Source organism: Meriones unguiculatus, chromosome 3 (assembly GCF_030254825.1).
Source record: "Meriones unguiculatus strain TT.TT164.6M chromosome 3, Bangor_MerUng_6.1, whole genome shotgun sequence".
NCBI lineage: Eukaryota > Metazoa > Chordata > Mammalia > Rodentia > Muridae > Meriones > Meriones unguiculatus.
The window spans coordinates 94565972-94638060 of record NC_083351.1 but is presented as its reverse complement, the minus strand read 5'-3'; the positions used below and the strand labels follow the sequence as shown (position 1 = coordinate 94638060).

Below are 72089 nucleotides of genomic sequence, written 5' to 3'. Positions count from 1 at the left end.
AGAACATTCTTTTTCCTCTTGCTTGTTCCCCGTGACTCCCTTGGATGTATTCCCTGGATTTTCTTGATTGGCAGAGGCACATCTCTGTCTTCCAATGGCCGTCTGTGTCCCTCTCTTTGTGTCTTTCTCTTTCTGATTATAGCAATTATTAAGAGAAGACCACCCTAATGCAATAAGGCCTCAACATGGCTGCAGCAACTCATTTTCCAGCAGTAAGAGCTAAGATTGCAACATGTTTTTGATTCATCAGCCACACTGCACCTGCTGAAGCATCGAGACAGCTGGGAGGCAGAGTCTCCCCTTCCACCTTCATTCCTGGGGCCTGACTCTGAGCTTATTGCTGCAGGGCTGTTCTTAAGCCCCAACCTTGATCCAGGAAAATGGCCCAGTGGGTAACTGTTTCCAGATATTTGTTCACACTGTGACTCCAAGAGTGTATTGTATACTAGAAAAAAAAAAAAATACCATCGTTTTTGTTGTGGTGTGGCTCAGCCCTAGCACACACCTTTAATCCAAGAGCTTTCTGTTTATTGTAAACAGGACTATATAAAGTCAACCATAGGTTCAAGAGGGAGAGCAAGCAACCAGTTGACAGGATGTGTACATAGGTAAAAACCACCGAGAGTAAGAGGAAGTCAGGAGGACTGATAGAGACACACAGGAGTAGAAGGGAGGGGCATTCAGTTTGAAGAGTTTTTTGAGCTGGTGTGGGGAAGGACCATTCCTTTTGGAACATTGGTTGAGGAGGAAGTTCGGCTGGGTGCTTTCTCTGCTTCTCTGGGCTAGCAAACTTTCGCTGCAGCATCTGGCTCCCTAGTCTTTATTGGTAAAATCAAATGTTTGATATTTTGTTAAAAACATCAGGTAAAGACACATGCCATCACTCTAATGTTCTAAGTTTGATTTCCAGGACCCACATGGTGGCAGGAGAAAACTAGCCTCTACACGTATCCCTCAAAATCTTGTTCTGAGTCATGAGTGATCAGCAGCAGAAGAATTAGGCACCTGCGTTCAGCAGTCTGGGACTATGACTTGGTTCTCAGATACACAGTAAGTGAAGGTGATGAGAAAAATCTATAAGTATTTTAATTCCTAGGACCTTTGCAATCACGTTGACTCACTCACAAAACATCCCTGAGTGCCCGCCTCACTTCCAATCTGGGACCTTGCTGCAGAAGGTCTATTCAGAGGGAGGAGACGAAGGCAGCAAATGGCAGAACTAACAACACAACACTTACGAGCAAAGATGCTCAGAAAGGACACCCAGCAGAGGAGAAATGAAGCTCAGATGAGTATCTCTGTGATGGAAACTATAGAGAAAACTGATTTTAAGGCAATTCTCACTGTGGCCCAGGGAGAGGATTCTGGGTATAGAGGAGAACTATGTCAAGATCCTCATGTCTAGATGGACTCTCAGGCTTGAGGCCAGTAGACTGTCTAGCTGGTGAAAGTCCTGGGTTAAACATCATCCCTAGTATTGGCTTGGATCTGGGAAGAACTGGGGAGTTCAGAATGCATGGTAAGGGCACAGTCATAATGACTGACTGAGGAACCAGGATGTGGAGAAGAGAGAAAGTAGAGAGCACTCAGGCTAGGCCTGAGATGGAGCATCTGGATAGGTGGCATCAATATGGACAGTAACCATGGCAAAGGGGGCAGGTGGCAAGGGGCTCCTGGGAGGGGCATTACAGACACAGCAAATGAGAGGTCGTAGTTACTCCAGCTTTTGTGCATAACAGAAGCAATAAAATCTGACTTAAGGATGATGCCCATGGCTGGAGACATATTGATCAAATGAACAGTAAAGGTACTATATGGAAGCAAGGATGGAGGAGCAGAGTTGGAGGACAGGAGCCAAAGCTAAGGTGTGGAGACTGGGATACGGTAAGAAATGTGAGAAGCAGCTCCACGAGGTGAGAGGAGAGTCAAACATGGTTCTAAAAGCATCCGGGAGATGTTTCAGGGGGAAAAGAGGTCACTGAAGAGCAGCTGCTCGATGGGCAAAGAAGGGGAACTCAGACTTGAGCTCTGGATGTGACATTGAGGCCAGCACCTGTGTACTTCCCCAGGGACCATTGCAGCTGCAGAGGCCAACACCTGGCTTCAGCTGCTTCAAGAGCAAAACTAGGCCAGCTGCTGGGAGGAACATAGGAAGAATGATAAATCAGGTTTCTCTCTTTATCTGTATTTTCTTTTTATTAGCTCTTTGAGAATTTCATACAGTGTATTCGGGTTATTCACTCTCTCCTCAGCTGCTCTGAGAGTCATCCCCACTTCTGTTCTCACTAAATTTTGTGCTCTTCATTTCTCCCATAAAGGCCAACTTCTGTTGTTCAATATTCTTGATTGTGTGGCTTTCACTGGAATGCGGTCAACATAATAACAGGGGGCTACATTTTAAGAGAAAACTGACCCTTCCCATCCCAGCAGGTGGGAACTGCCAAGAGCGCCTCAGATGGGGTGGAACTTGATGCCCGACTCCCTATCCACACTGTCATTTGGTCTGGTTTAGGCTTGCACAGGTCTGGTCCACGATGTCTCAACTGTTCTGAATTCATGTGTACAGCTGTCCTGCTGTGTCCAAAAAGATACTGCTTCTTTGCAATCATCCACTGCCTCTGGCTCCTCCACTCTTCCTGCTCCCTGGGGTTTGTATTTTCCCATTCCTTCATTCTCCAGTGAGATACTTCAACTTTTAATTTTGTTTGTGTCTGACATTGCCAATGGAGTCCCCATGCTTTTGTTTCTAGTTACTCCTGTTTGTTTTTACATTTTTTTATGTTATTCTATTTTCCTTTATTTTGAGACATGGTGTCACTGTCCTACTCCTGGCTGTCCTGAGTTCTGCTGAGTGGTCTGGAACATGTGGGGGTCGTCCTGCAGCCTCTGAGTTCCTAGATTGCAGGCATTCCTGTAAGGATCTGGTGTGATGGAAGGGAGCCCCTGAGATGGAGGCATCTGGTGTCTTTTTCAGGGAATGTTTGCTTTCTGCATGGCAGGGATGAAGTAACTTGCATATAGAAGGAGACTGTCCTGGCACATAGTTAGTCTTGCTGGAGTCTGATCTACTTTTGAATGACTTTCATTCTGCCTGGTTCCCATCTGGGAGTCAGCTGAGACCTCTGCATATTCTCAGACTTCAGTAACCTCAACTTTGCTGAGGGGAAAATAGTACCTTACATCAAATGTGTGTGTGTGAGAGAGAGAGTGTGAGTATCTTGCTTGCAGGTCTGTGTGTGCCTGGTCCTAGTGTTAATTATTTGAATGAATTTTTGGCTTACATGTATCTGTATGTTCATGCATCACATGTGTGCCTGGTTTTCATGTCAAGGATTTGTGTGTATGGGGATTTTTCTTGCATGGATGTGTGTGTGTCACATGCATGTGCTGTGCCCATGGAGGTCAGAAAAAGGCACCAGATCCCTTAATATCAAAGTTATGGATGTTGAGAACTGCCATATGGATCCTGGGAATCAAACAGATTTTCTGCAAAAGGAACAAATGACCTTCACCACAGAGCCATGTATGCAGGCCCACATGGAACACTTTTTGAAACTACTGATTGGCAAAGAATGGCTCAGTTTATCATGGGCCATATCTCTAGGGAGAGGACCTGGGCTAAAATAAAGAAAGCTATCCCAGCAAGCTAGTAAGCAGTATTTTTTCGTGGTCCCTTCTGAGTTTCTGCCTTGAGTTCCTGCCATGACTTCCCTCAGTGATGGACTGTTATCTGAAGTTGCTTTTGGTCACAGTGTTTATCCCAGTACTGAAAAGGAAGCTAAAATATGAACCGACATAAATACAGACAAATGTCATTGTAGAAAGAAGTATGGATTGACACACATCAGGATTCCCTTCCTATTAGAATTGAGCAGTAATATAAGATGCCTCATAAAAATGTCAGCCACCAACTCCTCTGCTTACCCAACCCACATATTATGATCTACGCACAGGTGTGACAGTGCACAGTGAGCTACAGTCTAAGCAGGGAAATGACACCCAAAACTAGATGTGCCATGTGCCATTAGATGACCACGGGGGGGCGGTGATAGGGATTGGTAAGTGACCTTCGGAAAGGTGACTGAATGAGTGAACATACATTTAAATTTTCAATATTTAAAATTGAGGGAGGCAGCATGAGTACCCCTTCTGATCCCATGGGTCTACCTCTGTAGAATGAATTAAATGCAATTAAAGTCGTTGGGCTAAAATTCATCTGTACGGAACATGTACAGACTTTTCATTCATGTCATTGTTTCCATAAAAGTTATGGTTGACAGGCATTCCATGGTGTTTGCATTGTGCTGTCCTGTGTATTGGCCATGACCACGCAAGTCATTTGTCATCCAGTGCTCACATGGATGCAAACAAAGCCTGCCTAACATTCATTCAGTGTTCACTTCCCGAGGCCTTTCTAGGATTGGGTCTAATGAGCCTTTGGTGTTAAGTAATGTACCTCTACACTTATAGTTTGTACTTCAGTTTCTGTTAGTAGATTCTCAAAAGCAAAACAGAGGGAAGATGCTTCTTATCGATGAATTCCAGAAGCTGAGAATATGATGCAGTTCATTCCGTAATTATGGACAAATGATGGAGTCTGAGGTGGTTGTGGCAAAAGCCTGAAATGATGTTCTTATAACACATTAGCTTTTTGAGTATTAGGTAGACAGTACAGCTACAGTCACTAGTAAGGAGAGACTCTCTGTGACCTTTGCAGTGAGGTCATAAATGCTCTGAAGCACCTAACTGGTTCCTAAGTAGAAGATGGCTTTAGAACTCCCCTTCTTTGGAGTAGAATCATAGCTTAGTCTTAGTTGGTAAAGTCTTACTATGCAGATATGAGGACTTGGATTCGCACCACCAGTGTGTATGTGAGAACCTGAGCACGGTGGCATGTGAGTCTAATCCCAGTGGTGGGGGACAGGCAGGCAGATGGACTAATGCCAGCCAGCCTAATGCAGTCTGAGTGAGAGATCCTGTCTCAAACTTTCAGAACAGTGCTCAAGGAGGACTGAAAGTCAGGGACATTTTCTGTTTACACATGTTGAATGTGTAATGCACCCTTGCATGTACATGCACACGCACGCTCACAGACATACACAGACACGCACACACATGCTCATGTAGACACATAGAGAGAGAGAGAGAGAAAGAAAGAAAGAAAGAAAGAAAGAAAGAAAGAAAGAGAAAGGAAGGAAGGAAAAAGGAAGGAAAAAGGAAGGAAGGAAGGAAGGAAGGAAGGAAGGAAGGAAGGAAGGAAGGAAGGATTACCCTTCTTAGATCCATGTACCCCAGCCAGAAGCCCAGGCAGTATTGAAAGGCCATTGTCAGCAGATATTCAAGTGCCCTGGTGAGTCCGCCTTCAGGCCAGCTCAGCCCTAAGGACCTGACATCTAAGTGAAGAAGAGGCCACTGCTTCAGGATCCCTGTCTTAGCTCCCAGCCCTGGTCAGCTAGCTATTCCATTTTTCTAAGTGGGAGCCCAGACCTCCCATCTCTATAACATCCTGGCCTACAGAACTTATGAACAAAACACATGCCTGCTGTCTGAACCTGAGGTCCTGGCCCTATGCAGAACTTGAGGACCATGGGGTTTGAACATTTCTGGGGTCCACCTCTCAGCTCTTTTTTTTTTCCAATTATTCATTCCGGTAGGTCCTTCAGCCAACTGTCTATTACCCTCCAGTCACTGTCACACGGACATGCACTGTGATGCCATATTGTGCTTTCTCCCATTTTTGAGGCCATTTTACTATTATAGGGTAATTTGGGGATAATTAGGAAGAATACTCTCCTGAATGTCTCTAATTTTGTACTTAGGTTTGGGATTTATTTCACAGATGGGATTTTCAGGAGTTCAATTGCCAGGTTAAAGAGGATTAATGATAGAAGGCTCTTGAGGCTTTCTGTCATGTGCATTTCCAGAGAGTTATAAGACTTCAAGTGACACCAGTAACAGATGGGTGTGCCTGCTTCACATAGCCCTTACAGCTAAATTTAGTCTTGCAATTAAGAAAACTATTAATTTGAAGCACAGAATCCATTGTTTGAATTATCTCCCAAACATAAGTAGATGGAGAATGACAGCTAGAATAAAAGCTGTACTACATCCTGAATGCAGAAGCAAATGAGCAGTGATTTAACAGGACAAAGAAATCAAAAAGAATGACTGCACAGGCTGGAGAGAGAGTGAGACAGGCCACAGGGCTGTGGGGCTGCGGTGTTTTAGAGGTCTGGCAGATCCACAGGGTCCCCGCATGGCCAGATGCCTGCCTGGTGAGGACTCAGGAGGACTCAGATTACACAAGGTCTCAGGATACCTGTGGGGGGGGGGGAGAGTTAGGCTGAGATGGTGGGGAGACCAGTCAAGGGTTAACTGCACAACAGGACAAATATCTAAACAGGATGTCGCTGCATTGGAGTTCCCACCTGTTCACCACCCATGTTCTCCTCTGATGGAGACTGGAACACAAGCTTTAGATGAATCTAGTCAGAAAGCACAGAAAAACATGGAATGGACTGGATCTCACTGACCAGTTTCGCTGTTTCTTGAAACACTCAGTGTTGCCACTTCCGCGGAAGGGACTAAGCTATTCATTGGGACACCGAAATCTGCACTTCTAAGTTTTCTCTGACATCTTCACTTTGCGCCACTTTCCCCACTGTCCTGTTTGTCCAGATACCCTTTGTGTAAATACATACTTGTTTTAAAATGCAGCGTATGGCAGTAACAGCTGTTATCAGTGACCCTGCTTATAAAATGTAGGCTAGCCACCAACTAGGCCTTCCAGACAGGAGCACAAGCAAATGAAGACTCCCAAACCCAGCTTCTTTCCAGGCTTCCTTCTGCACTGCTCTGGAACATCTAGGTAATTCAGGCTCTTGTAGCCATGAGGCTCCTGGATGTGGGAGGAGCAACTGAGAATATTGGAGCCACAAAGCCAGTTCAGTGCCGGGGTCCCTGCTTGGAGGAGGAGACCCTGGGGAATGCAGATGTTTGCTCATGTTTGTGTTCCAGGCTGGTGTGAGACTCTCAGATGGGAAGAGGTTCACCTTGTATGTGCACCTCGTGTGTAGAGCTTGCTTTTGTCTAAACACATGCTCACCCTGGAGGTGGCCTGGCATCATCCCATTTCACAGGGGGTAAAGGACTTGAAAAGACCTGTGCAAGTTGTGGTTTGTAAGGGGGTCAGGAGTGTGCATGGGTCTCTAAGGGGTCCAGCCCCAGCCAATTCTATTCTCAATGACACGTCCGCCAAGTGAGCAAACAGGCTGGAGCATTGTGGGGGTAGATGGTGGCTCCTTCCCTCAGTTTGTTTAGTTAAAGTGCATCTCTGGTTTCCTTCATTTCAGCATGTATATGCAATACAATAATTCCTGCGTGTCAGCCTCTGGTCCCATGTGACTCTTTCCCTGCAACATTTCCCATAAGTCCTTTGCTACATTTGAATCAGCAAAAATGGGTGGACTGAAGAATGCTTGCCATTAAATTATCCCGCAAGATCCCTAACAATGCAGAAGTGTCACCCTGATAAATGCTTATTTTGGGAAGCAGGTGTCTAACACTATGTGTGGTGTGCTGGCTTTATTGTAGCCCCAAGAAGTTACTCAATTTTATTATATTCTGTTCCTTTTTGGCTTACTGATTCTATAGGCAACTTTCCAATCCCAAGGAAACAGATAACTGTTTGTTGTGGGAATTGAGTCATGATTGAGTTCCTTTGCCTCTCACACTCCTCTGCAAACTACTCACCCACAGGACAGGGGCCATGCATTTCCACCATAGACTAAGTCAGCATTTCGCCTGGAAAGTTAGCCATCTGCGGCAATTCAGAATTATTGGAGACAGGGATGTTGGCTGCTGACCTGGTTTGGATGTGCTTTGTCCCCAGTGGCTCATGTTCTGGGGTTTGGCCCCACTGTGGTCATGGGGAGAGGGTGCAGGAGCATTAGGAGACAGGATCAAGGGGGATGTGGCTGGGTCCCTGGGGACTGTCCTTTGGAATGCAATACTCGCAGGGCGCATATTAGTTCCTCAAAGTGAGACAGTTGCTGTAAGAATGACCCTCCCCCCAGTGGGTGCTCTTTTCCTTGGCTGTGCTCATCCTGTGTACACATAATCCCACCTCAGTCATCCACCGTAAGGCCCTCATCAGAGACCAAACTGAGGAGCCTTCCTGATCTTGAACCCCAGGCTCTGAAACTGAATAAGTAAATGTCTTATTTACATACTCATCCAGCCTCAGTTATTTGTAACAGGGGAGGGGAGAGGGGAGGCGCTGAATTATGCTGTGAATGCTTGGTTCCCACCCTACTTCCTGGTCTGCTGTGCTGTTCCTATTGCCATGAACTGAGCTCCTCTACAGGCCACTTTTGCCATGGTGGACTGAAACCTCATGAGGTCAGGAGACAAAATAAATATCAGTGAGCCCTTATGTGATTTGGTGTGTGAGGGAATGTCATAGCAATGCAGAAGTTCCTGACTCAGAGAAGCTTGAGAATATGGTTGCACCTGGAGCAAACCGTGTGGTTCTTGTCTTGTAAACTGGTTTGTGGAATAGAGAAGCCAAGGAAGTGCTGGGAGAAGAAAAGATCAACAGAGGGCAGAGATGTCCAGCTCATGGGATTCCAGACAAGAACAGGATACTATTGGTAACTGAACCAAGGTGGTCTGTTTCAGGTCCTAGCCTGTGTCCTGAAAAGTACAGCACAGTGTGAGGAGGCTTTACCGTAAGCTCCTGACACACGCAAGGGGCTACTATCGCCGGCATGCCTTTTCTACCACACTGGACTGGAGACTCAGTGTAACTGTGAGTCAAAATAAAGCTTTCCCTCCTTGTCTCTGTCAGGGACTGTGGTAATCATGACGCAAGCATAACTAATAGAATAACTTGCTACCCCAGGTAGTTCTTGGGCAAAGAACCTAGAGGAGCCATCCAGCTTGTTCCTTGAGAGGGACAATAGGAGGTGAAGTTCACGTGTAGAGATTCAAGCATCGTGAAGGGCACAGAGTCTGGGGTGGTACAAGGAAGTTCAGGGCCTCCCGACTGAGGCCTAGGAAACAAGTGGAAGAGAAAGGTTCTCTTTTGGCTACACTGGGACGGGATGGTATTTGCACAAAAGAATGAGCAGAAGGCACCCCCCGAATAGTGTACTATGAGAAAAATCCTAAGGGCATCTCTTACTCAGTCACCGTGAGAAGACCTGGTCCTCTAGACACAATCCTTAGCATGGAGGGTCACGATACAAGATGCAGGTGGGGCTGGCATGAACTGGGCTTGGAGGCCTGAAAAGCAAATGATATCGATCCATGCCACCAGCGCTGCCCTCAGACCAAAGCAACACACATGTAAGAAGCATGACTGACCAGCACACTGTGTAGCCGGGGCTTCTCCAGGGTTGTTGGGTGAGCTGGCAATCCTGACCTGCACACTCACAGAGAGCAGGAAGGAGGGTAGGGGCTGAGACTGGCACATGCATGGGGAGGTGGGGACTGGGTCTAGAGTGTGCACCTGGGTCACTCAAGTCCTTAGAGGGTGCTGGGGTGGTCTGTGCAGCTGTGTCCCACTTAAGCCTCACCTTGAGCTACTTCTGCCCTGGATTGTGCCTTCTGCCTCAGCTGAGGAGCGGTTCTCAATCTCTCCACCCAAGTATGCGATGATAGCAGACACACACAGCCTAGCAGCTGCAGCTGGGTCCTATGTGGGCCTCTGTCAGCACAGCTGTGCTGGGTGAGGACAGAGAGCCTTACTGAGGGTGAGGTGGATTACCAAAGGGAACCTTTGGATTAAAGACACAGAATCAAAGGATTTTGTGAAATTTGAGAGATGGGTCGGAGAGCTGGAGGGAGCATGTGGGTCCCTTTTGTGTGGCATCCTAGATTGGGGTGCCAATTAATATTTTGTCAAATTGACACAAGATAAAATCAACCGGGAAGTGACTCATCAGTTGAGAAGATGTTTCCTTCAGATTGGCCTACAGGCCTGCCCTTGGGATGTTTTCTTAATTGACTGTTGACATGGGAGGGCTCAGCCTGCCGGAAGCAGTGTTATCCCTGACAGGTGGGCATAGGTGTTAGGCCTCTTTTCTTCCTTTCATTTTCTTTAAATTTATTTTTTTATTAATTACAGTTTATTCACTTTATATTCCAACTGTAGCCCCCTCCCTCATTCCCTCCCTCTCTCACCCTCTCTTCCTCTTCTCTTCCCATACCCCTCCCCCAGTCCACTGATAGGGGCAGTCCTCCTCCCCTTCCATCTGACCCTAGTCTATCAGGTTTCATCAGGAGTGGCCATATTGTCTTCCTCTGTGGTCTGGTAAGGCTGTTCCCCCCCTCATGAGGAAGTGGTCAAAGAGCCAGTCACTGAGGTCGTGTCAGACACAGTCCCTATTCCCATTACTCAGTGTCCAACGCACTTGGACACTGAGCTGCCATGGGCTACATCTGTGCAGGGGTTCTAAGTTATCTCCATGCATGGTACTTGGTTGGAGAAACAGTCTCAGAAAAGACACCTGTGTCCAGATTTTTTGGTTCTGTTGCTCTCCTTGTGGAGCCCCTGTCCCCTCCATGTTTTTCTATCCCCCCTTTCTTTCATAAGATTCCCTGCACTCTGCCCAAAGTTTGACTATGACTCTCAGCCTCTGCTTTGATACCCTGCTGGGTAGAGTCTTTTAGAGACCCTCTGTGGTAGGCTCCTGTGCTGTTCCCTGTTTTCTCTCTCTTCTGATGTCCATCCCTTTGCCTTAAACCCAGATCAGATGGCTGAGGTGTCAATTTAGCATATCAAAGCAGACCTAGCAGCCAAGTTCTCTCAGAATCCCTCAGTCGGTCCCCTACCTGTTAGAGGGTCCTTCTGGCTGGCACACCCTGCCCCTACCCTAAATTTCTCCAGTACATGGGTTGGGCTGCCCTTCCCTCTATAATCCAACCAATTTGGTTGCCTGGCCTTTTGTCTACCCTTTACCCTTAGGTCTCCTGGCCAGTCTCCTGGCTCAGGCCACCCCTTGTGGTCTGCAGTTACTCTCCCCTTCTCCCTCTTCTCACATGGCCCAGCTCAGTCTGGCCCTGTTCACTCTGGACGCTTCCCAAATGTCTCTCCTCTGGCTATGCTCTCCCTTTTATCTACAATAAACCTTCTCCACCAGACCTAGGAGCAGTCATATCCTTCTCTTTTTTATTTGTTTCCATTCAATGGGATGTCCAAGAAAGCAGGCTGGGCAAGCAATGGGCAGCAAGCCAGTGAGCAGCGTTTCTCTATGGCCTCTGCTTTAGTTGTTACCTTCAGGTCCCTGCCTTGACTTCCTTTCTTGGCCTCCCTCAGGGATGGATTGCGACCATGAGCACAAGCTGAAATAAACTCTTTCTTCCCTAAATTGCTGTAGGCTGTGGGGTTTATCACAGCAACAGAAAGCAAGCTAGGACAACAACTGGGGCTCAGTCATCCAGGGCTCAGACAAAGTCTGCATTCCAAGTCTGTGTGGGGGCTGTGACAGCTGAGGCATTCATCCACAGCCTAACATGAGAGGCTGACCTTCACCTGGCTGCTGAGTTCACAGAAGAGCAATCAGCAATGAATTGTCCTTGAGGACAAAGAGGCATCTTGTGATTAAAAATCTCACCGACCCCTAGATGGAGTGGATCAGCTTAACAACCTTGCCAGCTCCCATGCTTTTTCACCGAGGAAATAATGAACACACGCATCATGAAGAATTATGCAACCAGGAGTGCAACACCCCCACTTAAGAAGTCTAGACTCAGAAATATGAATGTCTTTGTCCCCAAATGCGCCGGCTGGGAGACGTGGTCATCAATCACTCCAGAGATGTTTTCTTCCAAATAAATGACCTTTTACACTAGGCTGCCTGTCTCCGGAGTCTGGAAGTAACTGTGCAGGGGGATGTAGTCAGTGTGCTAGTCTTTGTCTTCCATAGGTACCTAGAGAGAGGTGGTCTGGGTATTGAGAATCGCAACAGAAGATAGGTGATGGAGCCATAGAGGATCTACTGATGGATGGAGGACAGACACACAGATGGGCTGCATTATTCAGACTTTACATCTCCATTACTGAGTATCTGGCAGGAAGAACCAAAGGGATGAAGGGTCATTTTTGGTTCATGCTTTCAGTGGATTCAGCCCAGGGTCTGTTGGCCACATGTACACTGGCAGAAACATCATGGCAACAAAAACATGTGGCAGGTGACAGTGTCCACCTCACTCTCAGCCTCAGGTAGACAGAAAACAAAAAGAGGGAAACAGTGGGGGTACCGGGAGGGTGGTTTTGATTCTTAGGTCCACATTCTTGTGGAGGTTGCTGGCACATCTGAAATCTGCAAGGGTGGCTATGTGGAAATTCAGGGGGCCTTTGCTGGGGATCTCAGACTTCCATCTGTGATGGATGGTAGAAAACATCATACACACACACACACACAGGCACAGACAGACAGACAGGACAGACATAGCGAAGAACAGTGCCTCATATTACTCTGCTCTCATATATTCGCAAATGTGCGCCATTCTGGGTTCTTCATCACTTCCTAGAGACCAGGCTTGAAATTATGTAACTGTCTCTTCAGCCGAAGGACATTATTTCAGTAATGACTGGAGGGAAAGGACGGGAGAAAATTCTCTTAACTTTTATCCTTTGAAGATGTGCTCATTTCGCCTTATTTAAGTTAACCATTTTTATTTCATGAGATGAGCAGATTCATATACATTTGCCACCTGGAGATTCGATGCCCCGCCATGAGCAGAGCTTACAAAATGCAGCAAGGCATTGTAATTAGGACAGATGCAGTTGCTACTGTCAGTATCATCAGGGCAGGGGTCCCTCATATCCTGAGCAAAGCAAGACCTAACCCTCCCTGCTTACACCCATCTGTGTCCACTGGGAATCAATAACACCACTGACAACTGGTAAGCAACGCTGCATTTGCTTCTGTAGTTTCATTTCAGAAGTTACATTTCACGGGAGGTAACATTACAGTGGCTTGTCTTCACTTTTGAAGCCAGTTTTGCAGAGTATGGAATTCCAGGTGGTGGCTGTGTGTGTTCACACTCAGGTGCTGACTTCTCTGCTGTAAACATGCTCAGAGGTGTCTTGTTTCCCTATGTGTGGCGCATGCTCTCTGTGGCCACTCAGGGTTTGCTGTTCAGTTCTGGACTCCAGCAGTCACCCGAGTGTGCCTAACAGCTTTGTCTGTCCTAGTTGGCATTTTCTGGGTGTCTGAATCTGTGGATTGATGTCTTTCACCAGCCTCACTCCCGGTAATATCTCGTTGAACATCATCTATTCATTCTCTTTTTCCTTCTCCTCCTCCATGTTGGACAGCACTGCATTCTCCTCCATGACCTTCTACATAGATCAGTGTTATCACTGATTAGTATTAGTAGTGTTAGTATTGTTTTTGTTTGCTCTTCTTTGTCAACTGATTGCCTTTGTGTTTTGAGACTCTTTAGCCTAGACTGACCTTGATGTCCTGGCAATCCTCCTGCCTCAGCCTCCCTAGTGCTGAGATTACAGGTATTAGGCACCATGACTGGGCTGATAAATGCCTAAACTATTAGTGAGGCTCCACTTTGCTTCCACCTGTGAGGGTTTTCAAGAGGAAATTGACTAAGGAGAGGTGACCTGCCTTGATGTAGTTGGGGGCCTGAGCTGAGTACAAAAGGGAAGAGAAGAGAAAGCCAGCTGAGAACCAACAGCTTTCTCTGCTGTCTGATCCACAAAGATGTGAGCAAGCAGCTCCATGCTCCTGCCACTGCAGCCAAGGGCTGATCCTACCCCCATGGTTTCCCTGACATGATGGACTGGGTTCCCTTGACCTGCAAGCCAAAATAAAGCCTTTCTCCCTTAAGTTTGCTCCTTGGGTATCTTCTCACAGAACCGGGAAGAGTAGCAGCGTAGGTACTTATTAGCAACCCTGTTGTTCCACAGAGCAATTTTGTGCTGAGTCAGTGTATCCTGAAGCCTGGTGGCTCTTCATTTCCAATGGCATATGTCTCATTTCATGCAGCACTGACTGAGATCTGACACATCCTCAGACATGCTAGAGGTCATCCGATAGATCACTTCATCTAGTCCTTGCTACTATGAGAACCCTTGTAAATAATTCCAACCTGTGAGCCACGGGGGGTGGGGAGGAAGGGAGACGGGGGATGGAAGAGCTTCTGCTAGCCACTTGCTCTCTTCCCTCTGGGGTATTAGAACCTGGCTATAGAAGGAAGTTTTACTTTAATCCTGGTCTGTAGTCCAGCTGGATCTGAGCTTTTGGATAAATACTTGCCTCCCTTGAGAGTCACCTTCAAACCCTTTGCAAACTGGCTCGGGATTTCCCACTGTACAATATTTGGGTTCTGGGCACCTGTAGAATACCACCTTTTCCTCACATCACCAAAATCACCAGCTGCTGTGCTGGTGACGTCTCACTCTGGCTTGCAGCAGGATGGAGGTGCTGAAGCTCTGAGCCTTCCCTCTGGGCCTCTGTGCAGGTCTTGCTCTGCGCGCCCATTTGCAACTTTTTCAGCCAAGTCTGCTGCTCTGAGTGGAGAGAAGGCTCTTGGGGGTCAGTTTGCCAAAGACTGGCTGGCCTCAGCACATACTCTCCTGCCCCCTCTTTTAGTGAGCAGTTTTGGAATTGGGGGCTCTCAGTTTTATCTAGTCTTTGGCAGTCTGGGCCTGAGAAGAGAGCTGAGGAAAGGGCTGTTTGGGAGATCCCCTAGAATTACAGCTTGTGCTATAATTATGTTTGCTAAAATTCCTGCCAATTTCCTTTTGCCCTTGCACACGGAAGGCTCCTTTCTTTATTGCACTTAAAAAGTGAGTGCAATCCTGAGCAGAGGGAGAAGCTGCTCATTTTTCAGGCCTGACTTCACACATGCACACACACACACTCACACAGTCATACACACACACACACAAACTCACACTCACACACACAAACACATACACTCACACACACACACACACTCATACACGCACACACACACACACATGCTCTAACATTCATGCAAAAAGCATATGATTTTGTGACCTATTTGTCAAGTCTGCATATGGAGAGGACATCTCATTGTCTACATCCTACACACAGAACAGATATCTTCACTCTGTTTATCCTTTTTTTATTATTGTGCTTCTATGGGCTGTTTCCTGGTTTGTTTTGTTTTGGGCTCTCTCTCTCTCTCTCTCTCTCTCTCTCTCTCTCTCTGTGTGTGTGTGTGTGTGTGTGTGTGCACGCGCGTGTGGTTATTTTTTTACACTGCCTTTCGGCTTTATAATTTGAAGCCTGTATTGTAGTATCTGTAAATGTTAAGGTGACTGCAGGTGAAAATTTATTTATCTATTTATTAAGCAGACTGAGGATCATGCCCATGGCCTTTTGAATGCCCAGGCCAATATTCATCACTGAGCCACATTGCTAGTGGAGTAAGACAGAATTTAAAAATGCATTATTCCTACAATCTTTTTTTTATCCACATTCAGCTTAAAATAATTCAAACAATAAGAATCTCAGCTTTCATTTCTAATTTAAAATTAACCACTGGGATGAAATAATTGTCTCATATGATGACTAGTCATTGTTATTTGACTATTGCCTGTGAATACATTTTTGATTGACTAAATCTTCATTTTAGTGAGTAATTAGAAGCAGAGTGTTGACCCACATCTGGAATTAGGCAGAGATGCTGAGAGATGTGGCGTTATCTATTTGAGAGTGGAAGCTGTCTTCTGCAGGGGAGGACGTGCCTCAGGCATGGCACGCATGACAGGTTCCTGAGCAGGAAGCAGGAGAAGGGTGGTCTATGCACGAACAGCAAGACCTTGCCTGTGTTCTCCCCACCTCATCACACTGCCGTGATGCCCCACTGTGAAGCCCACCTCAGCAGGGCTGTGGGAAGGACCAATGAACATCTGGGGTTGCTGGCAAGCAAACTCAGTGCTCTGGCCTTTACAAAACCAATTTGCCTGTTGTGGTTAGCCCAATCCCACTTACCTGGCCAGAAGAAAACCAGCATCTTTTCTGTTCCCAGATGATGGAGAGCTACCAAAAGCAAGCTTAGACTTTCTACATCCTTCCTCCCACTTTGTTCAGTTAACGTAAAATGCAGAGATGTGGGCACCAGAAGATGTTGCCACCAGAAGTGTGTCGATCTTTGGTGAACACGGTGGTGTGCCTGTGAGCCCCGGAAGGCAGGCCGAGCAGCAAGTGCCTTTCAGGAGACACTGCTACATTAGCATCCAGTGTCACAGCCGCCTGTGCCTCGGGCTTTAGAAGCAGGTGTAGGGATAACGACAAGCTGCCCAGAGGAAGACAGATGTAGCATTCCTTGGTTTTAAAAGAGAGTTTGTGTTCTCTCTCCAGCAGAGAGGTTGAGAAGCTCATTGAACTGGAGCCTGTAACAAAGTGGGCTGTGAGCCTCTGTAGGAACTGTAACATTGAAACAAATCGTGGCTCATTCCCACTCACTGGTCAGCAGACACAAAGCAAACTTAAGGCAAAACAAGGCCCCCTAAACCTTCCCATTGTATACAGCAGGATGCTTGCTAGCTCTGTAAGTCAGTGCCCCTGAGCTGGGATGCCATGATGTCACAATCAACTCTCCCTTTGCAATCGGGCAGCGGGTGTTCCTTCAGGACTTGGTGTTCTGTATGAGTGTTAAGGCTCACACAAAGTTTTGAAGGACACTTACTAAAACAGTATTTAGGAGCCTGTGAGGCTGCTCATACCCATAGTCCACACAGGAGGAATGGGGGTAGGAGACCAATCTAGACTAAACAGTGACTTCAAGGATACAGAGCGAGTCTGTGTCTCAAAATTATTTGTGGTTGACATGTCTTGCTTCATCTTTGTTTGCTACCCATGAAATGAGCATCGAGAATATAAGGGGTCACATGAAGTCAGAGGTCTTTTCTCCACTCATCCTCCACCTGACACATTCAAGTCCTCCCTGTCTGTGAGAATTCCAGGTAACCAGCACTGTAACCATTCCTAAGGAGGCATTCTGAGTCTGAAAGCTGCCTCTGAGGTCCCTTCTTGGCTCCTTAGAGGCCTGGCCACACCTGTGTAACCCCTGAGGAAATTCTTCTCATCACATGGTGCCACAGCGACGGTGGGCCCTTTCCTCATATGTGAAAGGCCCTGGGTTTGATACCCAACTTGGCAAACAGATACACTAAAAAACGGGGGAGGCATGGAAAGGAGGATGGAGTTGGATTTATCTGAAAGAGCTTTTGTTCCTAAATGGGTTCTGAGCAGTGGCTTTCTGACCAAGGTTCAGAGCGCCCCCTGCTGGAAAGACAAGGTTGCTTGCGCTCACAGCAGATTTCCCACTAAAAAGGCTGGCGGGAGCTTGCAATAATAATTCAAAACTAATCAAGATAAAAGCCTTTGGTGGCCAGATACAGGGATCTCAGTTTTGAGATTTCCATCTTCATAACTCCTTTCTGTGTACTAGTTTGGCCATTATAGAATTTGAGTGAACAAGACACCATGTTCACCTTGTGAAAAACTGTGAAGTATTCCCAGATGCACTGATATTTTTTTTTCCTTGACTGCATTCAGAGGGAGGATGTGCATTTAAAGAACTGGAGGAAATGTGAAAAGGGGCTTCATTTCTGGATTTACATCTTGCTTAATTTCCCACCCCTAGCCAAAGACCAAGGGTCCTCTTTAAAAGTGGGTTGCCGGACAAACTCACCTAGGTTTAGGGGTTGCATTGCAGATGGATCAACTGGCGAGACGGCTCTCTAGTTGGACTAAGGCCCAACTAGAAGGAATCCATCCGTGCCTGGCACTGCCCCATGGCTGGAGAGGCCATGAATTTGACAGCCACTATTGCTTCTTCCTGAGCCAGCATGACTGCCTCCATGCTGTGTATCTGTACAGACAGGTGAGGCTCTCGGCCTTCACTGAGGAAGCAATGGGGACTATTGGAGAAGCACACACCAGTTAAAATGCAGAGAATAAGGTGTGTGTGTGTGTGTGTTGGGGCGGGTAAGGAGGGAAGGGTGGAAGTGGTATGTAAAACTCTGAAAAAAAAATAAAACAAGATTTAAAGTTAGTTACACAAAATTATATCAAAATGCAGTTTTTTTTCTCATTACCAGGTAAGTTTCACACACAGTGAAATGCACCTGAAGCATGATTCTGGACAATGGCTGATGTGCTAAGAGTTGAGTTCCAATCTCTACACATGGAAAACAAAAAGGGCCAGGGAGGCCTGCTCTGGCATTCTACGTTCAACGGAAGTTCTCCTTAGTAGATTCACGACACGCCTGTGACAGACTCTGTGAGCGGACACTGTTTGCTTAAGCTGCCCCTCACAATCCATTCTGAGGTAGATCTGTATCGAGCTCCACACAGGCGGCTCCGCAGCAAACACTGCACCCTTGTTCTCTGCAAACCTGCCCCATAGCAGCACCCGGGGAACATGTTTGCACTTTCAAGTCTCATTCAGTTTTCCTAGGGGATCCCACCTCGGAGACAAATCAGTCGGAGAGGTTATGACTGTTCTCAAGAGAACCAGCAGCAACCACCACAGGACCCAACTCTGATTTCCCAGGAGGTTTTGCTTAATATTTTAAATTTAGTTTTTGTGATATTCATGAGCACAAGACGCTGTGGCGTGTGCTGCACCATGTTTGGGTAATCATAAGCACACCAACTGCTCACAAGGGGCGACTGCCTCTACCATCCCTACTCTCCAGCCACTGTCACGTTACTCTCAGCGTCTACAAGAAGCTTTTGACACCCCGCAAGACTTCGTGGTGCTTGCTTTGTGCCTTGATTAAGTTTACTGTACACAATGTCCAGATCTACGCAGCCACAGCAACACAATGGCCTCTTCGTGAGCACGCATCATATTGTCTCGTGTGCACAGACAGTGTCCTCACACATCAACCCATCAGCTGGTGGACGCTCGGGCCAGCTGTAGCTCTTGGTCAAGGTGAGTGGTGCTGCTGTCAACGAGAGGGTGCAGCTGTTCTGTTTCTGCTTCATGTTGATTCCACCTTCTCCAGCCCCAGGCCCCAGGAGTGGTGCTTTGGCTTTCGGTTTAGGACATCCTTACTGGAGTGTTAATTCCAAGCAAGTGTGCCAGCAGCCTCTTAGTCACACCCGTCAGCTCTGCTGCCCTGTCTCACTGCCAACAGACAGACACACCTATTGGGATGGAGTGACAGACATCTTCCTGTGACTTTGGCCTACATTTTTTCTGGAGATTTTATTGTGTATCTGCCAGACATTCCCATGTCTTCTGAGAGATGTCTATTTAGGCGGCTTGCCCATTTTTAATGGGTGCAATTATTAACTTTGATTGTCCACTTGATGGGATTCGGTTACCACAGAAACAAATCCCTAGGTGTGCCTGTGTAGGATCTAGATTAATGAGGTGAGCTAAGATGGGAAGACCTAGCCTAACGTGGTTGGCACCATTGCCACAAGCTGGGAGCTTAGAATTAAGAATGAGGAAAGTGTGAGCTGAGTAACAACATTTAGCAAACTTTGCTTCCTGATTGTGTATGCCACGTGACCAACTACTTCACCGTCCTCCACCACAGCTGCCCCACCACAATGACTGTGTCCCTTTGGACTGCCAATAGTCCCCCCCCCCCCTTAAGTTATTTCATACCCAGCGTTTTTATCTTGGCAATGAGAAAAAACAAACAAACAAACAGAAATACTAATCCAACTGTTTGCCCGTACACCACCCTTCTTGCTTCCTTCTCTAAGCTCCATGTTAGCCTGGACTGATGTGCATTTATTTGGTAGGTGATGTCTTCCATTCTGTACGTTGTTTCTTCAGGCTGTTTCAGGCTTTTTAGCTTCATGTGATCCCCATTATCAATTAGTGCTTTCGTTTGTTTGTTTTGCTTGCCTATGCTTTTGAGATCTGATAAACACAAAAACAAACAAACAAACAAAACCACAACCTCCCCAGCATCCTGAGGTATTTTCCTCAAGTTTCTGTTGAATGCTTTATGGCTTTCAGGCCCTTTTATTTTTGTAACCAGTGACACATGAATATTCAATTCCCAGCACAATGTGTTGACTTTTCTCACTGCGCATTCCTTCATTACTGCGTTGATGTTGTGCTGGTTTAGCGGGAGCGTTTGATTGCAGACTTGTCTCATTGATCCACGAGTATGTTTTTACAGTGGTGCCTCGATGCTTTGAGTGCCACAGCTTTGTAGTGTTTTAGGTTCAGGCAGCACAATGCTCTCTACACTGTGATTTAGCTTAAGACTGTTTTCCTAGTTTGAGCTTTCTGTGGCTCTAAACACAGTTCCGTCTAGAGTTTGTGCACTTCTGTGAAGAATATCATATTTGATCTAGGTTGCAGTACTGATTTTTGGTCCCCACAAGCCCAGGGCAGCCTTCTAATCTGTGTGTGTTCATCAACTCTTTTTTTTCTTTTTGGGAGGGTTGAGATTTTTAATTTCTTGCATTGACTTTCTTGCTTTGGGCCTTGCTGTCCTAATTTGCTTCAGAGATCTCGCGGCTGGCAAAGGCAATACTACAGAATTTTGAACCCTTTCTTCTGTTTTGAGATTTTGCTGAATTCTTTCTTCCGAACGCCTTTTTGGAGGGCTCTATTTAAGGTCGCCTTATCTGCAGTGACAACGACCTTCCTCTTTTCCAATCTCATTACTTTTTCGTCTTTTCCTGGTCCTATTTCTCTGGCTCAGACTTCTAGAATGACAATGAATAATAATGGCTATCCTTGTCTTGTTCCCATCTGACAGGGAAAATGGTCAGTGTTTGCTAAGTCCAGGCTGACGTTAGTCGCTGGCTAGTGCTAACTGTCCTCTGAAGATACTGACATGTTCTTCTTCACTCCTCTGGCTCAGTCTTCATCTGAGGGGATGCCTCTCCTGAACCTACTCGGATATCCTTATGGGCTCCAGAGAAGTGGTAGGCTGCCCTGTGAGCTCCCAGCAGGAAACGGGGGGCAGTTAGAGGCTGGCATCAGGAAAAGGCACCCAACAGTGTCCCTCACCAAGCCTGCTGAAGATCTAACGTCCTCCACAAAGCACAAGTCCTCCATAAGCGCTGAACACATGCCCCCCCTCTCCCCCACAGCTCTCCCCTGGCCTTAGACTCACAGACTGTCTTCACCTGCACTCAGAAGTTACTTCCTAGTGGTAAACACACGGACGACAAGAGTGGTGTCCCAAAGAACATTAAGATGGCAATGCCTTGGTATAAAAAGCAGCCTCTGTTAATCTTTTAAAAGGGCAGGAAAGGGAGTGTCCAATGTTCACTGTCACACTCATGAGAATGTGTCAGATGGAAGGAAGCAGGAATAGCAAGGAAGGTTACAGGTTAGTTCCTTCCTGACTCTGCAAGTTCAGTTTCTACAACCACCTCTTTAAAACCCTCGCCTTGTCTCTGCTGTGAGGAGCTAAGTGGGTAACTCACATTTTTAACTGCTAGTCACACCTCAAAGGCTTCCTACAGGAGCGTGTCGAAGACTGTTGAAAAGTCCTTGTTCAGGATGGCTCTGTGCTGCTCACCAGTCAGGCTAGTGTACCACACCTGTCCTGACCACCACCGTTACTAACCCACCTGCCCTGTCCCTGGCCCACCTGCACTGTCCCTGGTCCACCTACATGGTCCCTCACCTACCTGCACTGCCCTGGCCCACCTGAACTGTGCCTAACCCGGGTACACTAGCCCACCTGTTTTACTCTCAAGTATTTTATTTTGTGATTAGTTTTGGAAATCACCAAAGAGAATATGACTGGACAGCTAAAAATTATTTGTTCATGTTTCCTTGTCATCTGGCCCCCTGCCTCTCATGTACTGTAGAAGCAATGGACCCAGGTAACCAGAAACTAGTAGCCTAAGAGTGAGGTACTTTCCCCATGAGCAGACTCCTGTTCTCTGACCTGCCTCTGTTCATGGGCTAGTCTGCAGCGGCCCCTGGTGGCCACAATTCAAAACCATGCCCCTTCCACAATCACATTTGATAAATTGCCACACATTTTTAAAATACAAATGGCGAAGAAAAAACAACAAAAGGACCACCTTCGCTGTGCCTGGTGTAACAGCTCCAAGCACAGACTGCACCATGCCGTTGGTACTCCTGCCAGGTCAGAGGACCAGCAGGCATGCCCAGCACACTCAGCTCCACACAGTCCTCTTCTCAGTTCAGACAGTAAAAGCCTGTCTGCATTCTGCTGGATACTGGGTCTTAGTTAGGGTTAACATTGTAGCAGTGAAAACACCACAGAAAGCAAGTTGGGGAGGAAAGGGTTTATTTGGCATACACTTCCACATTGGCTTTTCATCACCAAAGGAAGTCAGGACAGGAACCCAAACAGGGCAGGAACCTGAAGGCAGTAGCTGATGCAGAGGCCATGGGAGGGAGGGGGGTGGCAGCTGCTGCTGCTGCTGCTTACTGGCTTGCTTCCCACAGCTTGCTCAGCCTGCTTTCTAATAAAACTCAGGACACCAGCCACCATGGGCTGGGCCCTCCCCGACCGATTACTAATTGAGAAAATGCCTCAGAGCTGGATCTCATGGAGGCATTTCCCCCACTGAGGCTCCTTCCTCTGATGACTGTAGCTTGTTTCAGGCTGCCAACAAACCAGCAGGTATCAGCGTCCAGCTGCCTCAGCTTGAGAGCGCCACGCAGCACCGTGGATGACTTCTGTCCTGGCAAATGTGCGACATGTCAAAGTATGGCAGAGTTGGAGCTGGTGCTACTGGACTGGAATATGCCACCCAAACTTCCAGCGGTGCTCAAGCTGTGGACACCCAGACACAGAGCTCGGCCTCCCAACCTCGATTCCCACTGGCTGTGCCCCCTCAACCACCCATGCTTCACTTCTTTATCTAGTGCAAGAACATTCTGCCTTCTTCCACTCCGTCCCACCTTGCAGCCGCAAGGGCTGAGGGCAAGCAACTGTTCTCTCTACATCGAGACAGATGGGAGGGGAAGGGAGATGGGGGACTATGAAGATGAATGAATGAGCAAGTTAGCACTTGCATCCATCAGCTTACTAATGCCCAGATCTGCCCTGATCTTGAATACAGTTTTGCCTATATAGGCTCTGGGCCACCAATGTTGGGACATGTTGCTCCTAAAGCAAACAGAAAGCATTCATTTGTGGTCCCCTACCACCAAGCCTGTGGTGGGCACCTATTCCTGGCTGCTCGGCCCAAAGGCTCAGTATGTGGGTCCTCATTACACTTCAACAGAGTATTGTTTCCAGCTCTGGGGCCGGCTTGAAGCCCATTTACCCTGAGCATCTGCACTGCTGCCTACAGGACCTCCCACCTGTGCCCTCTGAGGCACCCTCCGTGTATCCTTCATGTCATCCCCTACCCCTCCTCTCCTCCCCTGTCGAGGTCCTGCCTCAGTTCCCTTTTCTCTGCTCACCCGCCCTGTGCATCCTTTACCCTAGAGCAGCCTCAGTGAATAGCCGTTACCACACCTCCGGAGCCTAGAGTTCCACAGTAAACCTAAGCGCTAAGTGCCCTGCATGCTGCTGCGCACCTTCCTGCACTCAGCAGGGCTCCTCCTGCACAGCGCTACCTTCACTTTCAAGGAGGGATGTTGTAATCCCCAATTCTAGGCTAATGCCCTCCTGGGGCCTTTACCTCCTGCTGACACCTGTGCCCCCTTCACTGTGCTTACAGAGCCCTCAGTGCCAGGTCCAGTGGGTGGTGACTCAGATTTTCCCACTAACAGGCCAGCTTGGAGACTATGGCTCCTGGCAGGCTTGCTGAGCACCCCGTTCCAACTCAGAGCATAGGCCAGGAGGCACTGAAAGAGCTTCCAAAGGGACAACCTGCTCGTTCATGTTTGTGAAAGGTTCTTAAGAAGAAACAGCTAAGTCACCAGAATCACTGTCATGTGTGACTTTATGGGCAGCAATTATAAGAGTGAAGCCTACACAGAACCATGTGACACTCTGGCAGACATCTTCATGCCCACTAGAAATGGGACACCAAACATCACACATTACCAGTCATAACAACAGTGTGTATGGCTTGCTTTTATTTTTTATTATAAAAACACATACAAGAGTTTTAAGAAATGATGAATATAAGACAAATCAGAATCACAGTGAGTTATTAAACCCATTTCTATATACAAATACAAAAATTCCGAAAGTGGAATATCATCCAATGTGAGACACATCATAGATAGCACTGTCTGTATGCACATACCCCACAGAGCTGTCCCTATGCACACAGCCCCCAGGGCTCTGCTGCTCCATCAGACTGGCCATCTCTATACAGCCCATCTGGGAGTCTTGCACTGTCAGTTCCAATCCTGATATAGTTCAGGACATTCAGAGATGGGAGGAGATGCATTCCAGTGCACTTCCACCAGCAGCCTGTCCTACTATGACAGCTACTCGTTACTCTCTGGGAAAACTTCTGCAGCCATTTCAGCTACGACAGTGAAAGACTCATTTAGTTCTCATTTTAAAAGCCAACTTGCTTTTGCCTAGCCATTTATTTGAGTATAAACTCCAAAGATGGCTGTAGGACCAATTTTTTTTTTCTTTTTACTTTTAAGATCATTACAAGAAAGCCACTCAACCTTTAAAAGCCACTAAAAAGGACACTTTTTGCGGCCAAAAAATAAAAAAGGGCTAAGTTCAAGTTTTTGTTGTTTGACCAAGATACACTACTACAATCTATGTCATGTGACCACACAGCCATAACTGAAATGCATATGATGTAGGGGAAACACAACCGCTTGTCTCTTTGCCTCCTGTCAAGCCATAAGGAATATGCCGTGTCGCCTGCTTTATGCCTTTCTCTGTTGGACTCCGGCTGAAGGCAGGCTAGTCGTTTACAGCAAAAGATGTCAAGGCACTTCTTTGTGCAGTGACCATGACTTTCAGGTGACCCTCCCATCTCAGGGAGCTGAGCCCCCAGCATTCAGGGTGGTGGCAGCTGAGCCGTCGGCACTCAGGGAGCCAACCTCTGCCAAACAGCTGACGATTGCGGAAGGGATGGTGTTGGAAGTCTGTGTCCGCCAAGCTTCCAGGATCTTGGATATCTCTGCTGGATTGCTAGGACTCAGGTCACACAGGGCATACACAGCTGCCAGCTGTACACCCCATGGGATATCTGAAAAGGATTTTCACACCAGTTATAACAAGGCCACAAAGAAAATGTCTGTTCAGAATCTCCGTGTGTGACCCAGAGAATGCTACTCAGACATGGATTACCTTCTGCCACCAGTAAAAATGACATTCCAAAAAAAATGTCTCACAGTAAGCAAGCTCATTCAAGACCTGTCTACAGCTGGACAACAGAAGCTCCCTGTATCTCTGGGGTCATAAGGACTTCAGGCCTCCTCTGCCCCCATGAAGCTGGAAAACATGTGGGTCCTCTTAACAACCAACTAATACAAAACCCTCAAACATCCTCCAGCACTGTCTCTGAATGGACGTAGACACAAAAATTAAGACAAAATAACTTAAGCTTATTTTTACACAATAGTCCAAAAGCCTATCCTTGTGCCACACTGACACTAGATGAGACTGCAACTCTGGGCCACTGTGACTCGGGGCCATTGTAGCTCTGGGCCAGTGTTGCTATAGATCAGTGTGAGTCCAGGCCAGTATGGCTCTGGGCCAGTGTGACACAGGTCAATGTGACTCTGGGCCAGTGTGAGTTAAGGTCAGTGTGACTCCAGGCCAGTGTGAAGCAAGATAAGTGTGACTCCGGGCCAGTGTGACTCAGCCAGTGTGAAGCAAGATAACTGACTCTGCGCCAGGGTGACTCCAAGCAGGCGTGACTCTAGACCAGTGTGGCTCCAGCCAAGGTGACAGCGATTCAATTAAATTGCCGTGATCTCTATATTGTCAAAAGATTCACTTTTAAAATCTAACTTATTAACTTATAACCCATCAACGTAAAACACTGAACTCTAAATGACTGAGGAGCTAGAGTTCATTATTAGCCATACCTTTCCATCTTCTGTGACGAAGGCAAGAGCTACAAGGGAAGCTAGAATGTTAGGCTGTGTCCCTCATCTCAACGCACACCTACAGACCACAGATGTCCAACCATGACATTCATTTATGGTCCATCTTTGCCTTATGTACACAGCAAAGGTAATTTAATGCAGCAGTCTAATAATTTCATGTTAATTGTACAGATGTGGAATTTTGTCAGTACTCATTTTAGGTTGGGAGCGATGCTCTTTTTCAAAAAAAGAGCAGTTGTAGAAGGTCCTACTCCTCAAGGAGGAAGCGAACACCAGAGAAATTCATGTGTTTAAATGTGAGTTCTACTATACAGGAGAACTGATGTTCTAAGAGGATTTCTTCCCTGGTCTGAAGAATCAAGAAAAGCATAGCATGGCTCCCTCTGAGGCCAGGACTCAGGCATAAACGAGGTGTTCACAGCAGCTTTAAGCATACACATGTGGTCCTAGGCAGACTTCCCAGCCTGCTGCACACAGGCTTATACCAACAGCGCTGACAGGCACTGCTGGCTCCTTACTCTTCCCTCTGGGATTTAGTGTATGGAACAAGGATAGCACCTCGCCTCTCCAGGGAGCCTAGGATGCACGTAATGATGTGGGGCAGTGTCCCATGATACGTGGCTAATAGGTTACACCTATGACAGCAACATAGTCCAGGCTGTACATGTTGGCAAGACAACTCATCAGCTAAGACCCAAACTGTTGTCAAGAGCATTTTCATATGGAAGCAATGGATACTGCCTTAGCAGCTAGGTCAAAGACAGTGCCTTAGAGAAAGCTCTTATAGCTGCTGTCCCTGTGCTTGGCACATAAGGCCTGCCACCAATGGCTGCAGTCAAAGACCTGCCATGCTAGAAAGCCCACTGCCATGGGGGTCTTACGACTGCTCAATATCTAAAATAGAAACCAGACCCATCGTTCTAAGGGTTACTCTAAGTCAAGCTTTCCCCAAATAGTAAGACATCAAGTCCATGAACAGTTGGCACAAGGGCCCACTCTGCTGCAGGGCACTATCCCTAGGCTGCCGGGCTGGTTTCACAGAGGACAGAGCCCAGCAGGAAGCCTCCCGGGCATTCTCTCAGTTGTGGTTCCCTACTCTTAGACAACTTTAGCTTGTGTCAAACTGGCATAAAACTTGCTAGCACACTATCTAACTAAGAGAGCAGCAGGCACTTTGTGCTTATGCATGCATGGGTGAGAGGTGGTGAGCCATTCTCAGGATGCCTCCTGAGTGACAAGCCTGGGGAGCACAGTGCCTCTTTTGAGGAAGAACCGCTCAACAGGGCAAGCCGACCCTTGCAGAAACAATGGCCACAGAAGTCAAAAGCTCTAATCTTAGGTTGGACGGGCACTGGCTCACGTCCTCAGGAGATGCAGGGAGAACAGCTTGAGGGATAAAAACCATGGTCTTACCTTCATCCTGAGCATGCTGTATGAACATGCCAATAACGGAGCTAATATTCTTCACAGCAGTTGGAAATCCTTCCTTCAAACCCAACTGGCCTAATCGACCTAGAACAACAAAACACAGCAAAGTAGGCTTCAGCAAATGCTGGCTAATATTTTCTGGAAATGATATTTTTTTTCCCCTCATTTAACATGGCATAGTTTAAGCCTGAAGATCCAGAAGTGCAGTGGGAGCTACTACTCAGTGTGACAGCTGAGCCCATGGACTTCATAGCACAATGTACCCGCCATTCACAAGAATGGCTCACCACCAGTTACTTACCCACAAATAAGCACAAGACACCTGGTGCTTTCTTGTGTAGTGGTTAGGGTTAGGGTGATGGTTAGGCTGGCCGGTTTGATGTCAACTTGACATAGGCTAAAGTCATCTAGTAGAGGGAACTGCAATTGAGAAAATGCCTGCCTAAGATCAGGCTTTGGCAGGTCTGTAGGATACTTTCTTAATTAACAAATGATGAGGGAGGGCACAGGCCATTATGGATGGGGCCACCCCTGAGCTGATAGTCTTGGGTTCTCTAAGAAAGCAGACTGAGGAAGCTGTGTGAGCAAGCCAGTAAACAGCACCTTTCCATGGCCTGTACATCAGCTTCTGCCTTTGGGTTCTTGTCCTGACTCCTTTGATGATGATCTGAGATGTGGAATCATAAGCAAATAAACCCTTTTCTCTCCAAGTTGCTTTTGGTTACAGTTGTTTCTTCAGTAAGTGATGTCACCCTAACTAACTGAGACAGGTAGCAATGCAGAAATGGAATTAAGTAGTGGTCAACACAGGCAAAATGTAAGAAAGAACTTTACCAGGGTAACAGAGAAGGAAGGTCGTGGCCTCACCGGCAGATGATGACAGAGCAGCCACAAAAGAAAGCTTGGTTCTTCCAGCACACACTGAAGCAGGACCACGGGGTGAAGGCAGCAACAGAGCAAGCACAACTGTGCCCCACTGGGTGAGGGAGGGGAGTCGTCCTGGCTGGCACTTATGCCCATCTCACTAGAGACTGACAGACCAGGCATAAGCTACTCTCATCCACCCAGGATCATGGTGCACATGTGTGTGATGGAGGTCACAGGAGTACCAGTAGAACCCTCACTGCACTGACCATAGGGTGTTGAGAAAGTGTGCCCAAACTGAGTTGTGAGTGCAGCCAGGCATTTGGAAAAAGGAGATAAGTTCTCAAATACGAAGCTGCAACTTGAAGGCAAGTAACGTTACCACCATAAACAACGGCTGCATGGGCTCTTTGCATCTAAAGCAGAAACAGCTGCTCCCACCAGTCACCCCTGCTCAGGAGCTCTCCAATACTTAAGATGGTTCTAAGGATGATCCTGTGTGTGTATTGTGGGGTGTATATTGCTCACATTTGGAAGATGTGCTAATAACTGTTTTACAGGTGAACACTGCAGATCATAAGTGGGCAAATGGGTTTCTTCACCATGAAAGCCAGTCTGGTGTTTCACAAATAACTTTAAGAACTTACTACCTAAGCAAGACTCCATTTGAGGAAAAACAAGGCAGAATATCTATTTAGAAAGAATCAAAATGGCCACTGAAAGACTCTTCACTGTCATTGATTACACTTTTGTGCAAGTCTCTTCCTTTTGGTTTTCATTTTGTCAAGACAGGGTTTCTCTTTGTAGTCCTGGTTATCCTGGAACTTATTCCTTAGATCAGGTAGGCCTTGAACTCAGGAGATCTGCAGTCATTTGCCTCTCTGAGTGCTGGGATTAAAGGTGTGTCCCACCACTACACAGCTAATAGTTAGTTCTTTTGCTAACCCCAAACAACATGGAACACTCAATGCATACGATGAGAAAGTGCTGTTTTCTATGAAGGATAGAAAAACAAGACTCCAAGGCAATGCTATCTATGCCCACTGGTTTTTGTTTCAGAGGACCATTATCTTTAATTACAATGTCAAATAAGGTGAGTGTGGCTGTCAATTTGACTGGCTCTAGAATTAGCAAGAGGAGGCTCTGTGCAGATCTTCAGGATATTTATCCAGGAATGATTGATTAACTGCAGGGAAGACCCTCCCCCTGGGTGGGACGGCCCCTTCCACCAAGGCGAAAGTTGCTATCTTTTTAATGCTTCTATCCTCACTTCTGCTTTGGTACTGCCATCCTCAGTCAGTGGCTCAAACTATGCAGGTGTCAGCTCTGCCAAGATATTCACAGCCTTACGGTACATCAGGTCCTCCCACACTTTCTTGGATGACCTCCATCACAATACTGGTTCAGTATGCTGGAGAAAGCCTACTGGACTGCACATGGTTGCTGGCTAACAGCATGTTTATTGCTCAGTTCAGTATTACTCTGTACTGCACACTGACAGGAAGTTTGTCATCACAGAATACAATTTGAATTGAAAATGGCTCTCCATCCTTCAAAGTACATGAATCATCATTCAGCATTGTCAGCTCTAATTAATAATACATTATTCTTGTCTATAACAATTGTATTAATTATCCATTATTTAAGAATATACTATTCTAAATCACTCTACCCTTGAAAGCCAGAAGACTTAAGATTTAAAAAAATAAACTAGCCTTAATTTGCCAAAGGTACAAATGACCCATATTCTGGCTCTGGGATAAAATTTCAGTTAGTACGTTCTTCCTGATTCACCCGAAGACTAGCCTTTCCATGAGGCACATTCAGTATACAAGCGCTCATGTAACAAGAGTAGTTGCTTTGAAAGCATGTTGTGACATCTAACCCAAAGTGCCTACTGCTGTCCTATTAGGGTCACACTGTAACATTTCCCCACTTCCCTCCTTGCAGGCTTCCCCGGGTGGTTTTGCTGACCCAGCTGTGGAAGCAGCAGTCTTGTTATCTACCTTAGAGCGTCTTGGGCAGCCTGAGAAGCAAGGCTGACCATGGCCAGTTGTAAGAGGAGCTACACCAAGAGCAGACCCTCCTGTGAGAACCACAGAGTTTATTTCCACAGTGGCACAAGGCCACCGACCACCAGAATAGCATTCTACTCACTGCCCCTCTCACTGCGGGAATAAGCACAGAGCACAGTCACCTTGATAAGAACATCAAGGGCTCAGTTTGATCCTCAAAACTCCCATCACAAGCTAAGACTGTGATGACCCCACTGCTGGACCCTGGGTCCTGATTGTCAGGCAACCTGGACCATTTAGTGAGTTTTAGTTCAGTGAGAGATAGTGTCTTAAAAAAATCAGAACCAAGACAAACAAACAAAACCCACAAAGTAGATGACACCCAAGATATGACACCTGAGGTGTCCTTTGGCCTCTATAAGCACAGGTGCACCCAGGCGCGCGCGCGCATATAAAAACACACACACACACACACACACACACACACACACACACACACACACGCGCGCGCGTGCACACGGACACATGCACACTCTCTTGGTAAAGTCACATTCTAGGGAAAATGCCATAAGCATGCATGAACTTTAAAAATACACCACAGAGGGAAAGGCTGTAGCACCTCCTCCTCTGTGTGAAGGGCCCACATAGCACAAACTGGCACCTTGAGCAGCTCTCCTACTCTGTAAACTCTCAGAGGAGTGGCTCACTTTCAGTAGCCAGTGCACAGAGGCACAGCTCCTCCTGAAGTCATGAGCAGCACTATAGGAACTGGTACCCTGAGTTTGCCAGCACAGGCCCTCCTGCCTTCTTCCTCCTGCTCCAGGCTAGAGATGGCCACTGACCAAACAGTCAGTCTATGAAGGCGCTACAGAGTGTATGGAACTCCACACCTGTGTCTGCACCCTTGACATGGCTCTCATGGCTGCCTAGTCTTTAGCCGTCTCATTACATACCCACCCGGATTCAGGGTTCTGTCTCGGATGTGTCACATGTGCTTAAGCACAGCATCACCAACTAGTGTGTGCAGGTCACAAGGAGGAAGGTGACAATCAGCAGGGACACTGTATTCCTACTACATACATACTAGGTTCATTCACAATACTATTTCCAATAATTTTGCCCTTGAGCTTTAATTAGCTAAAGTCGAAAGGGTTCTCTGAAGAAGCCAGTGCTTTGGTTTGTGTGCCCCAGATGGATGGAAGACACGTAGAGCTCTAACAAAATATGCAGGTTGTTAGGAAGTGGGGCTGATGACCCTGAAGCAGTGGACAGCACGTTGCCACCGGTCAGGCAAAGAGGATGAAAGTAAAGTAAAAAGAAAAACCTGGGGTTACAAGGAAGAATCTAAAGGCCTGCTCCAGATCTTACAGTTCGGTGGTGTCTGAGTCTCAAGGTGCTCTCAAATAGCGATTTTAGTTTCTCTAATACTCTAAAGTAGCCCTTCTTAGACGTCTATAATCGGGATATCTTATAGGAACTTACTCAAATTTGTGGTCCTTGGGGACTGAGTGGCTAGTTGCACACTGTGTGACCATACTGGCCCATGATATTTTAGATTCTGAACAAAAGCACAGTATATTTTGTAGCAATTTATGAACCCATCTGTGCATGTGTTGACAACACATCCAGAACTGTAACTCAAACACACTACCACCGAGCACTGTAAGTGTCTGAGAGATGGCTAGAGCACCAGGGAAGGAAGCAGTAGCAGAAGAGTAAGGGGGTTCAAGCACAGACACACTGGTCTGATAGCTGTGAGCTAAGCTGCTTGTGAGAGTGAAGTTTCAAACGGAGATACATTACTACACTCTTAATCTCTGACCAAGATCTTAACAAGAACAAGAGTAGCAATCCAATCACAAAGAAACTTACCAATCAGTCTCAGCACAGACGCTACAATAACATCAGGGGTGTATGCGATGTTGGAATGTCCTTTCCTGTATTTGATCCACTTATCCATCACAGGCCACAGCTCCTTGCTAGAAAACACAAGATCCGTGCCCATTACCATCTAGACAGTACCTACCAGTGGCCACAGCACTGCTCCTGTTATGGCGACTTTTCTTTCCAGCTTCCCACACCCCTTCTGTTTACAGATGTAAATGGCATGGAGAGAACAGTGCTGAGCAGGGAAGCACAGGGTGTGGAGCCACTTAGAGGACTCAGGGCCACTGAGAGGCCAGGACAAAGCACACTGACGAGGGCCAGCTCTAGGCGCCTCCTGTTATAGAGAAGAATGACCCTGCCTCCCTGAGCTCATGAGGAATCCACCTGGACCCTGCACCCTCACAGCTAGACAGAAGCTCTGTCGCTTCCTTATGGAGGACTGACTGTGACATGTGTATGTCCACGTGTATGTCCAAGGACCTCCTCACAGACAAGCTCCTTGACATAGATTTCACTGCAGAAATCAAGCTAGATTCAGTTCTCAGTGTTAGAGCCAGTCCTGCAATCAGGAAAGTAGGAACAAGATTCTCCTGCCCAAACAGCTTGACTCTCACAAAAATGTGTCAAGCATTTCAAAGACACCAAACATGTGATCAGTGGATGTCATATCCTCTCTTAAACCAGGCTTTTTCAGCCAGAGTTCAAAAACACCTTCTTTTTTTAAACTCGAGGGACAATTTTCTCCAGGCTCTTAAGGGATGGTGCATGGTAAGTGCCAGAAGCACAGACAAGCACAGGAAGCCTAACTAAGTTCAGTGTCTGTCTGGGACACCAGGCTCCACCCTCCCCAGTGAAGAGCTGGTAACTGCACATCTGCACATTGGTTCTTCTGATTCTGGCCTGTCAGTGCATGAAAGGGACAAGTGTAGCATTTGGCTGCCTAGTGACAATGTCACTCTGTGGACAGGAGGGGACAAAAGGCCCTCGTGCTCCAGTCACTTCTATTGGGAGACATTAACAGAAAAACAAAGCTGAGGCATTTAATAGTGACCCAAACATTTTAAGGGTACTTTCCTTAGCTCTTATAAAAGTTGGTATATTTCAAATGCCACACGTAGGAAGGAAGCACAAGTCAGCCCACACTCCACATTACCAAGCATCCTCTCTTAGCCCATCTGCACTTAAAGTAACCGAGCAGTCACCTTATGATGTTGTCATGTGTCCAAATCCACCTCTGGTGACAGCACAGGAGGTCAATGGCAAATATGTATTCCCAGATGTTTGCACTCAGGTCCTCGCCAAACTCTTCACTTGACTGAAATTCTGTTTTTGGGCACAGCTGTATGGTCAGAAGTAGCTTAGAGACGACGATCCCAACATCAATAGAAGCATTCTAGCAAACAGAAAAAATACAGTAAAAAGTAATCTCTTGTGTTGTTAGCAATGTGATGCTATGCTAAGCACCTGGTGGACTGCCATTTGCCCTAAGAGTAACTTTGAAGCAGCCTGAGTTTGAACTAGAAACTGTTTACTGTAGTCACAATAAACAGCAGAAACAGATGAGATTGGGCATGTTCAGGATGGTAAACTGGATGGAATTAAAAAAGATCCTCCTAAGCTAGGTAACCCCGAAAGATAAACATGGTATGCATTCCCTTACACATGGATATTAGCCATAAAGTGCAGGATGACCAGGCTACAATCCACAGACCCAAAGAAGCTAAGTAACAAAAAGGGCTCAAGAGGGGATGCTTGAATCTCACAGAAAGGGAAATAGAATAGATATCAGGGGTGAATAGAGGGAGAGACCTGGGATGGGAGGTATAGAGAGCAAGAAGAATCAAGTTGGGGAAGGACAGAGGGAAAGAATACGGGGAGAAAGAACTAGAATTGGTGGGGTGTGTGTGTGTGTGTGTGTTTCGGGGGAGGGTAGCAGATATCTCTGGAATGAGCTAGAAACCTCAGGCAATGGAAACTAGCAGGAATCTATGAGGGTGACCCTACCTACAAATTCCAGCACACCCTGATCATGGACAGGCACACCAACAGATACATAGATGCATAAATGAAGGTCATTGCTTAGAGATGCTGAAGAACTAAGATAAGAGGAAACTTAACATAAAGTAACACCTATGTTCACCCACAAGTACTGCAGAAGAGAAATAAAAACAATGTGCACCTTCTCCCAGCTCAGGAACGCTCTCAAGCAGTTCAGAACCTCCCCTCTGGCACGCTGCCTGGCAACCAGCTGCATTGCTTGACTAATGGCTGATTGGGAGAGAAATACTTCACGCCACATGTTCGCAATGAAGAGAGTCAACTTCTCAGATTCTGGAAAATCTGTAAGAAAAAGGGATGGAAAGAGCAGCCTTCATGTCTATCTCACCTAGGTGCTGATCTAAAACTAGGCATGGATTTCACTTCACAGGGGCCTGTGAGGCTCCCTCAGTCGACAGCCTTGTGAGTGGATAGCTAACAGGGCTCTTCTCTTCGATTTTTCAAAACCTGTTCTTTTTCCGTCTTTGGTATTTTTCAGTTGTCTTCTAATTTTAGACAGGTCTCATTCTGTAGCCCAGAGGCCTCAAACCAGTAGAAATCCTCTGGTCTCAATCTCCCTAGCTCTGGGATTTTAAGAGTGAGTTATCACATCTGGCTTGGCATACTGTTAGATTTTAAACCTTGTACAAAAATAGAAAATGTTGTTTAAAATGTGGTATCAAAAGGGAGCCATCAAAGGAGAGAAAGTAAAAACATCTTGACTCCAAATTTCTTAAGGCTCCGCATTTTCCCGTCTGATATGCAATATTTCAAGACATTCATTTCCACATAGCCACTAAGCATTTGCCAAGTGACTGGATTGTATTTTGTAAGGTGGACATTTGGACAGTCTGAGGCAGAACTCGGGGAAATGTTCCATGTCGAGTGAAAAGTGTGGACTAGACCTAGGAGGGGCAGGTGGAAGTGCTAGGACAGGAGGCAGGCATCAAAGGAAGAGCTGTATACAGCAACACACCAAAACAGTGAACCACATTTACGCTTTGACTACACAGCCTTTTACTCACAGTTGTAATAGACAGAGAATGCCAGCTTTCAACAGGTAGGCCTTCATGAGAAACTGGATAAACTCCTCACATTAACTGCCCTGGGAAACTGGTTTTGTTTACAATATTAAGATGTCATCGCATACTAGTAAGCTCTACTCCTAGGTACATATTCAACAGAGATGGAGACATCCTTACAGACTTGAGATAGGTGTTTTGATGTCTCAATTCATAACCATCTATAGTTGAAAACAGTGAAGTGACTGGACAGGACAGTACATTGTTATCTGTTGAATAACTGAACACTACATGACTGTGCAAAGCAACAGACTCCTCATGAATGGACAGATCTCAGCAGTCAGACTGAGTATGTCTGAAAGGGAGAGTGCACAGCACACTAAAGTAGTATCCATTGGATTTGTAGTGACAGCAAACAGATGTGGGGTTCTCCATCTTCCTGCAGCACTATGCTATGCTCCTCTCCTTGCCTGTGTGAATACTGATGGTTTGCTGTCACAAAGGATGGCTGATTCAGATGCACAGTGAGACTAGGAAGTGACAGTAAAAGGGAAGTTAAGCAAGGACAGCCCTGCTCCTCTACCTCTTTGTCATCACTGATACATCTTCCCATGAGCTACAAAATCTATCTAATAGCCACTGCTATTTAGCCAGGGGCACAGCAACATGGGTAGTCACTGGACAAGGATCCTGTATTTTGCAACACAGGGATAAAGTAAATACATTGTGTGCAACAAGAGACAGTCTATACAAGTGTCAATACATGTGGCAGTGCAAGTAAATCTAAGTAAATGATATTGAAACTACTATAATTAGGTAGATTCACTTAAGCTTTCTAATAGAGTAAACCCCCCCCTTTTTTTAAAAGACAGAAACTCTAGACCATGCTAGTTTCAAACTGAGAGACTGAAAACATTATTTTTAAAGATAAGCAGTGGAAAAAGACAGAAGCAGCGCAATATGAAACTGAACATTCAATATAGACGTACTGCACCCGAACACACCTTCCTTCAGAAGGCTGTAACAGAACAAGCGCGCCCTTTCCAGGTCTCCAAGCTGCCGACACATGCCCACATAAACTCTGCATAGGGCATGGACGTAACTGTGGTCCAGAGATGCTTTCTGAACCTTTAGCTCTGAGAGAATAGAGCGAAGTAAGTATTCTCCTAAATGCTAGATTGGGAGGAAAAAAAAGAAAGAAAAGCATTATGGTCAGTGATATAAGAACCAATCCTAATTAGGTATCTATCAGACAAAGAAAACTCACAAAGCATCGGAAGGTAGGCCACAATAACTGATAACAACTTGCCTAGCATGGTAGCCAGGGGTGTAGCTAGAGGTGAGACAACTCCCTAGGACTGACCTCTTGAGATCAGTCAAACTACAGATACCACAGCAAGTCTATAAATACACCTCCTTGCCTAGGACGACATGGTCATCACTCAGATAAACTGTAATTCATGTTTTTTTGCTAAGAAATCATGTGTGCAAGTATGTGTGTATGTACATAAAACTCGGGCTAATTACAAACTATCACTGAAAATTTGGTAGCTCTTCGCACAGAATATAGTCCCACAAAGACAACTAAGTCTCTTAGGCTTGTTGAAAGGTAGTAATCAAGAACAGTGTGTTTTTCCCCTGAGGACATCCTGGATGCACCAGTGGCCACTGAAGGTGATCCGGCAGGCGCTGGAGTCGCCTGGCAAGGAGCTACAAAGTCTGCAGGAGCAACACAGCAACACAAAGTCTGCACAATGCTCTGACCACCATCTAAGGGAGGGTAAGACTAGCATGCAATGGTAATGTAGCACGCTGGAGGGGCATAATTCAAGCTGGAAACGCCAGCATCATCTGGAAATGTTTTTTGTTCTGACAGATTTTCATCTATAGAGTTTTATGTGTCAAGCCTCCACTATCTTCCTCTATTTCTAGTCTATAGATGCAGGCTAGAACTTCAGTGTCACCTGCACTAGCCAGTACCTGCTCGACATTTATGCTTAATACACTCAGAGAAAGGCTGTCACGTACCTTGTTTGTTGTGCTAAATTCATAAACAACTTCTTTCTCTTGATCTCTCATGACAGGCTTTTTGGAGATATTTCCCACATACACGTGACTACGAATGACAGGTAGCAGGTCAAAGGAGGATTCCGCAATCTTCCTCAGAGCCTGAGCTATGGCTTTGTTATATGACTCTGCCATCTCCCTTGGGTTTACGTGCAGCTGTGATGCTGGACTGCAGACGCGGACATCAGTTTGCTCTTCCGCAGCTGGGACAACGTCAGCGGCTGGGATTCCCTCTTGCGGGTCCTCGGGAATGCCCGCTACTGTAGCTTCACTGGTGTCTGGCTCTGGGGACTCAATGTCCAGGCGCAGTCTTTTAGCACTTCTCAGCATGGATGCTGCTAGTGTTCTTTTCCCACCTGCATCCTGCTGAGCACCCGAGTCTTGTGACTTACCTTGGCTACTCTCACCACCAGAACTGCCCCCTGTTAGGACAAAAGCAGTTGATGTTGAGGTGATAGCTTTGAGTCCTAGGAGAGCACTGACACGCCCTGGCAACACCTTTCCATCCACAGAGGAACCTCGGGACAGCTGCATGTTTCCTTTGAGGAGGCTGAGGGTCCGGGCCCTAGCAGATAACTCTGGGTACATGGTGTCAAGGATTTTAACTGAATTCTCCTGTGGCCCGCTTACAGCAGCATGGCCTGGGGCACAGGATGGCAGACGGCCAGGCACGGGAAGTGCATGCTTTGGTGTAGCAGCACAGAACTGCAAAGGAGAGGACACCATCCTTCCACTAGTGGCTGTAGTCGATGGGGATGGAGAGGGGTCCAGAGGGGAAGCCTGTTGGGGTTCCTCAGGCCATGGAGACAGCACAGGAGGCCTTGGAACTTCACACAAGGGGGAAACGTGGCCAGCAGGTGAAGACAGTGAGGATGGACTAGAACTTGTTATCAGAGGAGACAGTGGCCGTGATGTCCTTGGAGGTGTGGCTATTAGTGGGAGGAGCAAGGGAGGCAATGGAGGACCCACTTCTTGCCGGATCTTGCTCAGAGTATCGGGAGAACAGTTGGTGGGGGTGGACATATCTGTTCCTGCCACAGAGGGCTGAGCTTGGCTTCTTGGCATTTTTGTATTTGCTGTTTCCCCTGATGTTGGCTGAGAGACTTCATTCAGATGTACTTCTCCTCTGTTGAGTCCTTGTGTCTTTGCTAGCTTGCCTGACTGGTCTTTGTTGGAAGTCTTTGATCGAGTCTTATTTTTCCCAAGTGGCTCTAATTTCCAGTTATAATATGTGTGATCAGATGCAACTTTCTCCGTCTCAAGCGTCTGGTCGTACATCTGAGAACGAACCCAGATGCTGGGTTTCACAGGTCTGTTCCGAAGACGAGTCTTATCAAAGTTGGCACTCTGCCCACCATTGGAAACATCCTCCTGGACACCAGAGAGAACACCACTACATGCAGGCTCCTGAGGTAGAGGGCCAGCAGGGCTGGCTTCGGGGGACTTCTCCACATACCCATCCTCTAGGCCTCCCTGATCCTGGGAAACGGCAGCATCCACAAGAGTGTCACCCAAAACTACTTGTTCTAGGCTAGGGGAGATGGCAGTGCCACTGATGATAGTCCAGCTGTCCCCCTTTTCGATCACGAGGTCTTGATCCTTACTTATAAGTACACTTATAACTTCGGAGGTCACTGCAGAGATCTGACAGTGAAATGCTGTCTCTGCCACAAAGTCAGCACTCTGCTCTGTCCCTAGTGGGACTGGAGAGTCAGAGCTCAGGGCCAACAGCTCCCCAGGTTCTGTCAGTCCCTCTTCCGAAGTGCAGAGGCACCCCTCAGAGTTGGTCTCATCCTCACATCTACTCTGAATGTGCTCAGGGTCAGAGCTGCTACTCTGTGGGGGGCTGTCTCCAGCATCCACAGCTGCTGGTTCAGGCAGTTCAGCAGTGTGAGATGTGGGGCTGGATGTTTCCTCAGGCGGAGTGCTTTCTGTCAGGTTTTCAGCTGCCTGGCTGTGATGCGTATTTACAAGCAACAGATGCTCAGCATCCTTCCCACCGCAGTCCCCAGGGTTGGCATGAGTTTCTTCCCCAGTCTTGGTGAGAAGATCAGATGGCATTTCCAGAGGACACTGAACACGGTAGTGTACATTCCTAACACAACAGTTGCTGCCCTCTGACTCAACCCACTCGTCCGAGGCTCTGAGTGCTTCTTCTTCACGGAACCTCTTCCCACAATTCTTTCTGGAGATTTCATTTTGTTTTACCTCTTTGTTCATTTCTTCATTTAGGGCTCCTTTGCTAGAACATTCTGAAACAGAAGCCCTTGACCTGCTGTCCCTTAGCTGACAACTTTCCAGAAATGAAACCACCTCTGAGGTAGCACGCTTGTCTATGTATGGAAAGGTGCTCAAGTTACACTCTTGCAGTGCGGAGGTCAGATCGCCTACATCTGAGGTGAGCCCTGCCCCACCCACCACAGCCTCAGGGTCTCCTGAATGTCTCTGTGAGGGTCCTGCTGCTGCACCCTGCTGTCTGTGCCCCATCGTGCTCTCAGCCTCATGCTCTCCCTCACTGCAACTAACAGCCTCCTCCTCCACTTCAGTGTCCTCCTCTCCCTTCTCTCTAATGCCTGTGTAGGAGTAGGAAGGCCCAGGGAGACTACTTAGGGAGGTAACTCGCCTCTCCTCATCTGCCTTGCCAAGGACTGAAGCACAAACAGGGCCTGTGGGCACACAAGTCCTCAGATGACCCCTGCTTGGCACTGTGGGAGGTGCACTGGCATTCTGTGGAGCACCATGAGACTCTCTCACAACTACAGGGGCCTCAGTGATTGCCTGGTGACGGGCTCCATGGGGCATATGTGCAGCAGGACAGTCTCTGGATGTCACTCCAGATGGAAGGAGCTCCCTAGCCTCCAGCCTACTGGCACCTGACTGTGTGGTTTGGGGAGACTTCCTGGGCTTCTGCAGCACTGGTTCATTCATGACACGCTGGCTCTGAAAGAGGTCGTCTTCAGAGGAGAAAGCTAACTTAGGATCTCTGGAACAACCAAGCTTCTCCGCTGGCAAGGAGCCACTTGGAGAATCACAATTTGGTTTTCGCCAAGACACAGGAAGTTCTGGAGAAGGGCTTTCCTCATCAGTGATCCTCTCAGGGCCCTGTGCTGTGGGGTCCCTGTCTCGGGCACACTCTTGTACCGATGGCGTAGGACCTCTCTCCTCGCTACTGTCTGTAGCAGGGCTCGGTGTGTTCCCACGTGGCTGCCAGTGCTCCAGGCTGCTATTCTGCATCCTCTCGGGTCTTGCCTGCTTTGTTATGACTGACACTTGGTTCGGCAGCAAAGCAGCAGCTGCCTTGAACTGCAGAGGAATAGTTCTTTCTCCAGGGTGTCCAAGCATGGCAGTCAGTCTGCTGTTCTGTGAGGCTGGTGCTGCCTTCTCCGGCTGCAGCCTGGTCCTTTGTTGGTGTTCTGAGGTAGCTCTAGGGCTGACCCCACTACCTCGCTTTAGGACATCACTGCGGTGCCAAGAGATACTGTCAGCAGAAGCAGGGCTCCTTCTGGAGAAGCCAGCCTGAGAATGTGCTAATGATGTCCAGTCTGACTTAGGCAGTGTGAGCGCAATGCCTGGACCTCGGCCTTCACACTGTCCCTCTTTTGTTGGCTTCTGAAATACTGACTGGGGAAGAGAGTATGCATTCACCGTGCTTTTTGAAGCACTGAAAGGTTCTAGGCCCCTGTTCTTCCAACCACTGAAGGTAGATGTTCCTAATTTTGACTTGGAACTCAAAGCAGACAAGCTGTGTTCTTGGTCACTTTCTTTTAGAAAACACGTTGCTGGCTCAGACTGCAGGAGAAATGTGTTTAATGTCCTGGCTGGTGACTTTTGTTCTGAACGCTGCAGGTCTGTGCAGGTTACTTCTGCTGGCGTAGTCGCACTGACACCGCCTAACCAAGAGGCCTGGCGGTTACTGTACAGAGACACAGGTACGGAGGTAGCAGAGGAGGAGGAGGGAAGACTGGCTGGACGGTCGTGCCCTGCTGCAGCTGTGCACGTGCCTGACTCTAGAGTGCACTCTGGCACATCTCTTTCCTTTCTCTGAAAACGGTCTGGACCCGTCACATGGTGTGACTTGGAAGCAAATTCATCAGTGAATGTCCATCTAGAGAATTCTGACTGTGGAGAGCACAACGCTTTTGGAGATGGGGTGTTTCCTTCAGATTCTATGAGCTCATTGAACGTCCTCTTGCCAAGGGGAGGATAACAAACATCTGATTCCCCAGTTCCAACTTCCTTGTTCCGAGCTGGCCACAGTCTCCTATTATGCTTAAGAAGCCCTTTCCCAACTTGCACAGACTTATCCATCTCCCTGACCTGCGCCTTTCTTTCTGCCTCTTCGACAGAGTCTCCTCTATTCCTCAGGAACCCCGAAGGTCTTATCCACTGCCTTCCCTGAGCCAGAGATGACGTGGCTGGCAGCTCTCCCAGTGCTGCTCTTCCAGGATCAGACCCAACACGTGTCCGTGTGTTTACAGCATGGGCAGCTTCTGGTGACCTGGGCTTTTCCATGCATGCATCATTCCTTTTGATTCTTTCAAGCAAACCCACATAACCCTGTGACTCCTCTGTGTAGTCTTCTGACGCCAACTCCACAGAGTTTCCAAGTGGGGCAGAGTCACTGTCGCTGGAATCCGTGAACTCTCCAAAGGAGGACTCCTTAAAAGGACACAAAGTACACCGTCACTGTGAGCACAACTAAACACATCTAAAAGAGAGGGTGCTTCCTGAAGAGGTTCTCAGAATTCACACCTGTAGGGGTGGGCCATGCTCTGGTGTGCTTTACCCAATCCTTAAGGAAGCTCCTGAGTGCCAATCTACCTAATACCCAGGTCGGGTCTGTCCCTTCGACTCTCATGCATTCCCAGTTCCGGGTTTTGTTACAGAGAAGGCTCTGTACTGAGTGTATGGTCCTCTAATCTATCACTCTTTTTCAGACTCATGTCCAGGCTAGACCCTGCCATGTTACTATTCTGGGACTGCACGGATCCTACCACATATCTCCCTCATTCTCCTTAGATGGCTGTCTCCTTCTCCTTCACCATGTTTGCCAGCCAGTGGAGTCATCTCTGCTCCAAAACCCTCTTTTAACCCCAAGTAGAGGCTCCCATTTGGGTTATGTCATCAAAAACCACCATTCCTATGCATAAGGAAGAGTGAACTCAAATACTGTAACATAACTATTCTAGTATAAAAATCCCCACTCGCAAATGCTTTAAGTCAGATGACCTCTTCTCCAGCCTTCCCTCACATTCCCTCCACCTGTCTTTCTTCCCTGCCTCTGTTTTCACTTACTTCCTATAGCTGCCCTGGGTTCTGACTGGGTCCCCACCTTTTCTAAATTCTTACTGAATGCCACCCCAGCTACATGGCTCTGCTGTACACAAACAGTCACTGGTTCTAAAAGTCTATGTCCTGCCCATCTCCATAGCAGCTAGCAAGTGTGTTAGTGTTAGATGAGACAGGGCCCGTGTAAGAAGTTAGTAGAAACACTGACGAGTACTCATACAATTCCCAAGTGGACCTCTGTAACACATTTTAAATTGGCTGTCTTGCAACCATTTGACTCCATCTCCTTGAAGAACACAATGAAAATGTTACCAAGTACCACTCCTCAAGTCATTTTTTAAACTAAGCCAGCTTCTGTGTTCCCAATGTCACAACCTGTGTCCAGAGAGTAAGAATTAGTCCTGAGCAGCGTTCCTCCTGCTTCTGTTGATCCTTTACTCTTCACATGGTGACTAGGCACAAACTGTTGCGAGTCAAGAACTGCCCCCCCCTCCCCGCCAGGCAGGCACGAGTCCCTCAGGGAGACTCGGCCCTTCCAGAAATCCCACATCAAGCTCCCCCAAGCCACACTTGCTATGGGTCAAACCCTGCTGGAGAGCGGCTTCTCTCTTGAATCCACCGCTCTTCACAGCTTTCTCAAGGGCTCCTCTGTTCCAGGCACAGGTATGCCGCCTCTCCTAGGCAGAGCTCTGTCCTCCAAGGCACAGTGCCCCGTAGGCTGGCCAGCTCCACCCGAGCAGAGGAGCTCCATGCGAGCCCTACCTTCACACAGAGCCTGACACTGCATCTCCACCACCTCTGAAGCCACAGTACCTGACTAGGTGTCTTAAGTGAAGTGCATGCCAAGTCTCCTTAGGGGAGCAAGCAGTATGTAAGCATGTGGAGATATACCCAAGGCTCGGATGTTCCTGGGGGAAGGGGCAGGAATGTTAGACATGGAGATTTTTCTCTCCTTGGAAAAACCCATGTCTGTAAGAACATGCTTCATCCTCTCCAGCTTTATCATGTCCTATGCACTAGCAATAAAAATAAATGCCATCTTCCTACATACAAAGTGTAATTAAAGATAAATAAAATGTAACCATAATACAGAGAGCATATGTTGATCCAAAGGGCCCTGGTACTTTTTATTTTCTCATGTTACTTCACAGTAAAACTGGCTAAAACGAATAGCTTAGCCTGAGTACACTAATACCCTTGAAAGACCTTGAACAAACACATCCAAATGGAATTAAAGTTCAGAAAACCAACTCACAGGTGCCAGGGAGGAAGGAAAAGAGCCTGGGTGTGGCGACGCCCTTGGAGGAGGAGAGGGCACCGGGGAGAGAAGAGGAGGGGGGAGTTTGAAGAAATCAATTGCAGCTTGAAGGTCATCATCAAAAAGGTGTTCATGGTCATGGATGTTGGTTCTGCTGCCATCTCCAGGCCTCTGCACTGAAACTTCAGGATGCTGCTCCTCAGGAAAAGTGTGCTCAGTGCTGGGGCTTGCTCCTCTGGGCTGCTCATCTTCTGCACTGTCAGAGGAAGTAAAGTCGCCCTCCATCTCCATGGACAGCTTGGTGAAGAAAGAATGCATGTCTGCTGTCCCGGAAGGACTGTCATGCACTTGGAGTAGCTCATCTTCCCCGGAGGCTCTGGATGCACGGTTTCCTTTGGCAGCTTTTTTTGAGCAGGAGAGAAGCAGGCATCACATATTAATAATGCAAAGGAACTTACAAATTACATCCTGACAACAGCTCAAACTGGTAGTAGTTAACTTGAAACGAGTTGCCAGCTTTAAGAAGGTCAACTTCTAAAATATCATGTAGACTGGGACAGGGATGTGGATGGAGTGTGGTCCATAGAGGGACCAGGGCCAGCTTGTAGCACAGCAGCAGGGACAGAGACCTGACTGCCTTATCACACACTGGGAGGCATTGTCCCTTCAATAGTGGTGTCATGCACTTTGTACAGCATGCCTATGGAGAGGTTTGGCACTGGTTGTTTTCAGATTGCTTTTCAGAAAGATAAAATTGTCTGCCTCAACTTGTGGGCACAGATCTATTTCTCTGCCCTACTGGCTCCCTCAAATATTGATAGCATGGGGTGACAAACAGGCAACTATACTATATTGTGAGAGGGTTTTGAGTTTGATGGACTTCAGTTGATAACGATGTTTTAGCCAAGAAATATGGATCCCATAGCATCACAGCAATCACTAAGTCACACAGGAGGAGACTTGTTCAGAGAAGTGGGATTGTGCCAGTGGACAGAACCTCAAGGTGAGACTTCAACAAAAGTGACCTGAGCAGGACAAGCATGTGTGAGGCCCAAAGGAGCTGCTCTGGAGGAGCTTCCAGTAAGCACAATCTTACAATACCCTGGGAAGGAGCAAGCTGCCCTGATGTAAGCAACAGACAACAGAGTCAGCAGCAGACAGGGAAGCATGAGACTGCAATGCACTGGCAAGTAGGAGAGCAACACTGAAACAGACCAGAATCAATAGCGGAGAGGGGCAGGCTTCCTTATGCAAGAACTCCTGTAACTAAACAGAGGACTTAAAAAAAAAAAATCTTCAGCTGGATGTGGTGGCAATTGCCCATAATCCCAGCACTCAGGGAGGCAGAGGCAGAGGCAGGCAGATCTTTCTGAGTTCCAGGACAGCCTGGTCTCCAAAGTGAGTCCAGGACAGCTAGGGCTACAGAGAAACCATCTCAAAACCAAACAACAACAAATGAGAAACAAAGGAGAGCTTCTACGGGTCTGATGCTCATGATGCTCAGTGGATGAGAGAGTGACACACATCTTGTTACCAGTCCGCACAGCATCCAGAGCGGAAATCGAGTCCAGGACTGGATCCAGTACAGGTGGGAAAATGTGCAATTCCCATGAGCCCCACAGCGCCTTAAGAGGACTGGGAAGTACTTCTGAGGGTCTTTCCCACTGTTTAATGATCCCTGCAGTACAGTAAGACTGCTTGGTCTCCCACATGTACCTGCCAAGCAGGCCTTAGTTTCTCCTCCAAGTGCTCTGGTGAGAGGTCGACTATTTGCTGGATTAAACTCATACTGCTTAATACCGTTTCAAGTGCGCACTCTCGGCTACACACTGGAGGCTTCAATGCAGCCCGTGGCACCTGCTGTCACATTCATGTGTAAGGAACCTCCTTCTGTGGCGTCGCTCACCTGGAATGCGCCTGCCGCTCTCCCCGGACAGCCTGTGTGCAGTGTTGACACAGAGCCACAGCTCTTTCAAGAGAACTTTTACTTTCCCTGTGAAAGGCAAAACACCAAGATCAGTCACAGTCTTGTGGAGCGGAGACTTCTTCTCCAATTAGGAAGCAGCACTCAAAACTCCCACTGCAACCACTGTGCATAATCCAGTTAATTGTTAACAAAAAAAGTCAAGCAACATTTCTGCTAAAAACTGAAGACCCAACATATGTTCATTTGCTCTTTTTTCTTGCTTCCAGAGCAGTGGTTCTTAATCTCCCCAACACTGTGACCCTTTAATATAATTGCTCATGTTGTGGTGACCTCCAACCATAAGTTATTTTCATTGCTCCTTCATAACTATAATTTTGTAATGTAAATATCTATGTTTTCTGATGGACTTAAGCAACCCGTGCACCCATAGGTCTAGAACCACTGTTCTAGGGAAGGATTCAGAAGACCAGCCTGTTTGTGTTTAGGGCAAGCGCGTTAACAAGTGACCTTGTGCCAAGTGCAATGCGAAGGGTTCAACAGTAGCAAAGCATCCCTCAGTTCCATGAGTCCTTCAGCAGAGGCACCAGACAACCACGTACCACTATGCAGAGGACTGATGCACATGAGGGGAGAGGTGGACACAATGTGCTTCTAATGCCTGCAGAAGGCACTTGCAGCAGTGGGCAGGAGTACACACTTCCACAGGGATGAGAAACTGCCGGGACTTTTAAAGTTCCAAAAACATCTGGACTCTCAAACTGCTACAGAACAATTGACCCAAGCTGAGAGAACAAGGGGAAGTGTAGGCCAAAGAGGCCCGATGAGAAGCAGAAGGATAGCATAGTATCAGGGGTAAAGGGTCTGTAACTCATTAAAATACACAGACTTCACAAATACCCATCAAAGCAAAATATAGTCAAAAAATAAAAGCATAAAGAACTTAGAGCATGGATTAAAAAAAAAAATAAACCCAGACTCATTAAATTTCAATGCGAAACAATTTTGAGGCCAAATCAAAGTTCTCTAATAGTGTCCTTAAACCTAAGTTTCTAAAGTAAGCTTTATTGAAATGGGTAAAACTTTTTTTTCTTAGACAGGGTTTCTCTGTGTAGCCTTGGCTGTCCTGGACTTACTTTGTAGATCAGGCTGTCCTTGAACTCACAGAGATTCACCTACCTCTGCCTCCCTGAGTGCTGGGATTACAGGCGTGCACCACTGTACACAGGTGAGATGGGTAAAACCTTTAACCCAGGTCAAGAGAATATGGAACAGATCAATCTTTCATATTAAAATCTCCAGGAGATCAGCCACAGGTTTTAACACAGTGCAATCATATTAGGATACTAAACCATGTCACCCCAAAATGAAGTACACATGTGGGGACATCAAGACAAGCACAGCTAACATAGTTACAAGGAAATCTGTACAGTTGGGTCCCCATCTGTCCTATTCCAGGTCAACCCCATTATCTGGAGACCCCAGGAGTCTGAGTTCTAAACCCTGTGGCTAAGAAGATCATCTGAATTATGATTTAACCTAATCCAGAGCCTGTCTCCAAACTGTAATCCCCTTTGTTTAAATGACCTGACGACGGTCCCTGCTTAGTACACATACCCCAAGCAGAACACACAGAATACTAAAGATAAAGAAAGCACGTTATTTTTTCACCCTTCTGGAGGACAGTCACAATGCGTGGAGTACATGAGCCTTTTTATGAATGCCCCTATGCCTAGACCTTTCCAACAAGCAGGGAAAAATTGTCAGTACAGCGCTGACTTAGCTGTGACTGAATCTATGTTTAATCTCTGAAGGGTTTCTTCTTTTATTACAATCTAAGGTGCTTACAACTATTTCTGACTTTCCCACTCCAGTGTCACTTTGTATCATGAGCACCTTCTGTAATTATGATGAGTATGTAAGAGTGTGGCTAGAGCAAGGTCCTGCTCAGCTCTTCCTTTAAGGCAGTTTACTGCTCTGACAGACACTCCTCCTGCCAAACTTCCACTGTTCAGTACCTGCTGAGCTCAAGCAACACCAGTTATAAATATGTTTAAGCATGGCTGACATTTTTATGCTCTATCCTCGTTCTCCTATGACGCTATACATTGCTTTAGGTCTTTCTCCAGACACCTGATGGTTCTGAACATTCTGTAGCCAGAAAAAATGATCTCCTGAAAAGTGACCTGTCATCTACTTTCCACACCTGAGTACACTGGGAGCAGAAGCTGCAGTGTGCAGAGCCGGCACAGGCACAGGCACAATCATTGTAGCGGCGTTTTCCGCTTTTATTGACTTAAGGAAGGAGAGACTTTTTATCAATATAACCTTCATTTGTTTGACTCTATTAGCCAACCTTCACGAAGTTTTAAAAGATGTTCTAACGAACTCTGGGTATGTGATTTACACAGTCAACACAAATGGACACTCTCATAGTTGCCTCTTTAGCCTCTCTAACCTTAACTCCTTCTTTCAAAGACACACATGGAAGTTTTGCTGTGAAGACTGGGCCATTTCCTCAAGAATCCCTGGGAGCTTTGTCTAGCATAATTCCATGTGCATGGGCACAGGGCAACAGTATTTTCTCAAAAGACAGCACTGATCATCTCCCCAGCATTCTGAGTGCTTTACTCTACAGGAGGGTTCTGAACTGGGACTTTCTCCTGGCCTTACCACTCTCACAGGCACTGCTGTGCTTGTCCTAAGTCAGCCCCATGTATTCCACATTCTGCTTCACTGATCCGAGGCACTGGCCTTCCTAGCATGCTAGAGATGTGCTCTGCCCTGTGGTGTCAACACACACTCCCTGTGCTTTATGCTCGGGAACTTTCATTTTTTTCCCTTGCAGATTATTCCTCCAAGATCTATTCACCCCTCTAAAACCTTCTAGCAGATGAATGCTGAGACTGCTGGCTTCTTTTTCCTGGGCATCTGTGTCTCTGCCATCTTTCACGCTGTCCCTTTGCAGTACATTCTCAGAGATCCCACACTTCATTTCCCAGGTTAGGAAATGGACCTATTAGTGCAGCCAACACTTCATGTAGGCAGCTGGGCTTTAACTCTTGAGGCCCACCGCCTCTTGTGATGCCAGTGGGCATGCTCCTGAACATGCTCAAGGTACCAACGGGATGGAGGGTTTCTCTTACTCATGACTTAATACTATTCTTCAAGCTTCCAGAATTTGTGGGCTTTTTCTCTCACAATTTTTTCTAAGTTTTACTGTCTATTTTTCTAAGTTTTAATCAAGGGTTTAGGCAGACACTGGCAGCAGACAAAGTTTCCTTCCTTTCCTACACTCTGAGTTTACTATCTGTCAAACACTGCAGGTTCTCCTTTCATGAACCTTGTGGAAGGCTGGTGAGTAGGCCTGTTTATGAGAATTTAAACATTGTATAAACATCTTACTGGGGCACAAGCAGACAGCCCTCAAAGCAGCCATTACCTACACAATTATTTCACCTCTAACAATTCTCAGAGCTCACACTTTAACAAACTACACCTGGAGGTTCTGGGAAAAAAAAAAAACCTCAGGCAACAGTTTCTAAAGCTGTCTGGCTGATTCATCCTCCCCTTTAATCAGTTATTTGCAGAACATTAGTGCTCTGTTCCTCTGGTTTAGAAAAGTGACCTTCAAAACTCCGTTCTCTATAGATGCTGAAAATCTAAAGCAGTGGTTCTAACGTTCCAACACTTTAATAGAGTTCCTCATGTTGTGGTGACTCCAACCATAAAATTACTTTCATTGCTACTTCATAACTATAATTTTGCTTTTATGAATTTATGTAAACATCTGTATTTTCCAATGGTCTTAAGCAACCCCTGACCCCTGTAAAAAGGTCATTGTCAGGAAGCTACTTCTGTTTTTTGGAGACAATGTATCGATAGCCAAGGTGGCTTCAGATTCAAGATGCTTATTCATGACTTTCTAAACGCTGAATTACAGCATCAGGCTCAGGAACATAGTTTTGTTTCAAATTAAAGGTTTTTTTGTTTTTGTTTTTTTTACTGGAACTTAGTAGGAAAAAAAGTGGTCCTGGGAGGCCTTTTGTAAAGGAAATTCAATTCAGTCCTCTCAGTGCCAAACTTGTCAATTACTTCCCAAAGCCAAGCATTAATTGGAAACACAACTAAGGGAACAGTTAAGAATTAGGAAATAAATGCATCAAGGTGCACAGCTGACATTTATCTATTTACTTGAAAAAAATTTACAATAGACAATATTCCTATTCTCATCAACAAGGAAGATACAAAACACAACATAAAATCATTCTGAAAAAAAAAAAAACAAGTTCTTTGAAGCTTAAGACATTTTTGAAAGCCAGGATGTAATGACGGAGAACCACTGTAGGAGGCATGGAGTCCTTTTCAGCAGAAACGATGGCACACAGACTGCTGCTACAGAAGGGCAGACAATTAACCTCAATGGTGGACAACTGGCTGGGAAGGTGAAGCCAGCCAGACCTCTGCGATGCCTGTGAGACCCTGCTCTCTACACCAGGTAGGAGAGGGCCATCAAAGAATGAGAGCTCCATGAACCATCCTTATCAGCACCCACTGCCTAATCCCAAGGCTAGGAGAAACAAGAACTTATTTTCTGAATCAAAAGAAAAGAAAAAAAGATTTCCTTGTTTTTAATTGCTGAGTAATATTCCATTGTGCAGATGTACCATAATTTCTGTATCCATTCCTCAGTTGAAGGCATCTGGGTTGTTCCCAGATACTGGCTATTACAAATAAAGCTCCTACAAACATGGTTGAGCAAATGTCCTTATTGTGTACTTGAGCATATTTTGAATATATGCCTAGGAGTGGTATGGCTGGATCTTGAGAAAGCGCTATTCCTAGTTGTCTGAAAAAGTGCCAGATTGATTTCCAGAGTGGTTGTACAAGTTTACATTCCCACCTGAAGAGGAGGAGGGTTTCCCTTTCTCCACAACCTCTCCAGCAAGTGTAGTCACTTAAGTTTTTGATCTTGGCCATTCTGATGGGTGTAAGGTGAAATCTCAGGGTCGTTTTGGTTTGCATTTCCCTGATGGCTAATGACGCTGAGCATTTCTTTAAGTGTTTTTCTGCCATTCGATATTCCTCTACAGAGAATTCTCTGTTTAGCTCTGTTCCCCATTTTTTAATTGGATTACTTGGTTTGTTGCTTTTCAGCTTCTTTAGTTCTTTATATATACTGGATATTAGCCCTGTGTCAGATATAGGTTGGTGAAGATCCTTTCCCAATCTGTAGGAAGTCTTTGGTAGGAATTGGAAAAGATCATCCTGAGTGAGGTATCCCAGAAGCAGAAAGACACACAGGGTATATACTCACTCATAAATGGATATTAGACATATAATATAGGATGAACCTACTAAAATCTGTACACCTAAAGAAACTAATCAAGAAGGTGGACTCTGGCTAAAATGCTCAATCCCCATTCAGAAAGGCAAAGAAGATGGACATCAGAAGAAGGAGAAAACAAGGAACAAGTCAGGAGCCTGACACAGAGGACCTCTGAAAGGCTCTACCCTGCAGGGTATCAAAGCAGATCCTGAGACTTATGGCCAACCTTTGGGCAGAGTGCAGGGAATCTTATGAAAGAAGGGGGAGATATTAAGATCAGGAAAGGACAGGAGCTCCACAAAGAGAGCAACAGAACCAAGAAATCTGGGCATAGGGGTCTTTTCTGAGACTGACACTCTAACCAAGGACCATTCATGGATATAACCTAGAACCCCTGCACAGATGTAGCCCATGGCAGTTCAGTGTCCAAGTAGGTTCCAGAGACTGTCTCTGAGATGAACTGATTGGCCTATTCTTTAATCACCTCCCCCTGAGGGGGGAGCAGCCTTGACAGGCAACAGAGGAAGACAATGCAGCCAGTCCTGATGAGACCTGATAGGCTAGGGTCAGAAGGAAGGAAAGGAGGACCTCCCCTATCAGTGGACTTGGGGAGGGGCATGTGTGGAGAAGGGGAAGGAAGGGTAGAATTTGGAGGGGAGGGGGAAGAGAGCTATGGGGGGATACAGAGTGAATAATATGTAATTAATAAAAACTAAAATAAAAATTTTAAAAAATGGAGAAAATGGACTTACTGAGACACTGTGCACTTGACTTCACTCCTCAGTTTATACTTTGACAAAAGCTAAGTCTTCGTGAAACTAAAATACCTTCATCCACTATTGTAACCATTTAATTTTATTTTCAAAAAACAAACAAAAGAACCCACCTTCCAATATGTAAGAACACAAATTCAAAGTCATATCTCCATTTTTAAAACAGACCAGAAAGAAAAGGCAAGCAACAAGCAGCTGAGGACCAAAAAAATCCACAGAGTATCTGGATACAAAGTCCTAGTCACCTGCAGGCAGGCCTGCTCACGGCTACTGACAGAGGCATGCACACTATGTCTGTCCTGCTATGTTCTGTGACCAGCACTGCTTGACTTGTCATATACGGTCTCCTCACTGGACTGTCCCCAGAAAATATTGCAGAGCTGTTGCCACAATTCCCTACCTGACTTAGCATTGCTCGGCACCAAGGAAGCTTAATGAATTAATCTGATTGGCTATATAATCTAGACAGTTATTTGCTGAGACTTACATAAATAATAAAATATCTACAAAGCCATATTTTTACAGTTAGGTTAAGTTAGGTTGAGCGGCACATGAGCTGCCAACCACAATAAACAATGCACAAAGCCAAGCACAACTGGCAGCATACTCACTTTTATCTATGCTTCCGTGCGAGTCACTTGAGATCTGTGTTCCAATGTGTCTCAACTCTAAAAACACATACAGAGAAGGGTTTGAAATGAACACTGCACATTACAACTGGCTCGCACATAAGCATTAACTGAATACTCACCCCTCTCATTTTTCTGTTTGGAAAATTCATCAAGCCTTTCCTGTGGGGGTGGGGGAGAAACGCCAAGAGTGCTTATGCTGTACAGAAGCAGACACTGGGGCAAAGGTTAGACAGGTGCAAGGTAACACACAGTGACAGTAGTCACAATTTGGATGCCACAGAGGCCCGAAGTCATGGATGTAAAGTGTGTGTATCTTTTACCCAGTACCTGTGTCCACAGAAGCCCAGTCAGGGTGTAAAGTGTGTGCATCATTTTACCAAGTACCTGTGTCTTCTTAAACTCCTTTTCAAGTATTTTCTTTTCATTTCTCAATTGCTTGAAGTCCTGAGTTTGCTTGACAGCAGCCTCTATGTTTAACAGGTACAGCAAAGCAACAAAAAGATGGGTGGGTTAGTGACCCAACCAAAAGCAAGCTGGTGCAAGATTTTCTCCATGTCACAGACAGTGGCTACTCATGAAGCTACTGAGCTTCCTGAGTACGCACAGGAGCTCCACAAAGAGAGCAACAGAACCAAGAAATCTGGATATAGGGGTCTTTTCTGAGACTGACACTCCAACCAAGGACCATTCATGGATATAACCTAGAACCCCTGCACAGATGTAGCCCATGGCAGTTAGCTGACTAAGGCTGTGAGGATCCTTTCTATATCAGGCATAGCAACTCTAAATCCTTCCATGCAACATTCCGGCTGGCTAGGGACAGTGTACAGAGATTTAGACTGTGAGCAAATCATTCATTCTTTTTTGATTCAAAAGCACCAAATAATGCACATAGCAGTAAGAATCTAACCAGAACTGATAGCACAAAGACCTGTGCATGCACCACTGCAGGGGAAAGCCAATTCTTGCAAGACACCAAGAAGAGTTCTTTTTTCCCCGACTTTGACTATCCTCAGTACTGTCATTATGTCCTACCAATTTCTAGGGAAACTACTTTTGTTACGTTAAAAATAAAGCCCACATCTGACTTCACAGAAGGTCTGCTCTCAAAGTTGCACACATCCTCTCATGCATTGCTCCCATCTACACATGCAAGAGAGGACAGGCTGAGAGCACAGTCATGCACCTGGTGCCTGCCAGTGTTCACGAGATGGATATTAGCCAACTGTATGTACTGTTTGAATGTAAACTGCGGAGTACTTCATCCACTCTTTGTTTTAAGTGCCCTTTTGCAACTAAATTTGAGCTCCTACATCCACACCTTACATGGAAACACCTCACTGTGAAGCAGAACACAACCACTGTGCTTCTGGGAGTCCATGTAGGTGTACACTGAACATGCTGGGCAGAGATAGTGGCAGCACAGCTGTGGCCCAAACACAAGTGTTGGCGTGAGAAAGGACCAGGTGGGGTGCTTCACAGACTTCTCTGTATGCCAGAACTATCTGTGTACAGCAGTTCCTTGACATCAACTTGGCACAGGCTAGAGTCATTTGAGAGAAGGGAACTTCAATTGAGGAAATGCCTCCATAAGATCAAGCTGCAGGCAAGCCTGTAGGGTATTTTCTTAATTAGTGATTAATGTGGGAGGGTCCAGCCCACTGTGGGTGGTGACATCCCAGTGGTGAAGGTTCTGGTTTTCTATAAGTAGGCTGAATAAGCCACAAGGAGCAAGCCAGTGAGCAGTCCCTGTCCACGGCCTCTGCATCAGTTCCGGGCTCCAAGTTCCTGTCTTGATTAGAGCTCCTGCCTTGGCTTCCCACAATGGATTGTGATACACAAGACAAATAAACCCTTTCCACCCCAAGGTGCTTTTGTCACAGTGTTTATCACAGCAATGAAAATGTTGACTAAGAGAACACATGAAGTGGCAACCTTTTCTAGTAATCACCAACTTCAATTGGAAAAAAGAAAGAAATACCTAAAATTCAATCACTGCATTTCCTTCCATGCTGCCTGTTTACAGCAATGGGTAACAGAGAAGAGAATTAACCTGAGCACCAGCACACACTCATGTCCACACACCGACCATGCCCACTGACAACTCACAGCCTCACACTTACCACAGGTCTGAACAATGACATGGCTCTGCGGGCCAGAAAAAAACAGCTGCACTTACCTTCCAGCTTCTTCACCTTAGCTTCTAGTTTCTTCTTCCTAACGATAAAACCTCCTTAGTCAGATGGCAAAAGAAATACAGTTCATCATAGTTTTCTAAGTACTAAGACTTATATAAAAAGATTTTCACTCACAACTAGTATCACATGTCAACTAAATTCCAAGCAATTAATCTTGTGAACAAGCCTAAGAACACTAACCCATTTAATGTGCAGTATTTATAAAATGGGTTTTTTAAATCCTGACTTCTGTTTGAGAAACAAAAAGTGGGCCTATTGAGTCTCTGCCAAAAACACATGTGAGAACTCCCCTTTGGGACAGTAAATGTCATCCCTGGGCTGTGACCAAATGCTCTATCTCCTCAGGTCACCAGCCCCTAACCCACCAGGCACTGTTCAAGAGCATGCAAGTGAGCAAGGGGAACAGCAGGTAGAGGCTGCCCTTGCTCCAAGATGGATTTCTGAGAGTAAAGAGAGCAGGAAGTTCAAGAAAGTCTCTGAAACATGGCCATGTCACAGCCTCACAAACAGTGGCACATACAACTGTGTGAGTGGTGAAATTAGCAAGACACTTTTAATGCCCATTTTAGAAACGGTAACAAAAGCTGCCCTGCAGAGAGACACCACCAACAGATGATGTCTATAAAGGACAGGAGGCCCATGGCTGCATTTCAGGATGCACAGGTGCAGCTCAGACATGACAAAGTAGCCCATCAGCACTAGTTGTGAAAACTGTGGCTCTGAGATTAGCCTGTTTTCACAGCTAATTAATTACAAACAATAAAGAAACAGAAGAAGGAAGGAAGGAAGGAAGGAAGGAAGGAAGGAAGGAAGGAAGAAAGAAAGAAAGAAAGAAAGAAAGAAAGAAAGAAAGAAAGGAAGGAAGAAAGAAAGAGGAAGAGAAAGCACCATTATTTGCAAATGTTCTAATCTCAAGGATGGAAGCCCTCTCAACAGGAAAACACTTACTGGGCATCACTTTTCAAGCATTCTTCTTTCACACGAGCATATTCTTGGTGAGTGTTCTGATACAGCTTGAGAGAACTCTAACAAGGAGACAGGAAACAAAACATCACCCTCAACAGTCACTGACCATGGTCCTCACCTGCTTTCCCATGAGCTAAATTCTCTATAGCACTGTAACACTAACTGAACACCCAGCCAGAGTCAGCAGCAAGGCCCAGAAGCCCTCAGGACTTCCATGAGCAGGCTAGGTTCCTTAACAGACAACACTGCTGAAGGTAGTGAAGAGCAAAAGCTACTCAATTACAATTTGCAACCCATTAGCTTAAATACCAACCAGCTAATATATTCGTCTCAGCAGCTACAGTAACAGAATCTAGCTGATCTTGGTATATTATTACTGTCAGGAAATGGAAAACAAGTTGCTAATCAATATTAACTGGGAAAATATATGAGCACTGACTTATCCACCACAATGACCCTCTGGGCTGGGAAGATACTGTCCATGATGTGGTCTGTACACAGCATTTCTCTGGAGCTTCATCAAGCCTTCTTCACAAAGGATTTGACTGGGTGGCTTATTCCTGGAAGTCATGGTCCCTGAGTGTCTAAGAGGGCCTACCACTGAGGTCTGATCCAAGGTTCACGCTTCCTTGAGGGCATACTGTGGACATTACATGACCAAGAATCCTACATAAAGACTGAACACTGTGATGGGCTCCTTAACCTTCACTGAAGTTAAGCCACAAAGAATTCCTAGAGAAATATGTACTGTCATACAGTATGTGAAAAGCCAGACAACTGCATTTCACTACTCAAACCACAATATGATGAGTAATGGACAGCAGCAACCTTCCCATAGAGAACCATCAGGAACACAGTTTGGGATAACCACACACAGCTTCGCCTCCTCTTAGGACAGACCCCGCCTCTAGGCTATAGATGCTTCGACATCCAAACTTCACAGACACACTCCTAGGACCCCTCTAAAGGACACTAACACTCACAAAGGAAAGCATTTACAACGCTTGGAGCTGTTTCATGGGCTTGACTTTCAAGAACAGATCCACGAGAAGCCAAAATATCAGTTTCTTATCCTAAGTATCTTCTCTCAAGGCTCCACCTCCCTCAGATAAGGGACCAAACACTTACCTGTAAGAGCTTGTGACATGTGAATAAAAGCTGGTCTCTTTGGCCCTCATGACCCCTCAAAAACTACAGTTACTGAGTACAGTAACCAAAACATCAAACCACGCTGTCAAGACCATTCATATGAACTGGCTCAAGATCCAGGAGAGGTCTGCAAAGGACATGTGAACTCTACCAGAGCAGAGGCCCTGAAAGCTGAGCTGAGGCTATACCAGCACTAAGAAAATCCAATTGCCCTCACACGATCACACAATGAATCTCCTATCACTAATTCTGAATGTCTACACATTTTATTTCCCACTTAAGTTATGAAAAATATTTGAAATTAAAAAACACCACCTACTCAGAGAATATAAACGCCACAATAATTCACACCCAGCCCTTTCAACTCTTGTGAGGAGTCTCAGAAACCACTGCAAAGCCACACATTGGCCAGAGTGGAGTACACAAAAGAGACACAGAAGGTTTCCACTAACACTCGCTTCCTTTGCTAACATGTAAATGTTCCTCCATCCCAAGCAGCAAGTGCAGGGGCTGATCCTGAAAACTGACGATGACCCTCCATAGGAAAGTGGCTCCAGGCACCTTTTTCTCCTCTAGCTCAGCTTTTAAGGATCCCAGTTCTTCTTGGCACTTCTGCAGAGGGGAGATTTTCTGAAGCATCTGCTCCACTTGGTGATGCAGTGTGCTGTTCTCTCTGAAAATGGACAAGGCACTGGTATCACTGAGCAGAATCAACTAGCGTGTGTCAATAGATGGGAACTTTAAATGCATTCTTACCCTCACACTAAACATCAGATGCTCTTTATCTTTGGGGAATAACAATCTTTTCAGTGAAACTATCAAAAAGCAACATGGGAAACTAGTCCAACAGACATCAATACACAGGAGAAGCTGTCTGAGGATAGGGTATCAAACATCTGGCACCTATAATCTTCATCTTCTCCCTATTTGTTCCAATTAAGTGATAGAGCATCTTGCAATCTAATTTATAACCCCATATTGGCTTCTAAGGGATAACTGTAGTCAAAACATAAAACATCATGACAATTTTGGCGGCTTTGTTTTGTTATGAACAACATAAGATGAATGGCATTGCACAGGGTAACTGTGTGGACAAAAGCAATAGGAGAGCTTCCGCTTTGGCTCACACTGCGGTCAGCAGTTCCTGACGCAAACTACCAGGATGCAGTTTGAAATCTACACAATAATACATTTGAGCCATCCAATAGGACAATGCAGATCTGCTTGCAAGGGAGCATCCAAAGCAGTTTAATCCAAGGCAAGTCTAGCTAGGCTCTGGCCTGCAACACATCCACCCTACCCAAGAATTAAAACAGCTGTTAGCAGCAGCTACTGAAGCCAGCCAGCTCACCTTCTCGCAAACTGCAGCTGTAAAACTTGTTAAAGAAAACTCAGAACCTTCATCTTCTGCTATCTGTCTGGAGATAAAATCTGCTATACAGTAAATCATGTACACCTGGGCAGGACCATAATGCTACACAGTACACACATGCCCACCTCTAACAGTGCTGAGTGCATCAGCCCTACTTACCAATGTACAAACCCATGGTGCTGCGAATAACAATGGCACCTACAGGTTCATGTGTCTGAATGCTTAGTCACCAGGGGTAGATTTATTTGAGGATTAGAAGGGTTAGGAGGTGTAACTTTGTGGAGAAGGTGTGTCACTGGGGTGGTTGTGGAGGTTTCAAAAAGCTCACACTAGGCCAGCATATCTCTCTTGCCTTCTCTCTCCCTCACCCTCTCCCTCTGCCTCCAGATCAGGATGTAGCTCTCTGCTACTGCCCCAGTGCCTGCCTTCACGCCACCATGCTCCTTGCCATGATACTAATAGACTAAACCTCTGAAACTGAATGCAAGCCTCCAATGAAATGTTTTCTTTTATAAGAGTTGCCTTGGTCATGACGTCTCTTCACAGCAATAGAACAGTGAATAAAATAGAACCCAAGTCAAAACATCTATTTCTCTACTAAAGTCTTAGATAAATGACTGACTAGAATTACAAGAACTAAGACTGATACTGATGGAAAATACTTTTATTTCTGTACATATTAGAACCCTCAAACTCTCCTTCATTTCCCAAACAGTCCTGCAGACAAAAGTTAGGTATTCACGAAGCCACTTGGAACTACACTTCTTAAGGTCAAGAAGTTCCCATTCATTCTCCTCACCCACACAGTAAGTTCTGGTCCATCAGAAGAGGTGCAGCAACAAGTCCAATTAGGAAGAAGCTACATTAAGCCTAGGACACTGGCACCCTAGGGATAGGACAGCTACAGTTCTGAGCTGTAACAAATACATATTGGAACTAATGCCAAGGCGTTTTAAAATTAGTTCCTCTAGCTGAAGCCAAACCTCCCATCATTAAACAAATGTCTGTATCTCAAAAACAACTGCAGGTTTTAAATGAACTGTTCTGGAGTTGGAGACATGGCTCAATGGTTAAGAATAAGGACACTGGTCTTCCAGAGTTTCTAGTTCAGAACACCTACAGCAAGTGTTGAAAGCCACCTGCAACTCCAGTTCCAGAACATTCCCACGCCCTCTCTGGCCAGCATGGGTGCTGCACTCGTGTACACATACCCACACACACAACACAAAAGAAAATGGATCAATCTGCTTATTTTTATTTAAAATTTGATAGGGAAATTTTAGAAGATTAGGGCCCTTACTCTATTAGGAGATTACAAATGTAATCACAAAAGAGTTTACATCATTTCTCTAACAGTGCTGTAAGGATTTGCTCTAATTACACTTAGCCTCCCATCTGTTACTATTTCACTATCAACAGCTGCGACAACTATTTCTAGACAGTGCCTATATTCAACTGAAGGTTCTGTTTCTGAAGTCCTGTTGTATTTTACACTTCAGCAGATAAATCACCTGCAGGAACAGAACAATGACTTTTATTTGAACGTGAAATTCAGGCTGTATAGTCACTCTGACAGAGACTTTACAAAGAAGCTCAAAATAATCTGTGACCCCAATGTCAGGTGCCACAAACAGCTAAGTGGCCTCACAGTCCTGCAGAGACAATGGACTCGACCTCTGTAAGGGCACATCTGCCCAGCAGCAGCTGCCCAGCCCTGGAAAGGAGCCCAGTCTCCACATGTCGCATGTTGATATTTTGGGAAGAAATGTTATTATGTTCTTTTGAGAGAGATTTTAACCCAAGGCAGCTGTTACTAAAAGATGTGGCAGAACCAGCTTTTTTACTTTTTTGCTGTTAAAACCATCTGTGTTAACTACACCATGGTGCTTGCTCAACCCGTGCTGAGCCAATGGCAAAATCTAGGCTGAGAATTGTGTTACAAATAGAAAATTATATTACTTGTACAATTTGTGGATATACACATTAAATCTCTACAACAAGAACAAGATCAATTTCCTAAACATATCAATGTTATCAGTTATTTTTTAGTAGACTTAAAGAGAGCAATCGGCAAGCACTGATTCAGCTATAATGATGCATCCACAAACCTGATATCACACCCATATATATGAGGAAAATCCGTTCATTAAAACGCTGATATCCTTAAGAAAATCAAAACAAGCAACAGAAACAAGAGACCACTAGACTGCCTCATTTTAGGATGCCCACAACACACAGATTGCTAGCACACTAAAAGGCCTGTTGTTGACTATGCTTGTGAGATTAAGGCAAAAGACACTGCCTTTGAAAGCTAACAGTTAAGAAGGAGGACCCTCCTATCTTTTGAGTCATTGCACATAAGCCAGTGCTGACATCCACAGGGAAGAGCAAGTGAAGGATATCATCACATTTCTTCTGATACTCCGTCAGCAAGTTACTGCAAAAGAGAAAAGAGCAGTCAGACTCCCCTGTCATGGGGCAAGTGTACCACAGGAGCTATGGCTCAGATCACTCAAGGTGGCCTCTCCTCTTTGGTCCCCAGAAACAAACACATGCTAGGCTGATGTCATCTTGATGCCGAGATGCACTACACAGGTGTATGAGCTTTTCATCTAAAAGCTATGAGACTATCAAGGAATATTAAAAATAATTAATTCTCACAATGTAGCATAAAATAGAAAAGGAATTTAACACTCAACATACAGAACAATTTTAGAGAAAACAGCTTTTAAAGTCCACAATTTGGCAGCCGGGTATGGTGATGTATGCCTGTGATCCCAGCACTTGGAGAGGCAGATGCAGGCGGATCTTTGTAAGTTGGAGGCCAACCTGGTTGACATAGCGAGTCCAGGACAGCCAAGGCTACAAACAGAAACCCCATCTCAAAAAAACAAACATACATACAAACAAACAAACAAAAATCTAATCTGGCAAAATATTTTTCTACTAAAGGCCTGTGAGCCAATAAAGCAAGGAATTCAGGGGTTCCCCCCTAGCCGGTACCATTGGGTACACTGTAGGCTCCAAACCTCCACCCACTTCAACCAGCTGGACAGGCTGGCAAAGTCTTCCAAAATGCAGATATACTTACTCTGTATTTATAATTTTTTGTTTCAAGGCAATTAATGCTTCAACATATTCATTTAAGTTCTGAAAGAAAAAAAGCTACAGTCAGCTATTTATGTTTTTATGACATTTCATTACATGTAACTCTCCTAGAACTTATAAATATAAGCAGCTGGTTTATGAAACTACATGCACAGAAACAGGCAAATCTCCTTGTGCACTACATGGCTCCTCTGCAGCCCCAGCCCCTCACCCCTTATGAGAACTTCAATGACCCTTCACACTGAGGTCATAGGGCAGTAACAAGTTACTGACTTCCTACTCAGCAGAACATAGAAACTGTCAGAAAAACACAGCAAAACAACAAAATTTCAGATAATATGACAGATCAAATATTATAATGTGTCAAGATTACCTTAAAAAGTCATTTTGTGAGGATCTGTATTACACTACAGAGACCACTCACAAGGAGGTTCTAAATCCTGTTAGGAAACCAAAGATCAAAGCATTATTACTTACACTGTCCAGATGTTCCTAACAGGTGAAACACAGACTTTTCTTCTCTTTAGATGACTTCTTTAAATGCCAATTTTCCAACCAGTAAAAAATTCAAGATTAACAGCACTGTCTTAAATACACCACAGCTGCTTTGTAGCTTCTCACAGACAGGTCCTAACCCCCACCTCTCCTATCTCAAAGCTCAGCTCTAGTCAATCCAGAGGATTCAGAAAAGAACAGTAATGCATCTCTCAGTGTCTGTCTCTTTTTGTAGCTATATGTACATACCAGCTAAAATACAAGAGCCAGGCTAGAACTGAGGAAGTGAAAGTGCAGGTCCTGCACTCTCCACATATTTTAGCTTTCTGTCAACTTTCCCAGTGGGATCAATGTCCCAGTTCTCTTCTGAAGAGCACGGGTCCTGTTCAATCTTTCCTGGCAATAAGCAACAGATTTCCTTGCTTGAGATGCTTCGCTGCAGCTGTGATCTTGGACAGTCTTACAAATATTTGTTAACATTTACTTACTAATTTATTGTGTGTGTGGCATGTGTGTTGAGGTCAGAGGTCAACTTAGTTCCCTCACCTTGAATGGGCTCAATGGATAAAGTTCCAATTACCAGGTATGTGCAGAAAGCGCCACTCCTGGCAAGAGTTGTCTCCCAGCCTGTCCCTCGCCCTCATCAGTGATGAGGGGTCTTCTCAGGCACTTGTGGGCCTTCTTTCTTTTTTCCTAACAGCCTTCTATTGTAACACTTGCATGGCGCTACAGCTGCACTGTAAGCTAGAGTATTTGATAGGTAGGAGCCTCTCACCAAATGCTGCACATATGCATGCCTGCTAAATAACCATTCAAGGACACTCATGCACCAATCAGAAGTGTCTCAATACTGACACAGCTGAGAATGTCTGAGTGTATGCTAAGGCTTTCTTTCCAGAAACAAATCAGGTTCTTCCTCATAAAAAAATGAGAATTATTTTATGCCATCTAGCACTTGCATGCTCTTTTTTTCATATTTATGTCTGTAACTCTTCTAGGATTTATTTTTATGCATGCAGACTCCCAAAATTTATATCAAAAGATGACAAATGGACTCTTCAGCAGTACCAGCACATTCAGCTGTCAACAGGGAAGCCTTTCATTGTATACTACATACTTTGTATGTAGACTACAGTCATGTGTAGTGGTTTAGGAAGACCCCTACACACTGTCAAAGCACAGGAAAGCGCACAAAGCTTGATGGATTCACAGTACCAACATTTCACATTTCTATATGGCACCAGACACTATGCATTTAATACCAACTTGGTAAGTTTGATGCAGTCAGAAACAAAAAGCCCAAGATATCTAAAACAAGCAAACCTGGTTCACCAATTCAAAGAGGGTAAGTGCATCAGCAGGAGGAAATTAACTTGAATGCGGACTCTACTACATTTATGGCACTAGAGAATGCAATTTTAGATAGCAAAGATGTACTTCTCAGCTCCTACTCTAAACTCAAACTGTACTGCAGGGACACAGGGCATGTTTCCAGCTCTGTCCTTGTGGTTGTGACTACTTGTATGCAAGAATCCTGCTTAGACACTTCCCCAAAACTAAGTCAGTGTCTGTCACCTGCAGGAATGCCAGCTTTGCTGTTGCTCAAGTGGGTCTTACACATGTGAAAAAATATAACTATTTCTATTTATTGATTGAAACAAACTTGTTCACTTTACAACAATGCCACTTACAAATAGATGCAAAAGCTTGCAAAACACAATGCACAAAGTAACTATCCAGGAGTGGCAACAGTGGACCAACAGATTCTCTTGGACATTCTGTGTGCAAAACTGTAGCATCCAGAGGCTCCCTTGACAGCACTACCCACCCACTACTGAGCTTGGGTGCCAGATCCCTTTCCACTCTGTGAGGGCAAGTGTTTCTCTGCCATCCAGCGGGAAGCCTGTCCTCCCAACATGGACCACACACACTTGAGGGAGGAGTGCTGACCCACGATGACTCAGAGCATGGAGTGAGCAAACTAATCTGAGAATGGTCATGTGTCACCCCAGTCCTCTGTCCTCCAGGGAGAATGGGATAAGATCCAAGTGCTGGTATCAGCTATTCCTCCATCAATAAATGACTGAGCCACACTGTCACACAACAGTCCAAAAGGCCCCACACACTCAGCTGGGAAGTAGCATAGGGTTCTCCCTAGCTCTTAATTAACTACCAAAGATTTCTAAACCTAAACTACAATGAATGGAAAAAGGAAGACCAAAGCCTGACTTAAAGTAAAGGAAAGCAGCAAGAAAATCTCAAAGGCACTAACATGAGATAAGTGATGGCATGGTGGAGAAGCCTTGTGATGGTTAATGGGACACTGAGAGCACTCAGAAAACCAAAGAAACAGTTACTGGGACGCCTAAAACAGAAAGGAACAGCCAGTGCTGATGAGGATGTAAACACTGACTCCCAGTCACAGCTGATGAGGACACTGAGCCGCTGCCACAGGACTAAGCGTCACACTCCTGGCACACACTCAGAAGACCAGAAAACACATGCCCATGGCAAGTTCATGGTGCTATTTACAGCAGCACTATTCGCACCACAAGCAGAGACATAAGCTTATGCTCACTAAAGGATGAATGGCTAAGGCGCTCACTACTTACAATGAAAGCAATGAGATTTGGATTACCTGGGAAGTGGGAGTGTCTGTGAGGGGCTTTCCGGGGAGGTTTAGCCAAGGGGGTAGGCCTGCTGTGGATGTGGGAGCACTGTCCCATGGCCAACGCTTCCAACTGAATGAGCAGGAGTACGCAAGCTGAGCACAAGTCAGCTCCAGCTTCCTGACTGCTGCTGCAGTGTGCACATGCTCATACTTCTGTTGCTGGTCTCACCCCATGGACTGTACCCCACCCCCCAAACCATGAGCCAAAACTAATGCTCCTTAACCTGTTTTTGCTAAGTGCTTTGTCACAACAGCAAGAAAAACTAAAATTAGAGTCCCATTCCTAACCAGGGTGTGGTGGTGGTACAGCTGTAACCCCAGCCCTTGGAGGTAGTGGTGGGAGAATCAGGGGCTACATAGTAAGTTCCTGAGCAGCCTGGGCCAGCTACATAATCCTGTTTTTAAAAATAGATACCAATGGAGGGCAAAGAAAAAAAGAATCCATGAAGGAATGCAAAGGCAATAATCTACATTAGAGCATACCTCCAAATTAACCTGTGGCCACATTCTTAAGCGCACCAAATGAAGTCCTGCACCTAAGAGGATAGGCAGGGATGGGTGCAGAGGCAGAGGCCAACAGGAGTGCACCCCCCTCAACTTCCAAGATTAGAAAGCCAGGCTAAATGTCTTCAACTAAAAAATAAGTAACAAATTTACTAAGGATAAGAAGCTTCATTATAAAAATTTACATAATGTAAGCAATTAAAAATAGTGTCTTGGGGCTGGAGAAATAGCTCAGTGGTTAAGAGCACTGTCTGCTCTTCCAAATGGACCTGGGTTCAATTCCCAGCACCCACATGGCAGCTCACAACTGTCTGTACCACCAATTACAAGGAAGCTGACACCTTCACACAAAATAAAATAAATTATTAAAAAAAAAAGAGTGGCTTAAAAAAAAAAAGTAGTGTCTTTTGGAAAGATGGTATGGTCAAGGCTGCAAGTTGTCATGATAAAACAATATATACAGTGTTCTCCATCTCAAGATTGACTATATATAACTCTGGCTTAGAGAAATAAACTGGGGAAAAAAACTTTTAAACCATAAAACATCTAGAATAGTGGTTCTCAACTTTTGGGTTGAGATCCTTTTGTGTGGTCAAATGACCTGTCCATAGGGGTCACCTAAAGGTTATTGTAAAACACAGATGTTTCCATTAAGATTCATAATAGTAGCAAAATTATTGTTACAAGATAGCAAAAAAAAAAAATTATGTTTGGGCGGTCACACAGCATGAGAAACTGTCTCATTAAAGGGTCTCAACCTTAGGAAGATTGAGAACCAGTGTCCTAGCCAGAAAGGAAAGCCTTCCAAGTTACCTGTTTCTGCCCCTTCTGCAACTACCCCCAAGGCCTGTGTATATGTCAGTGTGAAGAGCCAGAGATCCTAGTATCACAGTTGGGCACTGCAGTGTTCCTGATTGAACATTTTTCTCTCCTCTTTCAACCCAGGTTTATTTGTTATTTGGAACAGAACTCTCTGAATAGTGAGATTTGCACAGTATGAGAGTGCAGAGGCCCTCTGGGTCTCTTTGAGCCCACAATCCTGTGTGCAGGTAGGATCCACTGCTCAATAGTTCTAGAAAATGGAGGGGATGCGCTCTGAACACTGTTCTCTCAGCAATCACATTTTCTGCTCCTGGAGCTTCTACAAGCTGAGGATCTTTTAAGTAAAATAATTCTGAGCAGTTTCCTGTTCTGAGGAGTATCTGCAGCTTTTATATGCTGACCAACTCTAATGCAAAGTGCAGAGTTTCAAATGCTCCCCAAAAGGAAAGTGACTTCCAATAACCAATCCCCTGGCTTAACCTAATCTATGTAACTCAATGCTTGCCTGATTTACATGGCATCATCACAGTAAGGCACCACATAGGTTTTCTTGACTGCTGAGGTTCTAGAACATGTGGCTGCTGGGCTACATATCAGTGACAAACTCCTGCAACCCAAAGGTCCAGAGTGTTCTGTGGAGCTATCAAGATACTTCAGATGCTGGGAAGCACAGCTGCCTTTAGAGAAATCTCTGATATGGCCGATAAAAAGGCAACTGTACTTCTATAAGGACACAAGGCCCAGACAGAAAAATGTTCTGCAGACAAAGTATTTTCACAACAGGCACCGTCTACCTTAAGGCTCCACCTCAGAATAAAGGCCCAGAAGGGACCACTGTGGGGAAGACTATGTGGATGTCTTCTGCAGGATGGAGAAGTGTAAGTGGCTTCAAACTGCAAGGTTTCCCTCCTGGAGGAGTTGAAGCTGCACACAGAAAACACTTGCTGCAGTGATGTCCAGTCATCTTTTTCCTCCCAACAGGCCAGCAACCTACTTCCTATATAAGTCTCCTTATCTCTTTCCACCCCTCCCCACTCCATACTTTCTTCTTGAAGGGCCCAGCCCCAGCAGCCAGATTCTCTTTAGAAGCTAGGGTTTTCAAAGCATAAGTGACTCAAAATACTACCTAATTCTTCCCTCAGAAAAAGATTCTTACTGTGAGCTCATTGGCCATAGAAACCTAGAAACTGGCTTTCACTTTCTTGGAAGTGCATTAGGATATTTCAGAGCTGCTTCACACACATCTGAAAATTGGCTAAATGTCCCCAGTATGATGTCATTTTAAAACTTTAGCCCCACATTTCCAACATCCAGCTACCTTTCCTTCTTCTTCCACCACACTTTACAGTTATTAAAAGACTGAAATCTTGCTACTATCCAATCCACGACATGAGAACCATCCCAAGACTTCACCCCATTCTGCCTCTCACACTCTAGAGCTTTTTCTGCTATTGTTCCCCAAAGCAACTCCCTTGCTGTTAAGCACTAGGTCACATTAGTGAGATAATTTACCTTTCGCCAAACCCAGCTCCCGTTCATCAATTCATCCTGTGCTTACAACCTGTGATCTTTCTTTCTTTCTTTCTTTCTTTCTTTCTTTCTTTCTTTCTTTCTTTTTTTATACACACTCTGCTTTGGTGGGATTAATAAACAAAAGATTCCAACTCTCAACATCAGGAATGAGCACAGACCTCCTAGAATGCTCTATCATCTGTTAGGGACCCATCTCCCCAGACTTACTTTACAAATTAAAGCAGTGTTCCAGAGACAGAACCCTGGAACACTACTCCCCTGAAAAGCCTATTCAAGCACTAACCCTCCCCCCCCTTGTTAGGAGTACATGGGACTCTTTTGCTCTTGTCTATGGCTGCTTTCATACCTCAGTGTCAACTAAGCAAGTGTGAACAATGATTTATGATCTTGCCACTTAAGGAAGAAAGTTTACAGACCAGGCCTATGTGGAGCTAAAAGACCCCCCCCCCTTAGTCACTGTTTTGGGGATGAACAATGGAAGTGTGGCTTGGAGGGAAGGAAAAAGGGGTGTCCTTGGGAGGCAAAAGTAGTTGCTTCTAGGACACAGGTTAGGATTCTTTCTACAGTGAAGTTGGTAAGAAATAAAGATGGTGGGGTCGAGAGGACCAGTAAATGGACTGGATGCGGTCTGTCAGAGAAAGGAGGCACTAGGATGCTCTCCAGTTTCTAGTCTAAGCAAGCTGAAGGACTCAATGCCGATTAGACAGGACAGGGACTCCTGATGGGCAATGTGTGAAGGCAGCTCTCATGAGGGCTCAGAAGAATGGTTCACACAGCTGTTTGTACAAATATCTATACTGACTCACCACCTCATTCAGTGAAGCTCAAGCCCATACAACCAGGGCTCTTCTTGCTCTTCTAAACTCTGCACACCCCAAATCTCCAGTGTGCCTCACTGGCCTTCATGTTCTTTCCAAGCACACCAGGAAAGCACCTACTCCAGGCCTTAAGGCATCCAGTAGGATGTTTGTCTCCAAAGAAACCAACAGACCTCATTCTATTAGCACTTTGCTCAAATGCGATTTTTCCAGAGACCACAAAATCCCAGCAACCACAGTCCTGGTCCTTACCTATGCTTCATTCCTATTTTTGACTCTATTTGTCAACAATACATTATGTCTCACCTAACTTTCCTCTTCTTATTACATACATTGTTATAAAACAACAGGGACTTTTTTTTTTTTAGTAAATAGCCTCAAGACACAAATATGGTCTACTAAAGATGCTAGAGCATACCATTCAGAGATGGGATGGGAGAATTATACCATACTTACACAATATAGTGTTGCAGGATATTTGATCCCACGGTGAACCCAAAATTGCCAACCATAAAACCCTGCTTCTTGGATGGTGTGCTTGAGCCCTAGCACACACCTTTAATACAAGAGCTTTCTGCATATTGCATTTAATAAATTTAACCCTGGGTCAAGAGGCAGAGTAAGAAACCAGCTGATAGAGATTAAAAAGTAGGAGGGACTTTAAGTTGAGGGGTATTATGACAGCATGGAGAAGTAGAAAAAACTTTTCCCTCAAGCTCTGGCTTTAGCTTAGGCTTAGGCTCCTCAGCTCCCTGGATTTTTGGGCTTTGAGCTGGCAAGCCTTTGGCCTTGGGTGTTTTGGCCTTTGCTCCCGGGCTATCAGTTGAGCTAGTGAGCCTTTTGTTTTTGTTTTGTTCTGTTTTCCATCCGTACCTGAGCTAAGAAGGAAGGTCAGCAGGGTGCTTGCTCTGCCTCTCTAAGCTAGCAGGTTTTCACCCCAGCATTAGGCTCCTGAATCTTTACTGGTAAAACAGAACGGTTGGGATTATCATTTTTAAAACAACAATGTGACCTAGCTACAACATGGCTTGACTCTCCCATCTTTATACAAGGGTGCAACTGTATTTCCCATCTCCGTTCCCCAAACAACTAGAATATATGGATCGGCACAGAAACACTGCACTTTACAATAAGAACCAAGCTTCCACGGAAAACTACCTAGTTAGCTCCCTTCTAATGTCATCTCACCAACCACGAGACTTCCACAGGCTTTGCTCATCAAATGTCAAGAAATCGTCCCACCTGTTAAAACCGACATCCAGAGCTGCTTTTCAACATTCACAACTGCCACTGCCTCAAAACATCTCACCCGGACACCCCGACATAGTCCATTATTTTCTTCCCAACATCTAAAATCCAGCCAAGTCGTACTTGCACACGTTCATCTTATTAGCGTCCACCAACAGTGCTTAGGACGCGAAGCAGTAAGAGGATGAAGTGAATGGGGCAAGGATGAGTTCCGTTTTGCCACTGACAATAGTTAAACTGGACTCTTAAGAACTGAAAGCCGCGACGGTCTCTAGAACCCAGCACTGCGACTATTCTCACTGCCCCAGTAAAGCCCACAACCCATCTGCACGGATTCACTGTTGAGAACAGAGCACGCCACTGTAACAAACTACCGACACGCACACATCCTTAATGCAATATTTTAATCGGGCAACTAACATGTTACTTAATAAAAGCTAAGCTTGATGTTACATTGGTAGGTGTAAGCTGAAATGCAGCTCCCAAATTTTGAAGCCTAGTGACCTGGGCACGCAACACAAAACAGAAAACCCTTGCCTTCAAACAACAAAGGTGCTAGGAGGCCATCATCCCAGAGAGGAAAATTCCCTCCACACTTGGACAGCGTCATCCACCAACCCAACTTCAGCCCTGCAAATCCTGAATCTGGGCAAGAAAGGAGGGAGCCCTGTAGAGCAAGCTCACTCTGTCCGCCACCAGCATCGCACCAGGTGAACCGATTCTGGAGTCCGGGAATAAACAAAGCACCGGCACCCGCCCCCAAGACAGCTCAAAAGGGTCGTCCAGGGATCCTCTCACCTGCTGCAGGGAGGCGCAGCCCTGACACCGCGCGAGGTCGGCTGGCCCGGGCGCCGCCGGGTGCGTCTCGCCAGGCATCATGCTGCTGCAGCCGGGCCTGCAGGGCGCGCGCTCAGGGGCCCGCTGCCTCGGCCCTGCCCCGCCTCCCGGGCCACCGCCAGCCTGGCCGCTTCCCGCCGGGCGCGGGCAGGTCCATGCGTGCACCGAGGTACCCGTGCAGACGGCCTAGGGCTCAGACCAGCCTAGCAGCCCAAGGCACAGGGGAGCCGCGCAGCCCGGAGGGCCCGAGAGCGACGACAGCACGCCAGGTCCCCGCCCCACCCGGCCCCGCCCCTCCTCGGGGTTGTCCGCGGCGCCGCCTGATCAGAAAGCCCGCACGGCGCTGGGCGGCGCAAAGAGCAGAGCCCTAGGAGTCCTGGAAAAGCTGAACAAGATCCACATCCTGTCTCCGGGGACTGCTCGCTCTCTTCTGCCAGCCTGCTGCATTACAGGCCCTGCGTAGACACCTAAATGCCTTCATCCTCCAAGGGGTGTGGTTTCAGTGACGTCATCAAAATGCCGCCCGCCAAGGGAGGGCCCTAGCCTGGGGGTGGAAAGTGCGAGAGTTACTATCTGAGTAGCACAGTTCTCCCGCTAGGAAAGCAGGGAGCGGAGGGAAAACTACAATTCCCAGAGGGCCTTGCAGTGGGGTGGGGTAGGGGAGGGAGAGACAGAGCGCCTCCAAAGTCAATCCCCAGTGGTTCTGGCTGGTAGAACGGTCCTGCCACTAACGTGTGAGTTTTGTCTGCACGCAGCCAACCCCGACGATTCTCTGAGAAATTTCCTAGCCACGGTCATGCGTATGCTGGAGAGGTGAAAAGGAGAAATTCTCACTCAGCCTTTAAGGTTGCTTGAAATAAGGGCTAGAACTCTGGCTGACCTTCTAACGTTGTATCCACTGTCTCCAGAAACTTTTCTTTGTTGCCATCAGTATCTACTCGGAAGCGCCTGGCTCTCCTCTTCTTCTGGTTACAAAGTCCCAATTTCTGAGATTTCGACAATAGTGTTGCATTTTACCAGGGCATCCAGACCCTGTGGTCTAGTTTTAACTCTCTGGATGGGAAGTGAAACTGAAAACACTCAAAACCACTCACACTCTCTCCCTGTTTCAAGACACTTTCTTTGAAAGTGTAAGTTGAAAGACCAGATAGTTACCCAGACAAAGGCACGTTTTCTCATTGTTGCTTGCAAGACAGGCCCATGACTTGACACAGTGTGTGTAGAAGCTTCAGGTCTCAGAGGCTGGTAAACAGGGTGTGTAAGATTTACAGGAAGAACGCGGGTTTTTAGGGTCAGAGGCAATCCCTGGTAACAAGCTAGGCTTGGCCACCCTTCTTCAACAGGCCAAATGGAGGACATAATTAATAGTGAAAAATCAGAAAAGGCTGTATCCAAAGTGGTCACATTAGGAAGAAAAGAAGATCCAGTAACTACCCTCAACCACATCCCTGACCCCCAAGTCCATCTTCAGAGTCATGACTTGGGTTTAGGCTTCAGTAGAGAGCAGGAGGTATATATAAGCAGTCCTGGTTGGTGTGGCCCAATCTATCATAGATCCATCATTGTATTGGCTCCAGCTTCTGCTGCGAGGCAAATTGACAAGCTGCCAAAACTGTGAGGCATTCTTTTTCTAGATATAGACTTCCCTTCCGGTTGGTCCTTGGCTTCGCCATTTCCTTCTAACATGGGATTCCTGTGGATGGTGTTTTTAATGGGGATAGGGGTAGGGACACTGCTTCTTCTTTAGAATGTGTCTTTATTGATGGGGAAATTACAGAAGGGAGGTGAGTAGATCAGGAGGGAGCAGTGTGCCTTATGAAGGACACCATGTCATCCATTAGAGACCAGGAATATAGATGTGACCCCTGACAGCTGTCTGCTTCTTGC

At 46.0% G+C, this 72089-nt stretch overlaps 1 protein-coding gene across 1 annotated transcript; it reads right to left on the bottom strand.

The window, feature by feature from the left end:
- Window positions 1–23981: 23981 nt before the first annotated feature.
- Window positions 23982–70473, bottom strand: Ice1 (interactor of little elongation complex ELL subunit 1). Its single transcript, XM_021652996.2, has 19 exons — window positions 70164–70473; window positions 61258–61316; window positions 60569–60603; window positions 58146–58164; window positions 57356–57467; window positions 55628–55704; window positions 54661–54698; window positions 52866–52948; window positions 52601–52640; window positions 52461–52517; window positions 45730–45816; window positions 43821–44224; window positions 37238–41935; window positions 36214–36382; window positions 34330–34490; window positions 33353–33543; window positions 32136–32242; window positions 27370–27468; window positions 23982–25091 (listed from the first exon to the last, which is right to left on the bottom strand). Exons 1-19 carry the CDS (start codon window positions 70242–70244, stop codon window positions 24877–24879), a joined length of 6732 nt encoding a protein of 2243 aa, XP_021508671.1. The 5' UTR covers window positions 70245–70473; the 3' UTR covers window positions 23982–24876.
- Between the last annotated feature and the right edge of the window lie 1616 nt (window positions 70474–72089).

Bases quoted from the DNA above. Each gene is read 5' to 3' on its own strand.
- Ice1 (XM_021652996.2), bottom strand. From the start codon at position 70,244: ATGATGCCTGGCGAGACGCACCCGGCGGCGCCCGGGCCAGCCGACCTC. The intron at 34,491-36,213 runs GTGTGTTCGGGT...TTTTTCTTACAG, and splicing joins TTACAGCCTTCTGAAGGAAG to ATTTTCCAGAATCTGAGAAG. The intron at 32,243-33,352 runs GTGACTGCTCGG...TGTGTTTTCTAG, and splicing joins ACACATGACAACATCATAAG to CAAGGAGCTGTGGCCTGTGA.